We start from the raw sequence: 72,089 nt of genomic DNA on the forward strand, positions 1-72,089 counted from the left end.
AGTAAAGGACTGCAAATACAGTTTATTGTAAAACAGCACGAAGCCTGTTTTTGATAGAATTTCACCTGGATTGTTAATTGGAAAACAACTATAATGATGATGGACCGGAAAACGTGGTAAGCCTTAAACACTTATTTTTGTACATAATTACACTACTGGATTCTGCAAGAGTGCCGGTGAGACCATTCCTTTTCTTCTTCCATGTGTAGATTTACTCCCTAAGGGTTTATTTTTATTATTTGACTGCTTTGATATCTGTTTTTCTGTGGACATTTAGCAGACATTACCTAGAATATTATTGCCTAAGCCTTACTGAGCATAATCAGTGTTGTTTCCTGACCTACACAGACTTTAGAAACAAATTTGTTATGTTCACTTTTTCATATATATATATATTATTCATATATATTTTATATATACATATACATTTAAATATCTTTACTGATATGTATGTTTGGAGATAATTTTCATGGTCGACCCTCTTGGATTGTTAATATGGTCACATTTTTAATATTACAATGCAATAGTGGAAGCAAACCGTGTCTCCTTCTTTTTACACATTAAAGAGTCCAACTCCACCAGTATGCCGCCATTCAGGTCCTGTTTATGTTATGTTTCTGTTATGTCCAATGGCACAAGATTTCTTTCTTGCTCCAGCATGACACTGATTGCAACTCTACACCATGCCGAGGCAACCCCCGGGACTAAAACTCCCAGACCTCTCTAAAAGTTTTCATTCCCCACTTGGTTCTAATTTCTTAGTTTCTAAGGTTTGATGCACGCCGGTGAGAACTTTGGGCAGCAGGGAAAGGCACAAACATCCTTCAACTGCAGCCCTTACTAGGTTTTTTTTTATATTTAACTCTGCTGTCCTTTAAAAGTTCCTGGGTTGTCAATCTGCCATGACATAAGAGCGTTTGAAGCTAATTATGCATAACCTTCCTTGGATTCACCCTTCTAGACCATAGAAGACCTATTTCCAATAGTATTGGTCTTCAGCAAACTCACTTGTTATGTTCCACACCTTGATACCTGGAAACTAGCATATGCACATGCATCATGGCACTAGCATCATGTACTTGTACATAACATTCTGTATGCTCATATATTATTTTTGTCTTACATAGAAAATATATTACATCTGTGTACATTTTTTGTATTTTATTTAATTTACATGTAAATTACAATCTGTTATTGGAAAAGACAGGAATACCTCTAAAAACTCGAGCTTGTGGGTATTAGTTAAATACTAGCTGTCATTAATGTGATGTTATAATGTGGTGCGTAAATGTCATTCTCCTCTGAATACAAAATCCCAATCAGCTCACAATATAACATATTTCACAGCTATGAAAAAATGCGCTATTTGTTGAGTCTGATTAAGAAACTCAGCTTGAAAATGGAACTGAAGATGAAAAAGACGCATTTTGTAGAGCTGTGAGTTAACATATGCTAACTCATTGCACATCGTAATTAATTAATTTCTAACTTTTCCCCAGTACAAAGAATATTTGTAGCACTTCATGGAATAAACCACATTTGAAGGATTGTCCTTCATTCGCCATTGAAATGCCTTGAAATACATTTAAATGTATCAAATATAATGTAAATCTTTTTCCAGAAGTCTTATTACTTTTATAAATCCTGCATAATTGAATTATATTTTTTCAGTATCACATATTAATCACATGTACCTAAATAACTAAGCCGTGGCCACTATGACGTGTGACCCATTGTGAAGCTGCCGAAATGATTAGTGACCTTGAAATGAAAGCTAATTTGGTATTTCTCCCCTGGCATGTTCTTTACGCTTCTATTATTTTAGGATAATTACTGAGGATTGAAGCTACACCATGTAAACGAGGTCATAAATTAATGATAAAATACAAATACCATGTCTGTTTTATTTTGGTAATCCCAGTAGCTCCTAGGCTTGAATGATACTACATCAGCATTAATAGTATGCATTTTGTAGATCAGTGGACCACAAGTGGTCCCATATAATGTTTTAGGTGATCGGAACATAGCATAACAGAGAATACCATTTTTATTATACTTCATTTTTGTGGCATTCTCTTGTCTTTTTTCAGCCCATAATTAATATTCCATATAAAGGATGAATTTAGGACTCTGAAGGAGCACTTGAAGAGATTATCTGATGATCGATTAAACGCAATCATCACATTCTTTTCAAAGATTTTCTTAAAAATCATTTTGATTGAGGTTCTCCTGATGCACTCAACATGTCATGGCTGCCACTTTATCTCCAGCACCTGGTACAAACCGTGACAATACAGAAACAAAGTGTTCCATTTACATTAGTCGAGTGGCTGTATTTTGTACGTAATTAAGAAAATACCCCAACTATATTCACTTATATATTCACTTTTCTCAACATCCCTCATGAAGTTTCTGTACAAAGAAGCGTTACTCTATATTGTTGTATCCAAACCTCGTTTTATAATTGCCACATGGGTAACTTGCCTTAGGATCTCAATTTATTGCTACACGGGAAACACAAATCATAACCTGCATTACATTGTGTACCTTGGTCTGGACAATTCCCAAATGAGCACTGACTCAAATGATTTGATATTAATTTGTAACAGAATTTCATCCTTCTGGCTAACCAAAGCGTGTCAGCAAATACACAGTTACTTTCTTTTTTTCAAGGGGATTGCACATTTCTATTTGAACGGGGATTCTTCAGATTCTAGAGCCATCATATGCACTTTGATGCCTAAGACAGTTGCTTTAAATTATAATTTTCTCCTCTTTAAAAAAGCAGTTTTCTTTAGAATTACCCCACCCATGCACTTGCCTCTTCTGTCCCCACTTAGCTCCTAGGCTTGCATGCGATTTGTTCAGAGTCATGTAGCCAAATGCAATCGAAGGCTCAGCTAAGTTATTTTTTTTAAAGTTATTTCTCCCAAACAGTTAAATAATGCATATTAAATGACTTACAATGTATTTTAACACTAGAGTGTCTGTATAACCTATAACATATAATTGAGATGTTTCTATTTTGGTGTTAAAATGGAAAAAAAATCAAGGCTATGTGATGGGTAAATCAAACTGATGAACCATGTGTGATATATTCATCAATTTATTAAAATAACTATGATGCGTGAAACAAATTCAGACAGTTTCCTTTGCAGTATTCCACTGTTTTTTAGCGCTGATCTCTCAAGTATTACACCCTGTTTTCTTCCCTAATTTTTCCTCATCAATCCCTTTCCTCCAGTCATTTTCTTTACTCTTTCTAGTCTCTTATTTCCACAGCCCTTCCCCATCTTCTTCTCCTTTTGCATTAAAGAAAATACAGAGCGTGCGTGAGAGAGCATGAGAGAGACTAAGAACGAGTGAGAGAGATTGAGAGTGAAAAAAATTATGAAATACAAACAAGCTCCAAGTTGGCGCTCTCTGCTTAGTTTTCATTTGTTTCATTGGGGGGGCCTCCAAGTTTTCTGACATTTGTATGAATGAATGAAATTGGCAAATTTTGTTAAAATAAAAATGCGTTCCAATCTGAATGCACAAGTCTAGTGGCTACACGTAAGTTATTTAGTGCCTTAAAGTGCCAGGCCCTCACAGAGGGAATTTGCCTTTTGTTTTGCATGTAGACTGCTCTTTTGGGTGAGGCTACTGTGATATGCTGATGTATGTTTTATATACATTAAACATTGAGTAGAATGGGCTCCCCCATCTGTAATCAAATAAATGCCTAAGCACCCCAATCCTGAAGAAAACTTGAGAACAAAAATGAATCTAATTATGCAATGGAGACACCTGCAACAAGTCTTATTTAATGAGGTAGATTGTATAACCTCCACCTGCGATGTCTGACAGAGCAGTGAGAATCGAGCCAATTTAAACAGGGATTTAAAACACTTCAGCGTGGCCGGGCGGTAGATTGTGCCACTGCTAACTTTCTATCAGTGTTGCTGTTATTTTGATAATCATTTTGGATCTCACGCGCTCTTTGTGTAAAAATCAGAACTGATGTTGCCATGACAGCATGTTCAGAATGGATGGTAAAAAATCTATGCCACCTTCTGTGTGAATTTGCTTACGCTATAAATCCAACAGCTAAGCTATCTGTCCTTAGTGTGATGCTATTAACAGGAGTCTCTCGCTTCCTGATATTAATGTAAACAACACTGCCTTTTCCTGGCACTTTATTATAAAATCTATATATTAATGAATGCTCTTTACTACATCGTTATAACATGGTTTAGCATGCTTAATAAATTAATGTAATGAACTGGCATAGCTGCACCAAGAAGCAGCTGTCTGACCTAACTTTCAAAGGATGTGGGCAGGGGCATCCTTACTTTTGGCGCTGTGCCAGGCCTAACCCAGGGCAACACCACTTGTGGCCCCCTCTTCGCTGCTGTTCTTTCTAGTGGGCATCGTGATATGACATCATAACCTGGTGCTCAACTTTTAAAGGAAGCATGGCGCACCCCCCCGAGCCTATACCCATAGGCCTATGCCAGAGTATGCTACTGGATGTTGGTGAACATAACCAATTAAGATGCTCTCGCCCTCTGGTTTTAGCTGACTATTTCTGAAAGCAAATGAAGGACGAGTGAGAAAAACAATGAATTCAACACTACGTTATTATTCAGATTTTACCATGCAAGCCTCTGAACTTTCTTTCTGATGTAAAATAGTCTCTACTTTCTACGTCAAAAAAAACTAAATCTTTACACACTTTTGGAGCTTGCATTGTCCTAAGTTTGGTGCTTAGAATTTGTGAAATTATTGTAAATCAAGCAAGACAAAAAAGGAGACAAAAAAGTAGCCCAATAAAACATCTTATTGTGACAGAAGGAGAATCTGTACTTTTTTCATTAGACAAATTTCTGTCCAGTTCCCTTTTTTGATGGGGTTAGTCAATGATAGTAAAAGCTCAGATCGTTTGGCTGCCAATTCATCCTTCAAAGGAGGGCTGCTAGGACAATAGGTCATAAGTCTAAATTTAATGGAAACAGAACTTATCTTCGGAGACAGTATGGAAGATATATAATGTGTTCAAGAACATGTGTCCTATATTGATACAGTGAGAGGATGTAACATGTAGTGTATGCCAAGGAAAGCTACCTGCGTGCTTAGAGGTCTTCTGCATGTGAAACATGTGCAGACTGAAAAAGCTAAGGCTGTCTTATCTGATGTCAAATTCTGTTTCTTTTAATTTTCATGTCTGTAAAATTAGCTGCTACCTTGACAGATCAGCTATTAATAACAGTGACTTTCTGGGTATGTTAAAAGTAGGTCTCATAATCATGTGAAAGGTGACAGGTGGAATGAAGAGAAGTATCTTGTGGTGGCAGCTCCATGCGTAGACTACATTGCAACAAATGAAAACCATGTTGAACGTTCAACCAATGACGGAACCATTTCCACTTAGGCTGACTTCCTATTCTTTTGCCATTTGTGAGTTATTTGGCAAGCGAGAGCAGGTTCTTTGTCCAGACATTGGCCTCTTAACTCTGGCATCAGCCGATCACCATGGACGCACATCAAAATATTAAATTGTTTGATATTGATCTTGAAAGAAATCTTGTTAATAACCTTTTCTCGTTTAAAGCAGATTTATTTTGCCGTTCTTTTTTTGTTTTTCAAAATTGATAAACATATACATGTTTCACAGTTTCAATGATTATAGAGGGTGACAATTATACGCAGCAATTTATATAGATACTAGAATACACAATCACAGGCAGTGGAAGTTATTGGAAGTATGTTTTATGTATATATATATATATCTTTATACATACAAGTATATCCAGTTGTTTTACATGTTTCCTTCTATATAAATGAAAATACTAAATACATGTTTCTTGGGATCTTCTTAACTGCCTTTCTAGGGTTGCACTTTGAGTTTCAATGTAGGAGTTTGAGGTGTTCAACGATTCTGTAATCTAAAAGAAAGCATGAGGTCTTAGCACAGAATGATTCAAATTGCCATGGAAACAGTGTACTATATTATTATTTTTATAGAACATTTTCAGCAAACAAAAATAGCTTGACAAATCAAATACTTGTTCCTTTTTTCTACACTTGTACTTAGGAGAATATTACAATTAATTTCAAAATGCTTGCATTTTAAATAAATTAATATTTTAACATTTTATTAAGAAATCTTGGACAGTTTTCCATAATGAAAAATTGATTGTTAAATTGAGTCATGCAAGGGTCTGTATTGAAAATGTCATAAGGTAGAACACATGAATTGTACAGAGGGATTTTAATATGTTCTGCTGTCTCTCAAGAACTCTTATTTGGATAATTATGCTTAATTTTTTTCACCAATGGATAATGGGAAATTTCTCCTAATTATGTGACACAAACATGTTCAAGTATAGACAGAAGCAACATTATCCATTTAAAACAACAAATGGTAAAACGGTAATCCGTATTAGAAGAACCTTAGGGACGGCCTAGAAATTGTGATTATTTTGACTCCACATTTGGGCTGATATTCTGTAACTTCTTTACGTTCTCAGTTATATCTCACCATTAAAAGAATCTCTTGTTCAATCCCATAAAAGACATTTACGTCAAGGTCTCTTTATTGTATGTGAGGTGTTCACACAAAAAGGTCGACAATGCAAGGAAGCAATTCTTTCAGGAGGTACAAAATAAAAATGACAGAATTGTTACTTGTTCTTTGTATACTTTGGATCCCACATGCCTTACGACTCAATCTTTAGAATAAAGATGTGCTTTGTCTGTACTCTTTAGACAATTCCAGTGAAGGCCAGTATATTTATCTGTATTTTTCTTTCATTTTGTTCCTGTCCTTGAGTCATTCTGGAGTCTTGCACGTTAAAATAAACCATGTTCCTTTGCAAGGGATGTGTTCTGAATATTTTTCCTCTATGCTTCACTCGCATATAGTAGTTGTGGCAAATTAGTCACTAACATTTATTTAAATGTGATATTATGCAACTTTAATGAGTTAATCAATTCAAGGAAGTTTAGTTTATATAAAGCTATTATAAGCAATAAATAAAAATAGATGATTCAAAAAAGAATGACTAAATGGACCAATTGATTATCTCCTGCTCTCACTGGTTATGTTAATTTTGGGAGTTCTATTTAATTGTTGTTCAGAAACAGGAACCCCAGAAGAAGCTGCTCTTGGAGATCATTTTTGGATTCCAGCCATTTCATTGTAATCCCCATGTGATAAAGAATGTTTTTAAACGTGATATATTTAGTTAGAGTCTCATTTTCTTAAATATGTTATGCCAAGCTGCTCTCTGAATGTGCATGACTGTAGCAGCCTCGACTCCCGGGCTAGGCCCTGCTGGAACACACAACCCCCCAACAACAACCATAGATTTTTGGGTGTAAAAGGCCACAGCCGATTTTATTTAAATGCAGTACATTGCCACGCAGACCTAAAACCAAAAATAGGTGCGTTAACAGGACAATGACCAACACACAGAGAAACAATAAATAACATAAATTAACATAATTAAACATTAACCATTTAATGTTAACCATCCCAAGCTTACCAGGTTATCCAGGAACCACACAGGGAAGGACATAACGAGATGCCCAAACCCAGACCTGAGGATCCCAACTCCACCTACCAGGAAACCTCCCAACACCAATGCTCTCCCATCAGCATTAACCCCCTAGATACCTGGTAAGCTTACGCACGACCGTGACAACAAACACACATCCACAAAACACAACACACAAAGGAAAAGGGAGGGAGGGTGGGTCAAACAGTGAGTGGTAGGCGGCACAAAATGGAGACTGCTCCAATGGCGCCAAACACCTAAATAGCCCACCATTAACCCCCCCCAATTCAAAAAATGCCGCCAAGGCCTATCCCTGCTCGGCACACAGTCAACGGCCCACTAAGGCCCATTCTGAGCCCCGTGGGCTTCAAGACTGCTAAAACCATAGACCAAGTTATACGCACAAAGTTGTGACACTAAGTCCGTTTCCTGGAGGCACTTATCACTAGTGCTGTTTTTTCCCCAATAATATAATAACAGAAATAATAATAATTTATATAGACATACATGTATTACTTTCTTCTATTATTCTAATACCTAAGTAACCCACCTAAGTAAAATAACATATAAGTAATTCACTAACTTGAATATCTTGAACCGAAACATTAGATTTTTTTTTTTTTTTAGAGAACTTTAAATATTTTTCTCAAAGTTTTATTTTTTCCCAGCAGCCAATTACGGTGCTCTTTCTTGCATTAGTTATTGTTATTAAAAATAATGACATGGGGTGACACTTTTTCTGTTAACATAACAATAAACTCTTTTTTGCTAATAATTTTCAGAAATGCCTCACATGCTCCCACATACAGTACTGTGCAAAACTTTTAGGCAGGTGTGATAAAATGCTCTAAGGTAAGAATGCTTTCAAAAAGAAATATGTTAAAAGTTTATTTTTATAATTTAACAAAACAGTTAAGTGAGTGAACAGACGTTCTAAATCAAATCAAAATTTGGTACGACGACCCTTTGTTTTCACAACAGGAGCAATTCTTCTAGGTACATTTGCACAAAGTCTGGGATTTTGTAGGCATATAGTTATGCATATGATTAAACAATTATACCAAACAGATCCTAATGATCATCAATTTAATGTGTAGGCGGAGACACAATCATTAACTGAAACGGCTGTGTAGGAGGAATAAAACTGGGAGAGGATCAGCCAAACTCACTAACAAGATTCGGTTGCTGAAGACAGTTTAATGTCAAAAGTTATACGCCACGGCAAGACTGAGCACAGCAACAAGACACAAGGTAGAATACTGCATCAGCAAGGTCTCTCCTAGACAGAATTCTCAAGGTAAACAAGGGTTTCCATTTTAGTGCCTTTGAAAGGAAACTGCCAGTGGGGAATACATTTGATTACAATTCAAAAATAAACCCGATCCTTTCACATGTTGTGTGAGGAAGTAAAGGGTTACGCATGCTAACCCTATTAGATGTGAGACCCCATTCACAGGGTGTTAGAATGATAAACAGTTTAACAAGATGAAGCATACCGTATATCATGGATTCTCATTTCAATTTCATTCTGACACAAAATGAATTATGTACCTTGGGCAGTTATCCATAAATAATTGGAACAGACGCCATGATAAAGAACACAACACTGATTATATTAAAAAATGCTGCCTTTGGCATTTTAGAATAAAAGCTACTAGGACATGACACAGCTACAGTTAGCTGAAAAAAAAGCATTTCTCCACGGATGACATATATGAAAATCAAAACTTGAAGACAAGATACCTATGTACAACATAACATGTACATCATCTTTGGGGCTGAAATCTCTCTGCCATCTTCTTGCTTATCCGCCCTTTCTTGGGAGGGTCAAGATCTCTGAAATCATAGATTTAAGCTCTTTCAGGGGTAAGAGAGAGATGGCAATGGGGCCAATCATAACAGACACAACACAATGATGTACAGGAGGAGGCCCATGGAGGTGACACCATGGGCTACCAAACTAGGTGACACCAACCCAGTTTTCAGTAAATTACACTTTCTTGAGGATGACAAAGAATTTATGATGACAAAGTAGAATATACGTACCAGGGAATTTTCCCAGTTTGACCCAGAAGCTTTGGGTGAAGCTCTGCATCCCTCGGGCTCCACGTTAGTACTGTCAGCAGCAAGAATGGTGTTTGGTCAACCCTAATCCCCACCCAGGTTCCATCCAATCCAATCTGCTATCTGCTCACTCCCTGTCCACTCTTCTCTGCCTGTGGCTAGCCCCACCCCTACATATTGCTAGTCCCACCCACTAATCTAGGCCACATCCAGAGGAAGTGTTGCAGACAGCCAATGCGGGGAAGCTCCCAGCTATGAGTGCCAGTAGTGCGGAAATTTGCCTATTCTGCCCGGAGAATGGTGGTAAAACTAATATGGAATAAAGCCACCATAGGTATACCTACAGTAGGTCTGATTTAACATGAGTAGTCAAACATATCTAAAGAAGTGATTACTAAAATCATATGTTTAGGGATGATTGTCTATTTATCGGAGTGGCTACACATATATATCTCTGTAATGAAGATTTGAAATCACATACCACACTTTCTTGCTTTCCTACTTTCTTGCTTTTTGACAACAAACAAAAAAATGTCAAGAACCCACCTGAGCTAACTAAAACGAATCTTTGGGTTTGGTTTGGGAGAATTAAGCTTAAAAATTGTGTCTGAGTTATGGAAAGCCTTTTATTATAGAAAATTATATCTCTTACTTGCTAACATTACACCGAAGGCCCTAAAGAAGCAGTTAAGTCATTTGGGACCTATCACTGATTACTGTTAGTGTTTCTGAACATAAAGAACCTGAAGCAGATTCAAGATGGTTGGCCCCAGTAGGGCTGTGATACTCCCTGAAGCAGAGAACGTGTATGAAAAGTGTGACTGTGTCTCAGGGAGCATTCTTAATACATAAATTATTTTGGAAATCTGAGTACAGATCTTTATTAACAGCTAGATGTGCTCGCCAATGTGTATGACCTGTTAAATCTAGTTGTTTTGTATTATTGATTACAAGATACTTTTTGAGTTCTACAAAAGTTTATCGTACAATCATAGCTGGGAACTTCACAAGGCAGGCTACCCAGAGACGTATCTCTTCTGGGGGAATGGCTTGTTATGTTCGACAGGATGGTCACTGATATAAATAATACATTATAATAAAAGCTAGCACTGTTTCTGTCACCTTTTCATGTTACAATTGGTGGGGAAAAAAGCCAGTTCTGGCATTTACAATGCTGTCATATAATATCAATAAAACAAGATGAAAAATATATTAGTACAAATTGAAAAGGTTTTTGTTGGCAGCTGTCTAGCTCTTGTGGCTGAGCCTCTCCGATATTTTAAATGGGTAATCTGAGGCTTTGGGCAGAGAAACAAATTGTCTGTTTCAGACCTCATGAATGCTAATGAGACATTTGGTTATAAAGCTAATAATCAATCGGCTTGAAATGATCGGGTGCTGGACGGAATAGGTTATCGAAAGGTCAGAGCTATTCTGTATTCAAAGTTTCAAGCTTACTAGAGTTTTGTGCATTCTGAGAAGCACGTTGCTGCCATTTGATTAATTTGATCATTTTTTTCTTCTGCATCCAACATCATTTTGGTTAGTTAAATGCATGCATGCTTGCTCTAACCAACGTAAAAAAGTTGGTTAGAGCAGAGAATGATTATATCTACAGAATTAATTACCTAATTTACACTGAAAATTAGCAGCTCAGAATCATGACCATTGTGACGGGGTTTTAATTGTTATACTTGCTCGCTATAGTGTAGCATTGATTTTCATAGAGTAAAATATAGGGTGTCATCCCTTCTCACTTCTATTAATTCACTAAAAGTTACTTAGTCTTGTCTCCTGGGTGACATTTAACTTAAGACAGTTCTTTTATTCAGATTTTTTCATGTCCATCTACATGTGGAAAGAAAATGTTCAAACAAGCTTACAATCAAAGTAAACCTGCCCCAGAAGAGGAAGAACTCCCAGTAGTCTGTCCAAGGAAGCACCCATGGATGGAGAACCATTGCCATAAAGAAATATAACCCCCAATGCTTCATTAGTCAATCACATATCCATAGCCAAGGGTGTAATAGCGAATGTCTGTACTAGGAAAGAGTAACATTAATTATTTTACTATATATATATATATATATTGATTTATTAGCATGCAAGGTGTACATTCTATCCGAATAAGTGACCCTAGCCTGAACCAAATTACAGAAAAAAACAAGTGCGGCAAATGAATTCATGGTTCATAGATATTATGGTTTTAATATCAGAATAACAGCAACCCATCGATCATAAAATAAGCATGAAAACAGTAACCTTTACTCACCCGTGTCAGGCGCATCATTAGCGGCGTAAAGAAAGCCTTTGCATTATCTAAATTTAACTTGACACAGAACCCTGAGTGAAACATGCTGTGGCATTTATCAGGCCGGCTGATGTTTACTGGAGGTTGGGGACTCATAATTATATCTGTCGTTATGCTTTATACAGGATCTGCAGTGAGATGACAGTAATAAAAAGCATTTTCATGATAATGAAGGGATTGGGAGAAAAAGTTCTGTAATAATTCTTGTAGGGTGTAACAAAGAGAAAGTTTACTTTAACACAAAGCACAAAACATAAAAATCACTCTGTTTATGAACTTGTTTACCTTATTTCACCGGTTCCGCTACTGATTTTCATATTGGAGAAAATATAATTCCCTTTGATCCATGTAAAGTGATGCAAATGAAATAGATCAAGACAGTATGATCTTAACTAGAGCCAGCAATGCATCCTGGGACAACTGGGCGGCGACAGTCCTGGTGCTCCATGGGCCAGTTTTAAGGAAGATCTCCCCAACTGGCCTATTTGGGCTATGAAGGGTGTGCCATCTCAACAGCCTCGATAGACTGAATTAAAAGACGATGCGTGCCTTGAAGTCATGGAGCGCCAGGATATGACATCATATTCCGACACACTGTGTCATAAAGGTGCTGCGTTAATCGCAAAATGGGGGTTATCGGGGAGCTACCCTGGGTTAGGCCTAGGGCAACGTCAAAGGTAAATACACCACTATTACTATACTATACTATAGGTATGTTACTTTCCACCCCAGGAAAACAGTAATGTTCAATGGTTTCTGCTGTCACAAGCTTTGTGTGAATATGCTTGTGTTGTGAAAATGGGACATCAGTGGCTTCAGGGGGAGTTATCACGAAAGAAAGCCATTAAAAGTAAGGCTTCCACCGCAACTTCAATAGAGACATTTTTTTCCCCAAAACTTTCCCTTGCTCTAAAAAGGGTTGACTGCTAAATTATAGATACTGTATATAATCTAAAATATAACACATTATTGTATGAATTAGTATTTTCATTTAACATGAAAGTTCTATCTTTCTTATTCTTTCCTGGCAAAATATATTAACGCAAGTCTTATTTCTTTTTTTTGCCTTGCATCCTCTGCTTTGGTTGAACAAAATGTCATTTAGCAAGGACAATTACTAGGACTGTACATGGCTACATCACGGTAGAACTAATTTGTACAAAAATCAGTAGGAAAATGTCAAGAATAAAAACTGCCACTGCTTGGAGAAAAGTGATTTGTCAGAAGGTGGCTTCATTTGCAACTACACAAAATAAGTGTTTATCCTGATGGGAAGAACGGGTAACTTTTCATATTGTTGTAGTGAAAATGACCAATAGACTAGAGTATAAGAAAATTAAAAAAAATGCACAAGAGCACCTAAGGGTTCAATACATGTGATACATTAGTCTACTGTTTCATACATGCAAATAATGTTCTAGCTGTATATTATCATCATAATTACTAAGAGCTATCAAATTCTATATGATCTTCTATGTCAATTCTTTAACCTATAGAAGTAAATGGATATGGGCATATTTGCCGAAAAAGTTTATTTATTAAGACAACATACAAAAAGATGTAGAGTCCCATCTCGGAGATCTCCTGTCTATCTACGATCTATGATACGTTGCCATCTGTCAGGCAGATGTTTCTATAAGTAGGTGAACAGGTGAGATGCTTTGCCAGCTCTTCTTGTTCCATGTAATGGAGCTAAAAAAGGGGGAGGGGCGGATTTGTGAGTGTATGGACAAAAACCGAATAGTGAGAAGAAAGGAGGATATACCATATATATATATATCTACTGATCAGTAATTTTCTGTTGCAAATACATCTGAATAATCCCGTAGCTATAGTTCAAAAGTATGTAAGTAATGTGCAAAACTGAGCGACTTTTTAGAACATTCTGAAAGGGTAATGTGAACAGATTTAAGAATATTTTTTTAAATCTCTTCAATATGGAACAACGAAGAGACGTTTGCTATAATACAGCAGATTCTTAATGCTTGAAGATCATCTTTAGTCCTCAGACAGGTGCCAAAGCACAGCTTGAACAGTAAAACTGCTTTGTATCGATTGAAGCATCTTTTGCACTAGCTCCGGTGCTTTTTGCGATCATGAAATTTATTTCATAGCCATCCAGTCAATATAATTTAATAATTATAAATCTTTATGATATATTTTTGGTATTTTTTTTCCCCATGTCTTTTTCTTTTTAATATTAAGAATGTTGCATCCTTAGACTTTATTTTCTTATTTCATTGAAATATATATATATATATATATATATATATATATATATACAGATACACAGTTTACTGTATGTATATATGTTTATATCTATATATGTGTATAGGCATGGGTGTACAGAAGATGACGTTATTTGTCTTGTTTGTTCTATTACATTATTACATTCATTTTTTTTATCTTTTGGCTCTTTCTCAACATTTTTTGTTAATTCTATTTGGTATTTGGATACATTATTTTTAGATTTAGTTTTCAGATCAACGACGTTGTGAGACTTCAAAATATGTGATGTGCTTCCTTTACAAATTGCTTGCATTTAAATCACTTTCCCTATTTCTTCAGGGTTTTATCCTCTAAGAATTTCATGTTTGGGGATTAGTGGAGAAATCATAGACAACTAGCTGTAAATCAGCTCGGGGTGATTCTGCGACTGGCTACTAGGGGCCAAACTCAAACTATAACTGCCAATGCGCTGCATCCTAAACAAAGTTTGGAGGTATATTTCTACTCGCATTACTGACCAAAGCGGCATGTTCGAAGACTATCACTGTGTTTCCAGGAAAAGTCTTACCTTATGATGCTGAGGCCATCAGTGACATCATATTGTTGCTGAAATTTGTTTCTATATCGTCTGCACCATGCGCACCCTTACAACGACTATCTCCTTTACAGCTCTGTTCAGTTATTGCATTTGTAGTACTGGACCTATTTCTTTCTTTCTTTTTTTTTCTTTCAAGGTGCTGAAGTATTACCGTATGTTATCTAACAGTGTAAAACAATAAGCGTAAGAAATTTCTGTTACAGTCTGTTACAGAATACCCAGTTTGTCTTATCTCCAAACTAGCAATCAGCAAGTCACTTCTGCACTGGGAAGTGGTTCATGATTCACTCTCATCTAACAACAGATTTGATGAAGAACCAAAGGGATAACTGCCTCTTCTTGACACTAAAAATATGCTTTCTTATTACCATGTGGAAGTTGAAATATCTTCTTGAGGTTCTAATGTAATGATCGACAGGAATAGTATCCATCAGGGGGATAGAAGGCAGATTGAAATGTGACAGCTGTAATACATCCCCTTTCTTCAAATCTCATAACATAGAAAATCCATATTTTAAGTGAGCATAAACTGTGCCACGTCTTGTAGCAACATTTGATCTGTAAGGAAAGGGAACTATGAGTTCACCTTTAACCCCTTTCTAGTTTTTCTGGCTTCATGCTTCAATCTGCCATTATCATTATAAACAAAACATTAATGCTTTGGCAGGTCCATAGACTTTTTTTTCAAGTAGTATGAGCTCCAGGACTGTCATTCAATGGATGTTCTTCCAACTCTGGATGAAATTTTCAATGAGCATTACCAAATTCTATATCAACCTGTCACAAATGTTCCCAGCATTCATTCAATGATGGATGGTGTTTTAACCCTTTGCAACTATGACCCCCCACAATACCTGATTATCATAATGCAGACAATTTGAATTTATCAGCTCCGCACTGAATTTTACAACACTCTTCAAAACACACAAAACCTATCCATGATCACAAGAACTCTTATGTAGACCTATTTTTTTCTACTTTGACACAATAGACCGAGAAACATGCCATCATTCACTGTTTTCTGAAATATTAAGAACATATAAATTAAAATTAATATCCATTATGCATCTTTAGTAGACCCGATATGCCAGTTCAGTGTTTTATCTTATTGCAGAAACCATTGATATGCCATTACATTCATTAATGAAAAATAACAGATGCTTTATAGCTTCCAATCAGGGTTGGACTAAATTGATTTTTCATGGTGTTGCTCAGTCACAGAGATACTTTCCAGTAGATTAGTACCTGGCATATTCAATTATTCTGAAAAACAAAAGCAGGTTTCAGTACCCACGATACAGTTTATCTGCATCATTATATTTTTTTGTGGATCTGCAAGTAGCTGCCTTTCTCCTTTCCCAGAACTGATTGCTATTCGTTTACTGTAGGATTTACATAGAAGCAGTGGCGGGACTAGTGAGCGAAGGGCCCCGGTGTAAGATAGCTTGTAGCCTACCCAAAAACATCTTTACGGTCATAAACATTGTAGAGTTTATTCACTAATCAATGAATTGGTGAGAATTTTCAGGGACGTGGAAGAGAACTGCTAAATAGAGGTCAAAATAGCAGAGTTGGAATAACAGCTGAATTGGTGATTTTTCCAACTCAACTATTTTGGCCCTTGTTTTGAAATTCTTATACAATTCTCCTGAACTTCACTCCCAGTTCACTACTCCTTTCCCCAAATGTATTTATTAACTCACTCCTTGATGTATCCCCATATCTTTTTTTAATTTATCCTGTGTTAAGTAGCTGGAAGGTAGTTGGACCCCCAAACAGGCGCTTAGCCCAGCTGGGGATGTAGAAGCCAAATCCAAATCATAATGCAGAGGGGAAAGTCGAGAGGCTAGCCAGGTCAAAACCAAATCCCAAAAATCGCCCTGCCAAACCAGAGAAGCAGGAGCCAAAGTCAAAAGCAAGTTGGGTGAGGAATTCAATATGAAATAACCAGTGGAAGAACGCAGGTATGTTACACAGACAAAGGGCAAAGTCCTGGTATTAATATAGGCCATAGGCGTGATCACTCATTGCTTGTGGAGGAGTGCGTGGGACCTGGAAGTACCAGATGTGTTAATCTTATTGGGAAATTGCATATTATTGTTATTGTTCATTTTAAGTCGCCTCTGATTGTAGTAGTGCTACAGGATATACAGGTTTTGGTGCTGTGCTAGGCCTGATCGAGGGCAGCTTCCTTAGGTGCTCTTCTGTGGCCCCTATCCTCATCAGGGGCACCAAGCTATTATGTCATATCCCGAATAAAGCTACACAGTCCTGAGCCACCTGTGGAGATCAGAAATCTCCCTTGTAAAGGGCCAATCAAGCAGAAGCACAGCAGGCGGCCTGAGCACGATTTCCTCCTAGTTCTGCGGCATGGAGACCGCCTTCCCCTAGTCCGCCAAGGCCAGGGTATGTTGCTGGTAATATAGTACAGAAAACCTATTTTGTTTTAGTGATTGCTGAAATAAAGGCCATGAATGTAAACACATTCTATTTGAAAATCTCTGCAATATGTGTAAGGAGTCATCTTTCTTAAAGGATGAAGGAAAATGAATGCAACTGTTTAGAAGGTAAGTTTCTTATGATAAAATCATAGGCAATTATATGTGGCAATTTGTCTTTCCCAGTAAAAGAGTTTATATGAATCAACGCTTGAATGTTGGGTGCAAATGTTTCATTCCTGAATACTAACAAGCTAAAATTGCAGCATTTTGTTCTGTACTAAAATTTAACTGAAATGAAACAAAATTGAATTGCAGAAGAAGAAAAATACACTTTAAAATGTAAAGTATTTGAGTATTGTAGATGAATAAAAATGTTTATTGAAACATAGTTTAATTTTCATTGCAAAAAATCAGATCTATCTTTTTTAATGCAATGCACCTGCTGTATGTTATCGCAAATGAAATCTGTATAAATCTAAGGGGCCAACCTTAGTCCTTTGGAATCCAAACAAAATACACAGAACCCCATCATGCCGACACTCACAACATACATAATAACACATATGTTTGATACGAAAGGGGGTAGATAAATTCCCTGGAACTCTTTCGTTGAATACATACATTGGCTCATCCACATTCCTCCTTCATACATCCCTAACCTCATGGTCAACTGTGGGAACAGGGTTTGCCACCACTGGGTTATGAGAGTTAAAGCACTGTGAGCTAGAGGGTGCATTCAAAAGAGACGAAGTAACAAAAATATATTAATTTCATGTTACAAAGCGGGCTGCTTAATTCAACCAATGGGGCCCCAAGATCCTGTGTAAACAGGAAAATAGGAAGGTGGTTGTTGATGTCCCTCCATAAATCAAATGCTGAAGATGATACATAAAACCATAACCACTTACGCACATTACCGGTATTAATGTGATGATAATTAGGTCTGCCATTATTGTGGGTTAAATGACACTTCCACTAGGTGCCAGGTATTGTATTCTCTGCTCTTCGATTAATTGCCCTATATGTCCTTTGGAATATATGTAATAGGCTAAGAGGGGCAGTTTAATGTTTAACAAGAATGCAGAACGCATATAAAGGTACTCTGTGTCTGACCCCTGCATAAATATCCAACTATATTCCAGAAAGAAGTAATACCCTTACCAGTCTGTTTTTTAGGACATACACCAGATTAAAATTAATGTATTTCTATAGTTGTTTTGCCCATTCCTTGACCCAATGCCATAAAATAATCTGACTTGCGGATACAAACATTACTTTTCTAATCATCATATTTAAAAACTTTCAATTTCTTTTTCACAACCAGTCTATGCATATTAGTGGTAGCTTTGGCGGAATGTAGTTACCTGCATTTTGTTTTGTTAACTAAGGGGAAAAAAACATTAACAACCTCCATTTTTAGTTGACTGAATGTAAATCTTTAATGTGGCATTAAACATGTACGGAGCCTTACGTACTGTATATTAAAAATTAAGATTTGCGGAAAGATTTCCTTAAGCGCTTAGAAGAAACAAAGTTGATGGTAACTTTCACCAGGCATCCTGTTCATGGTCCTCACTACAGAAACCAGTCTCCTTGTGAGAAGCTCAGAAAGTTTTGGGGGCTCTCTGAAAGAGAGACAGCTGTCTAGTATGGTTAAAGTGATATATAAAAGATTAAAAGTGGCATAATTACTTGTTTTTTATTGCTTGGATCAGAAAATATATCTTACTGTATAAATGTGAGAGTCTATGAATAAAAACGTAAATCCAGAATACTTACATTTCAAGGTGGAGCAATACCTTCGGGGGGGGGGTCATTTAACTTTGTGTTGAGCGACCCCACAGTAGTGGTGCGGAAGCTCACATTGTTCAGCCTGTATTGAAGAGAGACTGAGACTTCACACAGGGTGAGTTGCACGAGGGTGTGTATGTGTGCGTGTGTTAGTGTGAGTGTGTTTTGATTGTGTTTGTGTTAGTGTTTAGGTGTGTGTGTGTAAGTGTCTGTGGGTATTGTGTTAGTGTCTGTGTGTCTGAGTGTGTTAGTGTTAGTGTCTGGGTGTGTCTGAGGCTGTGGAAATGCCAATGTGCCTTACTGCATAGTTTTTTTTTAATAAAACAGGCACTAAAAGTAATAAAGGGTCTTAAAATTATAATTATCCCGCAATGAGATGGGGTTGTCACGGCTTAAAAATACCAGCTTATTCTAAGACGATACTTAGCTCTTCTGGTAAAACTCTGAAAGCCAAAGTGGCAATATATTAAGAATATTAATAATTCATTTTGCTTGGTAAATGCATAAAACGTTTTAATATTCAGCTGTGTCATCTGAAATGTCAGTTTGTGTTTGCCAAATCTGGTGTAAATTTATTTGTTTTTTAAAAAAATTAAAACTTTCGTCTTTCGTTTTTGGAAGGACGTGCAGTACTTTATGTTTAAAAATCACTTTTCAGGGATCTTCAATAACATGGATCTGGTCCAGTTAATAGGCACGTGCTAAACACATCTAGAAAACCTTATTATTAGAACAACAACTTGATTCCAACTTGAGAAAAGGAAAATATCTGGCCTCAAAATGTTACAGCATCATAGAAAAAACCCCAAAGATCAGGTACTGGTCTTGTAACCTGCAATATAGAATTCTAAATGTATTATTTTTCAAACAAGTCAATAAATGACACCCTCACCCCCAAAATAATTTTGTGTAGGAAGCAAAGAGTTATCCTGCACCATGTTGCCTATGAAACATGTCCGGCTCTGTCTCTGATTTCCACTGCTTCATGCATTATACGCTGATGGAACAATGAAGCATAGTATTAACCCCTTAAGGACAATGGGTGTCCCTAAACCCTTTGAAAACCTGTACATGTATGGGCTGTGTCATTAAGGGGTTAAATATTAGTTATGTGACTGGAATCATCTCTGAGTGATTGCTGGAGAGCACCAAGACAGACCCAATACTTATATGTGGGAAGTTCCAAAGGCACACTACCCAGGGCTCTCCCTCTTCTGCAGGAGTGGCTTAACTACGGGTGTCATACTACACAAATGGTTGGTCAAACTGGTGAGTGGGCGTGACTAAATATATGGAGGCAGGCCTAGCCCCCAACCATGTTGAGTAGAAAGGAAAGTGGGTGGGGAATGGGCATGCAAAGCACCGCACCTCCTGCCAGGAAAGAAATGAAGAGGGACCCAGAGACTCCAGGTTAAACCCAGAGAGTTCCCCGGACATGTCTCGCTTCATCCTCCCCGTTTATGTAGAAAAGGCAGAGTTATGTTTTTAAAAATTTTTTGTTTTTACACAATTTAATTTATATAAACAATTTCTGCTTTACCTTTCTGTGTTATATAAACATTTTTGTAACTTGTAAGGCTGAACCAATGTGCAATCACTAAACATTCTGAGATCTTAGAATAGAAGACCATCATGGGAAGAGAGAGGGATTTGGGACCCAGTAGGGCAATTTTCCCCTAAGTAAGGGAAGCAACCACTTTGGACATGTTTCTCTAGGAAGAACACACCGCTAAAAAGGATTGCATGCCAGAGACACCGGGTGCTACGACTAACCCTGCATTATTCAATGAAAATGATTCAAACATTACCAAAAATATGCATTAAGGCTTTGAAAGCTTAATGTTGTATGACATAATGTTAGTTGGGTGTTAGTTTGGAATGCACAAACTATTTAATTTATTTCCACACAACACCTATACTTCTGCCAATCAGAGAATCACCCCAAATAACGCTTATGGATTATACGTGCATATAACTGTGGGCTTATTTTTTTTTATTACATTCTATTACTTTAGACACTTTTGCCATATTCTCAATTGAAAGAAAATGCTCTTGTGCATTTGACATGAGATAGAGTTGTTCTACATTTGGGGTCTTTGACATGGAACATTTTCCAATCTCTTTTCAAACCTTTCCGTTTTCCTTGACCTGAGAAACACAAAAGATAAAAGAACTCAAATGAGCTCCTTCAGAACAAGTGATCCTCACAGGAGTAGGTGCTCTTGACAGCAGATGTCTTTGCTGTTTTTAGGTCACTGAGATCCAAAAAACAAATCTATATAAGTGTTAATAGTTCTTTGTTTCTACTCTATCAACACGTCATCTGACGTTCAAATTCTGTGGCCCATTGAGAACCCATCCCTTGGCTTCCCAGCTGCGTATTCAGTCCTGATTTCCTCTCATTAATCCTGCACTGTTCTTCTGCAATTAAACCCATTTGATTGAGAATGAAGTATCCACACTGCTTCGATCCTCTAGAACGGTTGTGGAAAGCTTTGTACTTTTTTATATCTGATTAAGTTATAAACCATTTTAAGTTGGACTTTTGTGGGATCTCTGAATATGTATTAATGCTATAACCATGAGTGGGATTATAAATATCCACCGTGTCCTGACCTGACTAAATGGGCAGACTTCAATTAACTTGCTAGATCAAACTCAATAGAAACAAGTTCTTCCCAACTTGAAAGTATGCTACACCACAGCCCTATCCGGGATGTCAATTTATAAGGTTTCTAAGACAAATAGCGACTTTGTATCCTTACCTCACCTCTATTGTTAATGCACTGCAGTTCCTCCTATCTCCTGCTGCATCAGTTCTCCGTGTTCTTCTCTCGCTATCATTAGCCTTAATATCTGTAATACATTTTTATCATTCACAAACCAATAATCTCTACTGCAGACTGTATACCGGTATTAATTTCACATATGTACCATAAGTAAATATATTTTAATTTGATTGTTGCATTAACCCATTCTGTTATAGGTCAAAGTGATCTGATAGACAGGAAGTGCCTACAAGGTACCTTTCTATTGTAACGGTAGACATATGATGTCACACATGATTATAGGTCACCGATGTTACCGTAGGGGAAAACTCACAATAATGATTTTAGCTGTGTGTCATTTGGATTATTGTGGGTTTCTGAGTAGTAGCCGAACAAAGTTAAGAGAAGTTAGAACGTAGATTAAAATACATGATTACAATATTTGAATTGCAAGAAGATAGGAGATTTAATATATAAATAATTATAATTCATTTTACAAAAACTTACCACATACAACCATGCGCAGGACATCTCTCCAATGCTGCCACTAGGCAGTCAACCTCCCCCTCCAACAGATGACCGCATAGTGTGCCCAGTGCCTGGTCTGGACTCTTCGGTATATAATGAATAATCTTTCCTGGTGCAAAATACATTTGCACCCACATAAAATCTAGCAATATATCAATTGTATTTATTTTGCATTTGTTTTTTATTGAGGGAGACTGAACACATACATCAGAGCTGGACATAAATTACAAATTATTCTCAATCCCACAGCTATGATTTAAAACCAATATCACAACATTCTCTAACTCATTCATAATGTTACAGTATGGGAAATGTGTCTCCCGTTAGGCAAACTGAAAACAGAAAATCAGGACAGGGCTTTTGTTTTAAGTAATTGGAATCCCGGGGTAAAATCAGTGACTGCTGAGAGAGTTGATGCAATCCGATAGCCTATGAATGCAAGCGATACAAAATATCACTGATGAAATCTTCAACCGCAGTAACACAAAGTGTTCTATAGGGGAGGCCTGGCACCTTGTTGCTGGTGAGGTAGGTAAAGCCAAGTGGCCCCATTGGTCCCCTGCAAGCTAAAAAACACATACATGCACTCATTATCAGGAACCATGGAACTCAAACTTGAACTAAAGCTTTGTTTCAGGTTTCTGACACCTGTTGGATCTCTGCGCAGCCACTCGAGTTCCTTCACACCACACTCACATCAAACCATGTCTTTATGGACCTTGCTTTGTGCGTTGGGGCATAGTCATGCTGGAACAGGAAAGGGAAATAGCACTGTCTAAAATGTATTGTATGGTGCAACATTAACTGGAACTAAGGTGCCAAACCCTGAAGAATATCCCCAGACCATTATCCCTCCTCTTCCAAACTTTACGGTAGGCATTCCGGTGGGTAGCATTGTTCTGGCATCAATCAAACCCAGATTCATCCATCAGACCTCCTATGACAGCACCACATTTTGTGTGGTGTGTGTGCAGATTCCTCATTCTGGTGACTGGCACCACATTTAAAGTCATTGAGCTCATCAGCATGAACCATTCTGCTGCCAATGTTCTATGAAGATGATTCCCTGTGTGGTTGATTTATTCCACCTATTATCAATGAGTGTGGCTGAAAAACTCAATAATTAGGAGGGGTGTTCACATACTTTTGGCCGTATATTGTAGAGCAGTATAACTATGCATGCCAAGACGCCTTAAAATACTTAGCAGTATTAGGCTATACACAGATTGAAATTCTTTAAATAATTGGCCTAATCTTAAAAATGTTTAAAAATGTTTAGAAATGTTTGAATGCCACAAATGAAACCTTAAGTAAAGGTTCCCCTATTTGTAATTCACATTTTAATGACATCCTCTTCATAAGAATAGAAGGTTTCATTTGAGGTTTCCAGGCCAAGTTCACACACGGGGATTGATTTATGATAGTAGGGAAGGTTCGCACCCTGCGCACCGGTCATTGAAATCCAACCCACTCCAAACATATGTTGTAGGATAAAAATATGCTGGTGATATATGGCTCTGTGAACATAGATGAAGTACCTCGGACTTTAATTAGCCTGGGGACAAAATTTCAGAACACGATGGCAAGGACAGCATTAAAATTTCAATAGCAAAGACTGAAAAGAGCCACTTTGCCTTCTGATAGACAGAACTTTAGTTAAAGGTATTTTGTTATTATAAAAAATTTAGAATTTTATCACAGATATTTGTGGCAAAATTGGTCCTTAAAAAAAAGCTGATCTGCCTAATCTACTGAATGTAACCCTTCGGTAACTAAATGAAGCACATCATTCCTACTACTGTTAATTACCCAGATCCTTCCCAGAAAGAATTCTTTAATTCTATAATATTTTGTCTCATACATACTGTTTGCCTGGAACACTTAATTGAAGCAGGCGCTGAATCTGTTGTTTTTATACGATGAAAAAATAACAGATCTTATTTTATTTTCAGTGAAATGAATTCTTTGTCTTAGAGTTGTATGTTTTATCCCAATCTATAAGATGAACAAAGTATATGTATAATCACACTGCCTTGTGGAAAGCATCTGACCTCCCCAGCGTTTATAGAGCGCAAATAACACAATAACTGTCATTTCTAAAGTTACAGCAAGTACCATATGTGCAATGCCTAAAGTCACATTTGCGTAATAATGACACGTGTAAGCGTGATTACTAGCATTCATATGTATTCTGATGTAGATGTTGTATTGCAGCTTTGGATATGGCTGTTTTATCAGTTGTATTCACTTCTTTTTGGTGTTTTTGTCACATTGTGGAAATGGTTGACACAAATCCATTTAGAAATGGGTAAAATTACACATTTATAAATCACCGCCACTGAGTGCAAGAAGAGAGGCATGCCATAAAGCAATAAGCTCGGTGTGGTTTGTGTATTGGGGGGGGTCACCGAAACAATACTCGATTTGTAAACATAAGATTTTATTTTGGGGGGGGGGGGACTGTATGACTAAATCTAGCAATGTACATGCGTAGATTAAATCTGCAAGTTATTCGGTTTATTTTCTTTTTTTTTTCTTTCCCAAATAATGGTTTATTTGAAAAACTGTGAAATTATGGAAAATTTACCATTTGCAAAAATGTAAATTTTGTAAATAAAATATTATAAATTAAAAAAGGTTAAGGTTCCATTTAGTAATAAGGAATATCTATGTTTCTTCTTTTCTGTGCAGGGCTTTCACCCATTGATGATTTTCTCTTGATATTTCACTGGCCATCTTGTATTTTATTTAATTGTTCTAAACTTTTCAAAACATTAGTTATGATCTCGAGCATATTAAGTAGATACACCAGAACAGATCCATCATCTTCTTCTTCCCACTAAAGACTTAACTACATAAAAACAACACAAACACTTTTAAGGAGGTTTTTTTTTTCGGTTTCCATGGCAGCAGCCTATCAGTGTCTGCATTTGTTTCTCATGACAATTAAGTGTTCCCTGCAAAAAATGACAAATGACACAGAACTGTAACTGATGAAATAATTATTTCTGGGAATCGTTTGAGAATTCAGTAGTATTACAAATGTTTCTAATCTTGCGTCCAGTTACAAAATTATTAAAATTGTCAGAGAAGCTGAAATAAACACCTTCGATAAAATAGTTTTTTTTTATTTTATTTTTTTCCGAAATTAGGCTTGAGAGAACTTCGAATAAGGAAAATCAGATCTCTGGTAGATAACTTGTGACTGATTGCTGTAGAGGATGTAATAGACATGAAGTCTGACAGCTATTATTTAAGCATATCTGACAGTAATACTGGTATAACCGAGATGGTACTGTGAATAAATAATTCACTGTTTATATAAACTACGGAATAAGTGAATAATAAGAAAAGCAAAAACCTAACAAAAAAAACCCCACATTCACTGCGGCAGGATTCTCACACATACAGAATAAAATAATCGTTAAGGGTGAATTTAAATGTCTTGGGCTGGATGAGTCTACTGGCAAAGCATCCGACTGCCACCATTTTCTGGAAAAGGGGTTTAAATGATCGTCGCGAATAACAGCAGAATGATAAATGTGATGAAAGTGGACTGTTGGTGGTGGCGTTCACCCCTTCGTGCTTTTCGGCACTGCCACCAGCTGGGTTCACCGCAGGTAATACAATGCTGGGAAAAGTCAGGGGCCTTTGGAGATCAGGAACCATTATAATATATTTGGAGTTGGGGAGAGAGAGAAGCAGGGCGTGAATTAGAACTAAGAACACGGCTGCCATCGAATGAAAAGAACAACATGATGGGGAGGAATAATTATGCACATAATGACAACACGGCTACTACTTTGTTATATACATATGTTTTGCTTATTTTATAGCAAATTATTATTATTTATTGATTTATATAGTTCCATTATATCTTGCAGTGTCATACAATGGGTCATTTTAATTTGGAATTTTTTACATCATCCGTTATGTGATATATGGTTCTCCATCTTCATAAAACATTTTAATATTTTCGCATGGAAATTATATGTTTTTTCTATAATAAAAAGAGAAAAAACAACTTATAAAGCGCTAAATCAACACAATCTGGTATGATTATATGGAAATTATATATTTTGGGGAACTAATTAAATAAAACCACACTTTTGTGCGCATAGCATTAAAAAGAGCACTGGGCATTTCTATATAAACAACAGATAAAAGATACTTTATAGCACCTCGCAAAATACAATTAGTTGAAGTTCTGCATCATTTCAGAAAACAGTGGTTACAAAAAGGGTAAATTAGAGAGAAATGAGAAACTGTGCAGCTCTAAATGCTATAGCGGTTTTCTGCTGATTAATGACCCAAATGGAATAATTGCTAATGGCGGCATCAGATTTTGACAGAATTATTTAAATGGCAAAGATGTGATAAAAAAAAAAAAAAAAAAAAGCAGTCGTACCATACCCATAAAGCTGCCTGTACATATTAATTGGGCAATATTACTGCATTTTAAATTCATTAAAATGATTTGCCCACAGATATAACATATAATTTTCAAGATCCAATACGGAACAGAATTGCGCAACTGTCTAAAGCTCTAAAGAACCGATAATTAATGGGATGGTTACACTCCTAAATCCTAAATAAAGTTTTTATTAAAAATGTCATATTTTTAGTAAGTTTGGTAAAGTTCCAAATATACACGGTACATTAGCATTTTATAAGAAAAAATAAATAGAAAATTGGCTTCTATGCACATCAATAAGAAATAAGGAAAAGCGGATCCTAGGATTAATAAATGAGGAGAATGGATGGACGTCATAAGAGCTCCAAACCTTTTGCCTTGTAATGTACATTCCATCCGCCATTTTTTATTTGGCATAAGTTCGCAATGACTAATGCTTGACGAAGACCATTCAAGGTCAAAAACTTTGCCTCCCTCGTGTAATTAATAAATAAGTTTTATCCTGTGATCTGTCCTAGATAAAATATTTTTCAAACGTTGAACATTTACTGCAGACTACAGATCATTCTCCCCAATCAAGAATACTATAAACACCCTTTGGGGACAAAGGATGTTCTTAGTGCGCTCTAATGATCTTTTTGCTTTGAATTTTCAAGCGTTTAATTTTTTTCGAGATGATAAATGGTTTTCCTTGACAAAGGGCATGTTATTGTTCAGAAACAACATACAGCTGGACCAAACACCCCACTGAGTGATAGTTGTATCGCATTTATTAACACTAATATAGATTAAAAGGTGAGTACAGGAAGAAAATAAAAGAAATCCTTGACTTATCTAGGATGAACAATCAATATTGTGGAAATGTGCTTATTACTTCAGTTCTAGGTAGCAGTTGTGGCAATTAATCTGATATGTTGATGGAGATGGTAATGCCACAAGTGATCTAAAATATGAGACTATCCTTAGCAGGGATAAGACTCATTGTACGGTAAACTAAGGGCTCATTCTTGTTATCTATGGGTTTAACGAGACAGCATGAAGTCAGAGGAGTAACTATAATACTCACTTTGTTGTGTTGTAAGAGCAAATCTCATACGTTGATCTCATTGATCTGTCGCAAACATTACCGTCTCCCTTCTTCTCAGCCCACACTTTCAAAGTCTGTGGCTATCAAAGAGGAACCACAAATGAACAATAAAGGGAAGAAAAGTTTCATGAGAAGGAATAATCAGGATGGTAAGATAGCTGCTTGAATTGCACACACATAAGGTGGATTTAAACACATATATATGTTTATTTTTGTTTAGTGGTCAGGTGATCTGGTTTGCCATAAGCTCCATCGGCCATTTGTTGGGTAGGCCCCAAGCCTTTGCAGGAATGAGAGATTGTGGATTTCCTTTCAATTTCAGTGCCTCGGCGGAACAGGATAACGAAATCGCATCCAATGGAGACGATACGGTCCCACCATTTTCATCTAAAAATATATTGGCATGATATTACAGGGAGCAATAAACACTTATTGAATATGCATTAAATAAAATAGGCATTTAGAAGACAATTAAATGAATTCTCGATGATGATATAATAACACAATCACTTAGAACATACATTACATTTATTTGTATTGCTTCAACAGATTCCATAATGTTGCTACAATAGGAGACAGTGAATATACTTGATAAAGACAAGTAAAAATGACAACATTTACAGACATTAAAACATACTGGCGCAGAAGGAGAGCAGAGCCCGGCTTTTGCAATCTTACAGTCTATAGATTATAGCTGCAAACTAAAACATCAATATATCTGTTAATGAATGAATATTTCTAACCCTGGTCCCACATATAGTTCCCCTCCCAAAGGCAAAGAAATTAGAGGTGTGTTGGGGTAGTGCTACCCATTGTACAGCGCTACGGAATTTGATGGCGCTATATAAAACAATAAATAATAATAATTACTGTTGTGTAGAGGATTAATCCTCGCTCCAGCAGATTACTGTATTTCCGCCGCCGATTTTTTATTCTGATTGAGGGAAATTAGTTTAATAGTAGTCAAAGGTACTTAAAAACAGGACACCATGCTGTAAGTTTAAGAGTTGTTTTGTAATCAGGAACCTTTCTTCTTCTCAATTTATTTCTACAAACAAAAAAGTAGCTAAACGCGTAATCTGAAAACCACATTGTTAATCTGAAGAGGATGTGGGTTGATAATTTGGGCCATTAGAGTTTATATATCACAGGAAAACGTAATTTATTCTTCATGGTCAATTTGATGGGGGTTCTGTTTTGTTCTACACCAAGCGTTATGGACCCTGCGTAATATAAAATCCCCAGCCGAACTTTAGTCTAGCACCTCATAGAACTGTCGGAAAGATAGATATTAAAATATCTGTTAAATGGCAAAAATATCATTTAAGGCTTAAATAAACAAACACCTTTTTTTCACAGTTGTAATATTAGCGATAACAGCAGAAGATGTGGACATATTTGAAAGTGTGCCAAAGTGAAGGATAACCTTCTGCAACTCTGTAGCAAAAAAAAATATGGCCCTTTAAAAAAATAATAGTTTCTTAATATTTTGTGGGGGTTTTTTGTACTTTTTTCAGAAATTCCTAATAGAATGAGATGAGAACACTTAGTGGACATGCAACCAATGTAATAAAGCCTATTTTTCTTTCTGACTTTTTTGAAATTCATTGACTTCTTCCCTGGAGCTTCAGCTAAAGATAAATGACTATAGTAGTTTGGAAGCATAAGTCATGGGTTTAAAGATATCATTATTTTTCTTTGACAGAATAAGTCCGATGGGAGTCTGTTCTTTTCCAAAAGATATTTACAGGCTTTCAATAAGAAGCAACAAAAAAAGTTGTATTTCAATGTTATATTGTGTGAAAATCTGCATATATCAAAAATTAGTTTGTCTTGTCCTGACGTGGATCCATTCGGATTGTGGTAAAATGGTTTGGACATGTCCTTACATTTGGGAGTGTAGGACAATTAAACCTTAGATCTGCTCAATTTTGAGGAAACTGGTATATCAACTCACCCCCCTTCATGAGACGCCATTTTTATGACTAAATATAAATTCCTAGTGAAACACTTTTTAAATAACGCCAACAGGCCCACTGGAGATGGGTAACCCCACTAACTCTTACAGATTGGAAGAAAGCAGGGGAGGGGTGATTTTGGTGCCCTTAGACCAAGCCATATAGTGTGTGGCTATATGATAAGTTGGCTATGGTTTATGGCTGCCAATGAGTGTAAGTTACTTTCGTGTGCCTTCCCTGCCCATTTCCTTATTTTTTGCAGCATTACATGTCTTCTCATTACCCTTTTTGCATTCTTCTGCATGAACAAGATTTCTATATAAAAAGGTGGCCAGGAAGTACCTATTTCCTTTTTCTTTGATAACAGGTCTTTCTTTCCCCCGATCTTCCTCTTCTGGAACTGTCCCCCCCCCCAGGATATATGGCCCCTGGATCTGCTGGTCCCACTCAAAGAGGGAGATGGTGGTTGCCAAAAAAGAATTTTTCACTTTTTATGGAGATGAGTGAAGCTTTCTTTGTTTGCTTCGCTGTTATAAACATTATCTTTATTGTCCCCTATACATTTTTCCTGCATATACACATTATATATATATATATACACAAGAGATATCTATTTAAATTAATTTACAATTTTGGAAAACGTACCATAGTCATCACAAATACAGAATGTCCAAATAATTAAATGAGTCGTCTACCAAGTTCCTCCTTTAGATATCCATATGAGAGAAATGCAGCAAAGAGTGCAGCTAATTCCTTAGATTCAGCGCACGGCGCATGGCTATAAAACGAAAATTCTCCAGATATGGTGCCAATGTATAAAAATATATTTTTGAGCAGATTTCAGAGTAATGGGAAGAAATTACCATTGATGACATCCTAAATTATAGCTAACCATTAGCTGAACATTAGGCAGTGAAGTGAGATTAATAGAATAGCATGTGGTGGAAGAAAGAAGAATGTGGAATATTCAGATGCCCGAAATAACTTGTGATATATCTATATGGGCCATGTCTAATTCGAGAGACCCCATTACAGCAGCTGGAGATATATGGATGCTTCCGCATCACGGAGCTGTCAGTCTGTAATATAACTACATGGGGTGCAACTGCCCCGTAACCCTGTTTCTGAAGCATCCCAGAACTTGCCACGAATAATGCATTACATGTTAACCCCCTCCACTCCAGCAAAGAGAGTCATCGTTGCATTGCCTGTCTAAAAAAGTAATGTGTATTTTAAGCCCTCCTAGCCACCTAGGTTTGGGATGGGAGAAGTTGGAGGGCTCCATACCTCCTCGGAGTATCTTATTTGTCTTTTTATTTACACAGCATGGGATTGTGAATGAAGGGAATATGTAGGTTTTATGCACCCAAGGGTAAATTATTTATTAGCACCCTACACAATCATACACACAGGGTGGGGGAAGAAAGGGGTTACCATGGATAATAATAATAATAAATCCGATTTTTTTTCATAAATAGGCTTTTGTTGTGTGACCTTTGAGCCAACCTGAATGAACCGGACTGAACCTTTTTGATGGCTAGTTTAATATATGCGTAAATCCTCTCCTGCTGTGCATTTTGTTTTGTGAATGAAGTATGGCTGCATTTAGCAACTTAACATTCACGGAAAGTCAACTTTATGTGTTTAAAAGCTGAAATCATTTCTTAGTTGAAATCACTATTTTTAGTAAAAACTTGAGCGTCTTTGATTAGTTTCAAGGTTAATAGTTTTGTGATGGGCTGAAAGGCCATCCATAAACGTGTCTCTTAATAGAGAGAAAGAGATTGCTTCCTAGCCCAAAGCTAAACCACCTAATTTACTTTTTGGATTGGGCACGATAATCAAAGACTGTAAATAGAAAAACCATGCTCGATGATAACCAGGTTAAAACAGAGTTGCAGAGTTGTGTGCTTGGTGCGTGCTTGATGGTCAATTCAGGCTTCAACAGATGAATACCCTCACTAGCCTCCATGAGCATTACCAATAATAACGGGGCACTTGGGAGGTATGCATTATATACATGTCTATGTTACTCACCTGACTACAGTCGGTAATCTCATCTGTATGCACCAATAACTGAAGGGTCCATATTTAGTGTAGCTCTTTTTTCTATTCAGTGTTCATTCAAATGGACTAATTGCAGAAATCTGGACTTAATGTTCAGAGAGCAGTTCTAAAACCAATGGGGTTTTAATTTTACATGAATGCAATTTATTTCATGTATTTTTAGAACACATGTGCTTGGTACATAACTTAATGGTAGTTTGGGATTATGATCTTGAATCAGTGAGGCATATTTATTAAAATACCTCTTTGCCATTCGATTTGCTTACTTGTGCCTTCATAAAAATGCAGCTTTGTATAATGGCCTTTAAACATGATGTTGTGTTTGGCCTTTAAACACGACATGATGTTTGGCTTTATTCAATTAGTTTCTTTTTAAGGTTTTTTTCTAACCTTTATTTCTATATACCTCTAATGAATGGTTCTTTTTGTGTTTTTTTTAAGGTCAGTTCTATTTAAAAAGGTTATATTAAAGTTAATGTGTGTGTGGGGGAGGTCTGGATAGTGCCCAGTCCTACTGATCAACCTGTCTGCCAGATGTTTGGGACACCATGCCCTCACCCATACTAATCGTATACTAAAAAGTACTGGACTTTACTGAATAGCTTGGTGTCCCTCAAGAACACTCATAAACCCAGTCTCTGCTTTGAGTATAATTTGAGTATAATTGTGTGCTTTTAAACAGCAGATCTCTCAGTTTTTATATTCATTGTAATACTTCCTTGTACTTTAAAACAGACTCACAGACAAACACTCACTATAAAAAATGTAGAAATAAGAATAATATCATGAACAAAATCACACACAACATTTGACTTCCTTTGGTAGCGTATTATTTTAAAATAGCTGCTAGTTGAGGGGCTGGAGTATATCCCTGTGCATCAGCACCCCCAGTGTTTAGAGCAAGGTACTGCATCCTCTATTTGAGTCTATGGACCCCATGCATGTTTATGGGGCCAAATGAGGTTATTGTTAGGGCCACTCCTTTGGTTTATGTGGGTCATTTTTATTCATTTAAATGAAGGTTCAGGCGTGGGAATTAAATATTTTATTCAGTTCACTTGTATTTACATATACTTGCCTAAAGTTGCGGGCAACAGCATGCATTTTAGTGAATCTGCATGTGATCTCAGTCGAGTCTGGTTAGACGATGTAACTCCTAACCTGACTGACCACTCAGCTTCTTAGTACCTAACATACATTCTGATCAATGTAAGGTTTGGTTGTTTGTATGCTTCACAATAACAGGTCAATTTTAAGTATCTAAGATAAGTTGCCATCCATTTAACCTTTATTGAGTTGTAACCTGTATACATGAGATTTGACTTAATGACTCCAGTGACAGTGTATCTAATTCACACATACTTGCATGGGGATTTAACTGTACAGCACACGTACTGGGAGAAATACAAGTATTAATTCATTGTTTTATAACTCATCTCATTACCATACATAGCTTGCCCTGCCAGAACGAATCCAGCATTAATTCTGCTAACCAATTTCACAAAATGCCTTTTGTTGTACTGAAGATCTAACACTGCGCTATATTTTGCAGACAAATAAAAAAATCAGTTTTTACTACATAATTGAAGGCAATATAGTACCTGAAATATATCCCTCGTGAAAGTGATGAATTAAGGTATTAAAAGTTTGGATGGTTTGATTAGACAATGCATTCTAAAGCTGAAAATCGCTATTTGTAGCAATTACACAATTTGTAAATCATGTATTTTGCTATGAATTGTATTATGCATTATTATTCTTAATAATTAGCAGGCTAAAGAATCCTCAGCCTCTGCAGCCTGCCGGGACCATTGAACTATTTTTTTGACTTTGGACCTCCACTTTGTACCATGCTCCTGGTCTCCAGACCAACTACTGGGGTGAATAATCGCCATAGTAACTTTTGAGCACCGATGTACCATTGCTGTATGTTATTTCATTTGTTCCTTTTCACTTTATCGCTGTGGTCATCCTTGTGTTTCTTATTTGTGCCTTCATATACATACGTATTCCCATTCTAGTTCCTGTAGTCCTGTGCCTCTGTTCATATGTACCTTCCTATATGTGTCTTGGTGCCGAGATGCTTTTATATTATATATAGTTTTTATATGTATTTAAATCATATTGTTTAATAAAGATTTACTTTGTATATACCTTTTTTCCTTACGTGCTCTCCTTGCAATAGGTTTTGGTGTTTATATATGTACAGTGCACGTATTTCTACCATTATTGGTAGTTTGTTCGTTTTTGGTGATAACTACTGTATTCAATAAAGATCTTCCAAACAATGAAAAATATCTAAGCTGTACAGAGCTGAACCGAAAAGCACAATTCCCCAATGCTGCCATCTACTGGCTAGGCAGGCTACACATTAGATGCAGTACACGACCTCCTAATTTAATTTTGTGAGGTTGTGAGGTTAATTTTGCAAGTTATTCTGGAAGCAAAAGAGTTACACAAATAATGTTCATATCCACTTTTATGGAACTTGGTTTGGAATATGAAACACACATGCACCACAGCTCTACAATTAAGTATTCAATTACTTCAATTAAATACATCCATCAAGAAAGCAATGTAGAGTATGTCTTTTTAATAAAAGTTCCCATGGTGAGATAATAGTTTGTGCCAATAAGGTTTGCAATAAAACTGAATATCCCACTGTGTGATTTCTAATGGTATTTAATGAACATATTGGTAAGGAATGCTTTTATTGAGTACGGCTACAATAATGTACTTTGCAATGGCTTCCCTACCATCAATATCTTCATAATTTCGCACTCTCAGTGCCAATGAACTTTCATTTCACTTATGGTCTTTGTAGATCCTATACAGTGTATTGTTTACTAGTACAAATTGTTTACACTTGCGTATGTAGACCTGTATATTCTGGAAAGAACTATTGTTATTAATTTCAACGAGAGTACAAGATATTGTATACAGTACATGCAAATAAAGATTATTTTGCTATGGAAAATAAATCAGTATTTTTCCTTATACATTTTGGTGAAGCGCTTTGTCAAGCATGTCTACTCACTCAAGTATGAGTGATTGAGTTTGTAGTAACCAGAGCACCTTTCACAAAAAGTCACCTAACTTTTTTAAGAGACCCCTTTATTGATGTTCCACAATTCTCATCCCAAAGAAAGGGGCCATCCAAAAATAACTAAGGAAGAGTAATCCATCCTTGTCTGATGGAACTGGATTGAAAACTTGAAGGCTGGCTATGTGGGGGGGTGTTTATATAGTCTGGTGCAACATAGACTTAAAAGGGGCCCATTTATGCCAATGGTGGATGCCACACTGAGGGCAAAGGGGATGGTCACTTTCCTTGTGTTTTTGCCTCCCACAGGGCTTTTTTAGATTATTTATCACCATCTCCCACCGGGGGTATGGGAAAGGGGCAGTTATAAAGGGTAATATACCCCCAAGTTATTTATTTAATTACCTCCAACTCCATGCCACACAGGGAAGGGCAATCATTGCAACTTGATGGTTTATGGTTTATTTTAAATTGAGGGTGGTTTTTTTCACAGTTTCAGACAAGGGCATTTTCTGTAGTCTTTTGTTGTATGGAGTTCCCAACTCCTCTTCTGAGCATACAAAGTGTGCAACACTGTTACATTCACAGTGACATACAATATACAGATTACACATAAAACATAACCTCACTGCCGCTTAGTTATCCCTCCACTTAAGGGCAAAATAAAAGGCTTCCAAACTGCATAAATACAGACTTGTCACTGCCTCCATGAAATCCACAAATGAACCTCCTTGCCAAGTAAGGTGTGTTTCATTTAAGCCCCAGTAACTGCTACAGCAGAAGATACCAATCAACTAGATTGCAGTAGTGGGCTTAGACTAGTCTTCAGGGAAATGCCTGAGGGGAAAACTCACATCATTACAGTACAATACAAAACAAAGGTAAGATGCTCACCAAGAACAGACAGCAGTTTCATAGCCTGTCCTACGGTGTGTCCCTGCTAGGAAGCATCTCAGGTTTTAGCTGTCTTGTGCCATTACAGAGGAAACATCTCCATCATCATATCAGTCTGAGGGCAGTCCAGACCCAAAACATGAGGCGAATTTCCCCTGCACAAAAGATCCAACAACCCCAGACATGCGTTTTGGCCTTATCAGTGCGGACCAGTTGGTGTCCCTCAAGGCAAAAGAAAGCAAGGGGGTCCACGTCTGGACTCATTTTACACTTGGGGTGGGCCCTCCGAGAAAGCCCCAAAGGGTGAAATACCATAAAAAAAATCTTAGAGTCTCACTCAATGGCATATAAGTTCACATTGAAGTCATTTCTTTTTCAGTCAAGCTGAAATTGTCAGTCAGGTTAACCTTTAACTCTACTGACTACACAACATCTTAGTGAATTGGCCCAAAAAATAATTTCAAGAATTTTTTTTTTTTTTAATTATTTTATTGTGTTACTTATGTTGAGTGTGAAGATTTAATTATTAAATCTTACTATGTACACAGCAGAAGATACCGTATATAAGAATATGTACTGGATGATAATGTATGATCCATTATCATACCACTAGCCTGAAGTTGACCTGTTACTTGGACTACCTGTTACTACAACTCCACTATATCCATACAAATTGCATACAAATGATTGCGTACAAATCTTCTCATGTGAGAGCACCTGTAATGTTAGGATACTAATAAAGATACGCGATGAATACTATAACTGTAATATGCGTCATCAATCTCAGTTAAAAATGCTGGAAAAAAGCCTGCGTTGTTTTAAATGCTCTATAAACATTGGTCGTAATCCATACTGCAGTCAATGTTAATTATTCTAGCACTACTACCGATGGATGCATGAAATAATGATTATTTCCCTAGAGCAATTCCTTGGATAAAAAAACAATAAAGGGTAACGGAAAGGTGTAGGAAACAGGTTAGAAGGGATGTGATGGTCAATGGAATAAAGGAGAAATGGACTATTGGAAGAAGTCATGGAATGATAGAGCTGGATAATGAAGGGAATATGGAATAAAAGGGGGCAGGAAGATGGAGGGAGCATATAATGCAGATCCACTTCACCAACCAAAATTAAAATCATCCATCACACTTCCAAAGCTCTTCTTTGGGAATAGTTAAATAAATCAATTTATATAGAGAAATATTTCATACACTCACTTGATTACGTGGACTAAAATGAGCTCAGCAAAATTCATAGATTGATTATTTAAGACAAACCATTAAAATTACAATGCACATTAGGTAGGTAGATAGTGGATCACTTGGAAAAATGGTGGGCCAAATGGTCCTACATAACAGTTAACCCTCCCAAGAAGGAACACAGAGCCTTTTACTGCATACGTTGGTTTCTGTGTCCTCCATAATGTAAATTGACCTTGTAACTAACCCTCTGACCATATGTACAACAATCGTACCTATTGTACAGCACTGTGGACTATGATGATGCTATATAAATCAGTAAAAAATAGTAATGGTTTTGCTGTCATACCTAAATGGATGAAGAGTCTATATGTTCATAGGTTGTGAAAGTATATCATGAGTATAGACCTAGCTCCTCTCTCCCACACACCAACGGTCATCATATTCCACAATATTGTGTGGAAACCACAGGAGAAGCTGAACCCTTGCTAGTCTCTTTCTAAAAAAGAAACAAAGGGCTTGGTTAGATTTACAAACACATGAAAATCACATAGTAGTATATAATAATACTGTATATTATATGTATAGGACTTCTTTGGCACTAAGGTAGAGTAGCTAAAATCACAGAAAGTAGATGATGCGGATGGCTTCATAATGCATATTGACACCTGGAAGATGAAAATGTTCAACTAACTTGCAAACTCCCAAATTAGAGCTTGAGTGTACATTGCATATTATTACATTCATGCGTAAAACATCAGGATTTATCATAGCTCACATTTTCACGTAAACAGACCTATAAAAAACTCACATGAACTGTAGAAGCTGTGTATCACCATCTCTCCTATCTATCGCCATTTACTGTACTTTGCAAATGAAAAGCTTCAGTTCCATTTGTACAATTAAGATGTAAACTGTGACCTCCTCACTTTCTTTATTGGTTTTCATCCCAAAGCTTTCCTGGTAGCAAGGCGAACTCTGTCTAAGAGATTAGCTCTTTGTATGCATCTTATTCCTACAGTCCAGGAGCTTATCAGCTGCTTTGAAGTAGTGATTACCAGCAGAAAGGCTAATTAGCCTGCTGCTATCTCCAACAGAACGGAGATAAATCCAAGAAGCAATGTAATTTTACATGACACCGAGAGCTCAATGGTTAGCACCAACAATGTGAATAAAATCACATAATAAGCCGATCGCTACTACAGAATGATTAGTTATATTTCCCTTTGAGCAATACATAAAAACATATTCTTTTTATCAGTTCTTGGTTATTTTCAGTTGATAAACAAGGTGCTTTATTTCAATAACACAGAATTCTAATTTCTGGAATGTCGAATTTTAAAGTAAGGTTTTAGATTTCTGCATATTTATACCCGACGCCATTCATTTTCTTTCATTGTCAGCATTCTACATAAAAATATCAGACCACAGAGAGGTAGCAATATATTTAGAGAGAATAACAGGGCCATGAATGTGTTTTATGCTGTTTCAAGTTATCATTGCCCAATCGTTTCTTCTCTACAAAGGAATAAAAGTTGGAGCCGTTACAGGACAATTCCAGGGTGATTTTTATGTGTTAGAAATGTTAAACTGAAAGCACAATCTACATATAATATATCGTCTGAAACGACTTCAGGGGTCAGGTTATTCTCCACCAACATAACGAGCTCTACAAATGTTACTGGTAGCACCTAACATTTTGAATGTGGAATAAATACATTTTCCACGGATGGATGTCTTTTCTATCAAGAAGAATCGAAGTGGTAGAGAATGTTTCTATCTGGCTCAAACATTCTACATTTTTTTTTTAATCTTGGTCTTAAGTATGTATTTAAGCAGTGCATGTGGTATATTAAGATGAAAATTCAAAAATATTGCATTGTAAGAGACCCATATTTTGATGATGCATGACACTATATAATTTACAAAATTGTTATATAGTAGGGTAAATTGTTAGGAGACAGAAATTGGGGGTATCTGCTCCCGTTTCCAGAAATGTCACATCATGTCACATGAAATAAATGTCATACCACACATGCATTGGCCTCAGAAACACATTTGTTTCCACAGGGAGATTCACAGGGTAGATAATGCAAATTTTTGTCAATTAAATATGGGCCAAAGTTGGCACACATGCCAGCTGGGTAAGCATAAGAAAAAAAACTCCATCAATATCATTTTACGTTGGGTTATTCTCAATAGGGTGATCTAGGCCCCCTGGAACTGCCACCTGGCCCAAGTGTCTGTAGCCTTTATGCCATTGTTACCATATGTTTCTTCAATCATGATTCAGAGTTTTCAGGTTTAGCGTACCTATGTAAATTATTTATTGGTTTTTCAATGACAGGTAAAGCTTTTTATATACCCAACCTACATTTCTATCTACCTATTCACTTGTAGCGAACCCCAAGAGATTCACTGAACTAAGAATGGACAGCCACTTAACCTGCCCTACGATGAGCCCTGCTTGGGAGCTTCTCAACATTTCAGGAAATCTGTTGGCTGTAAAGGTGAGTCCAGATGTGGACCCCTTGCTCACTTAGGCAGGGAGATGCCAGCTGTACCCTACTGAAAAGGACCATAAAGGTCACAGAATATTTCTGGAATTATTGTTTCTCCTGTGCTGAGGAAATCATTTTGTTTGTTGATGTTGATGGAGATTCTTCTGTAATGGCACGTGTGAACTAGCACTTGACACGCTCATGAGCTGTAGGGCAGGCTATTAAGCGGCTGCTTGTTCTCAGTTGAGTTGTTCTCAAACACTTTTCTATCTAATTATAGTGGGAGAGGCATGAGATATTTAGGTGTTTTTTTCACCAGATGCTGGCACCACGTTTTGCACAAATATTTCATTAGATTTAATTAATCTGAAATAGTTTTATATTTTATTCCACGTAAACTATTTTGTTGCCAGGGGAGAGAGGTAGCATTCGATTTATGTCCTAAATTCATCTATCTTCACCACAGATTCGTTTTTATGCCAGTGTTTGAAATGTTGCTATTAATGAAGTCTAGTTAGCAATTATTCAGCTGCGCTTAAGCTCTGTATTTTACCGTTCATCTGCACTCCTACACAAAACGGATTCATCCTACTTTGTGAAGTCTCTGCAAAAGTCTTCTTTCACTAATACTTCATCGTCTTGTGTTTGAGAGATACGACAGCACATATGGGAACACTTAATATATCGGATCCACTTATCTGAACATCACATATAGGGGGGTAACAATTTGAAATTGAAGCTACTCTAGTGATATGGGAAATCCATATAAGTTTCACTGTGACATAAACACATAGTATATTAAGGAATTGTATTCTGTTAAATACAGGATAAGAAACCAGGCTTACAGCCGGAGAATTGTTTGCTTTTAAGATTCGTGTCTTTCATCTCGAAAGAGTGCCCGTGTCTAGATACAGACGAAGGACAATCTCTGCTTTCCAATAAAAGTTTAAGAGTGCACTCAGCTGGAAAAGTGACAGGTCTGTGAATGCCAAATTCGGAAAATGTTCAGCTCGGTGATGTGTTTATAATTAAATTTAGTTTCCCTCAATGCAGCTGAGGGTCTCTCTAAGTGATAGTGGATGGCAGATGCATAGAAGGGATTATACAAAGGATTGATGATGCTGTAGATGTTGATTTGTAAGACGTGACATATATAAAAATAATGTATACTCCACTTTTCTGTGATTTAAAGTAATGCATATCCACACCATTATTTCTGTAAGAGGTACAAATTGCTTTATGGCTGCTGTCACTGAAAGCATATCATTAACCTCAATAGTACAATATTGCAGCATGATAAATGGAATTATTGGTTGCACTTATGGATGTATTGTCCAAAAGTGTAATATCAATGAACACATGAAATATTACAATACGACTGGACTTAAGTCCCACAGAATCCTTTGATGGAAAAAAGTGGTTTTCACCAAGGTTAGACCTTCGCAAGTACAAGTTTGCTGGAAAGAATTAGAAAGGGACTAGAGCATAGTTTTAACAGTTTGGTGTTCTGAGCAAGGGTGCTTTGAGCTACACGGTGGTGTTATGGCAGCATTGTCAATTTCATTTTCTACTGAATATTTTCCCCTAACACAGAATCCAGTTTCAGACTTCTTACTGCGGCATAAACATTTTCACTCCTGCCAGCTGCAGTAAAAAACTCTGTTCCGTATCTATCTTACCCCAACTCATAATACATGCTGTCATTAGTCTGACGTGCTGCAATTTACAAAGTTTTGATTTCTCTATTCTATGCAGCGAAACATATTATTTACCCCTTTTTACTGACCAACAATATTATCCGGGATCCCCTAGAAGTGTAGTGTCTGAAGGTGAATAGACAGAGGTAATACATTTTACAAGTAGAACCACTTCATGGCAGAGAATATCATTCATCCATACCTTGGTATGGGGTTCTGGATCTATAGACTACAGTTCAAGTCTACTTGGGTCAAGTCAACTAAGTTGTGAAGTTGTAGAAACCACTAACATCAGGGTCTCTACCATACAAGATACAATAAGTACAAAGACACTTATAGTGGAGCTAACCGGAAGAGCACAGTTATGCCAATTAAATCAGCACAAGTATTTCATTGCAGAGAGGACTAAAGCTCAAATATATATATACTGCAGTATGAGTCTCGAAAAAAGATGATCACGAAAGGAAAGTATATGTATATACTGTATATGCACATACTTTCCACTACCTTGGGCTTGGCTATTAAACCTGGTAAGATCCATTAGGACATATAGTTGGTTCACAGGACAAGTTCTGTGGACAGTCTATGGAGATCTGATTGTCTCAGAACTTGTCTCACATGCACTGTTGCTGCTGCTGTGACTCAATCTTCTTTGTTACTATGAGAGATCACTTCTTTTATTTTTTATATTTTATATTGAGTCCTCTACCATGTAGCTAGATGTGTCTGTCTGTCTGTACCTGCCCTGTGTCTGTTGCTGCTGTGGCTCAATCTCCTTCCTTAACCTGACTGATTATTTTTTTACATATATTTCTAATTTGGGAGGAAATTCAGTTTTATTCTGTACAGTGGGGCTGGATGTGTCTACCTGACAGTGTCTACCCAGTGCCCTTCTAATATTCTTCTATATCACCTTTCTTACTCATTGCTGCTGTTTCTGGGGGTGGAGGTCCTGTAGTGCAAGATTGAGTCTGTGTCTCTTCTTGAAGCTTGAGATGGTGCTGCTTTAGCTGAAAGGTGGGTCTAGAAGGTGTCAGGGACTTCCCACTTTGGTAACCCCCACCCTGAATCTTGCTTCCAAATCAAAAAAGGCTGCCAAATTCCATCCAAATCGACAGAGGTTTGCTGCCCGACTAGAAATGTGGCAAAAACTAAAGGGAAGTTTTGTCTCAATTGATTTTGCTTGTCATGCACGTCTAATAGTTAATGGTTATGTATTCTGTTCTGTTATCCATCGCAGCAACATAAAGCACAGCTGGCCACGCATGGCAACCTTGCCTTGTTATAGTGTTCAGAGTAATAATAAGAGGCACTGTGTTTGCCAGTAATTACTTTCCTTGGTTCTGTAATAGAAAGCAAATTGTCAGTAGTTGCACTTTGCTAAATATTGAACTTACTTACAATATGTAGCTAAGATTCATATACAAATACCATAGAGTATAATGTAACCACATTTTACATTAGTTGTAGACTTCAGGGATCAAATATCCAGCCCTGGTGTAGGCTGGAGGAGTAGGATCCCAGTAATAGGTCCAAATTCAAGGAAGCGGGCGGTCTGTTAATACAGACCTCCATTTCCTGCTGCCTTGTCATGTGTGCCGGGTACTGTTGCTGAATACCGGGATATGATGCCATATCCCGGCGCTCAGCACTGAAGCCACACAAACTGCAGAAGGTCTTGTCAACATAGATGAAGACAGAAGGGGAAGAGGAAGAGGAACTGCAGGAAAAAAAAGTCAGGGACATGGGAAAGCTAGGGAGACATTGAGAGAGAGTATGAGAAAGTGTTAGTGTGTGAGAGAGTGTGATGGGAGTTATTCTGTATAACTGTCAATATATTGCTCTGTATCTAGTATTAGAAGACAAGGATACCAAAATCAGGGACTGGCTCAGTATAAAGTGGTGGGAGTTATGCTGTACCACCATCAATGTCTGGCTCTGTATCTAGTCAAGGTGTGCCAAAATCAGTGCCTGGCTCAGTATAAAGTGATAAGAGTTATGCTGTACCACCATCAGTGCCTGGCTCAGTATGAAGTGATGGGAGTGAGTTATGCTGTACCACTGTCAATGTCTGGCTCTATAGTGAACATGTATATAGCTTTGATGAGGTCATTGATCATGTTTCAGAAATGGAGGCTCCAAGGCAGAGGATGTAAATCCATTTACCTTTTCAGAATAGACTTTGGAACTGTGTTTTTTTTTTTGTTTGTTTTGTTATTATAGAAAGCAGTATTATCTGCTTATGTTATGTATTTAAACATGTAACTTACAAAATACATTTTTAATTTTGAAGTGTGGGCGGGGGGCGCCACATATGGAATCTGCCCAGGTGCCAAATACTCTAGGTATGTCCTCGGTTGACGATAAGAAGAGTGGAAATGCTGTCTCTGAGAAAACCAATATCCATTGTAGCTACAGCTGTCATATTGTTTACCGGGATAACTAACAAGATTTTACCAGTTAAATGGTAATTCTAATGTTTGTACAGTACCTGTTGATTGTAATCAGATACATCAAACCTATCAGAGTTCAAACACATTTATTTTTATAGTAGTGTGCGCATAAATTATCAGCCTGTTTTGAAGGAAACATTTAATTTCATGATATATATGATCTATTTCATTAATCTATCCATAGGCATATTACCCTCTGGAATTAGACCCTACAGTATAAGTAGAAATACTTTACCCATCTCGTGGCTTCTGGTGAACAATAAACTACACACATGACACTTTTATATATTTTTGTGTATAGTAATTTTAATGCTGATTATTATTTGGAGAGACTGCAAAAAATATTTATGTTTTTGAGGAAAACAAAATTGCATGAAACCATAAAAGTAAACATTTCTGTTTATTACATAAATGCTTATAAAAAAATGTTCTTTTTTATTTTTAGATCATTGAGTTTATTGTTTTAGCAAAAATCTTTAAACCACAGCCTAACAGATAATTTTCAGTAAAATTGAAAAAATAGTATGTGAATGTTTTCAAGAGGAAAATATATTTAAGTCCTGCAATGCATTAAATTTAATTGACCGCTAACAAGAAATAATATACATTACCATTCAAAAGTTATATATATATATATTGTATAGAATGTTATCTTAAATATCTCTAAAAATGTAATTTAACTGAAAAAAGAATTGATTTTAGAATTGAAGCATCTCTATTGTACTAAAATAAATTTGAACATAAAAGAATTAAACCAAAGAACCTGTCTTGTTAGGTATAGCCATTGAATGGCATATCATATAACATATTTGAGTCATATGGATAAGATATAACTTAGGAAACTATTGATTAGTGTTTGGTTTACCATATTTAATACATTAATTTCAATGGCCTTGCAATAAAAATGACATATCGATGTGGACATAAATATTGCTTAACATACTTAACTGGGAAAGTCTGTTGTTTCCCCCGCATCCGCCATATTTATGTGCGCCATTACTTATTCAATCTAATAAAATAACAGATGAATTGGATTGTAAGGCTTTATGTCCTCGGGGCCAAATCTTAAACTGTTCTTAATATAAAGCTGTCTCCACTCTGCCGATTGGAATATAATAATGTGCACAATTCAGAATGTCACTATTTATTGCATTTTTCTAAAATACTCTCTGTATTGTTTAGGACCTTATAGTTCTTAGACTATTCTTATTGATTTTCTCAACATATTCTATTTTATAACATGAGCCACTGTATTATAAAGCCCCTTCTTTTATAAAATGGATAACACAGATATCTCAAAATATAAAACGCAAGACTAGCACTCAAAGAATAAGGAAAGGGAATTAAATAAAGAGAGCAAATATCAGTTTACTGAAGATAAGTAGCCAAAGAAGAAATAGTAAGAGTACACGTTACATACCAAGAATAACAGATACATACTGGACAGGCTGATACCCCGTGAGATCCCCCAACGTTTCGGGAATATGCCTTTGCCAAGAACTGTATAATTTGTCCATTTAGCAAATGATTTAAAATAATTTAAGGTTTTGCTAAATGAACAAGTGATACAGTTATGGGTTTAGATTAATAAACTAACATTAGAGGGTCAGAGGTTTAGATGTAATAAGAGGAAGTTCACTTTGCACCCATAGGTTAATAATTTTAAAGCATAGCATCTCTCTGTCCCTGCTTCAGAACACCTGCTGGTGAGAGAGCATATTTACACATACATACATTATATATATATATATATCTATATACCGTATTTGCTCGATTATAAGACGAGGTTTTTTTCAGAGCAAATGCTCTGAAAAATACCCCTCGTCTTCTAATCGGGGTCGTCTTCTAATCAGACCTCAAATAGAGGTCTGATTAGGAGACTAAGATCCAGATCCCCCGCACTGCTGCAGGGGACCTGGATCCTCCTGTCTCACCCCCCCCCATCATACACACACTTACCGGTGCTTCCTTGCTTCCTACTGCGTTGCCGGGGCAGCGGGTTGACGTCTACGCGATCCGCGTAGACAACGTCCGCTGCAGCCGGAAGGAGGTGTGGCTAGCAGCGGGGGTTGTCTGCGTCCGTCGCATAGACCTTCCCCGACTGTCAGAGATTAGAGTTCCCCGCACCGGTGCCGCACCGGTGCGGGGAACTTTGATCTCTGACAGCCGGGGAAAGTATACGCGACGGACGCATACAAACCCCCGCTGCTAGCCACACCTCCTTCCGGCTGCAGCAGAAGGCGACGTCAACCCGCTGCCCCGGCTGGAAGCACCGGTAAGAGAGGGGGGAGAGCGGGGGAAGGGGGGTGAGAGAGGGGGGGAGAGAGAGAGAGAGAGAGAGAGAGAGAGAGTGAGTGTGTGTGTGTGTGTGTGTGTGTGTGTGTGTGTGTGTGTGTGTGTGTTAGTTAGTTAAATGGGGGTATAGGGTGTGTGTGTGTGTGTTAAATGGGGGCATAGGGCATTTCTGGAGTGGCGTTAAGGGGGGATTTAATAGCGCACTCTGCCTCCTGAAATGCCTTATACCTCCCTATATGCCACTCTGCCCCATAATATGCCTTTTAACCCCCTAAATGGCAGAGTGGCATATAGGGGTATAAGGCATTTCTGGAGGCAGAGTGCTCTATACAATGCCTTTTAACTCCCATAATGTCACTCTGCCTCCTGAAATGCCTTATACCTCCCTATATGCCACTCTGCCCCATAATATGCATTTTAACCCCCTAAATGGCAGAGTGGCATATAGGGGTATAAGGCATTTCTGGAGGCAGAGTGCTCTATACAATGCCTTTTAACTCCCATAATGTCACTCTGCCTCCTGAAATGCCTTATACCTCCCTATATGCCACTCTGCCCCATAATATGCATTTTAACCCCCTAAATGCCAGAATGGGATATAGGGGTATAAGGAATTTCTGGAGGCAGAGTGGCACATAGGGGGTCAAAAGGCATACCATGGGGCACAGTGGCATATAGAGGGTTAAAAGGCATATCATGGGCCACAGTGCCATATTGGAGTGGCAAGCCTGGGGGCAGATGTGCGTAACTGGGGGACAGGTTGGAAAACACAAGAAATAAAAACAAAAAAAATCTTTTTCTCAATCATAGCTTTTATTAAAAAAAATAGTTTACATGAATTAACATTTACTGGTAAAACTTTTTTCCTTTGGGGTCGTCTTATATTCAGGCTTTTTCTTTTTTTCCTAAGTTAATATTCAGATTTTGGGGGGTCGTCTTATAATCAGGGTCGTCTTATAATCGAGCAAATACGGTATATATATATATATATATATAGATATATATATATATATCCTACGGGTGTAAGGAAATTAGATCACTGATGAGTTTAACATTTCATAGTAAGAATATAACAGGTGCATTTAATTTCAGTTGGTTAGTTCTTTACAGGTCATCCGTCACAATGGCAACAGGTCTCCTAATAGCTAGTCCCTTGCCTTGAAATCTCTAGACTCAAAAAGACGGCAACTAGCAGATCCAAAACTCCAGCAACGATGACCCCGAAGGTGCTCAAACGGAAGTCAGACACCTTATCCGTTAGGCCACGTGGTCTTGACCGAAAACAAGAGTCTTATTCCGCACTTCGGAGAGAAGAAAACTTTAATGCAAACTTTAATTCTTTCTCCAACTATTATTGTCTGGTACCTTAGATCACTGAGCCGTCCTGACAAGCTACTGCGAGTGTGATGTACACTTAAAGGCAAACTTTCTTTCTCCAACTATTGCTACAAAGACTTTGGCTCAAAGAACAAAAAAAGGTCACTGTCAGAGGTGGGATCTGAACCCACGCCGCCACATGGAGACCAGAACACCCTCGCAGACAGAAGATAACATGCTTGAGTCTGGCGCCTTAGACCACTCAGCTATCCTGAGAAGATACCAACTTGTCTTCGCAATATGCCATATGTAACCCATATTGGCATACAAGGTACTTCTACGGAATGTGCATTGTTGCGGGATTTGATGAAATTGAAGTTGTCTGCAATTTACTCTTTCAAAAAACTTTAAGGCAAACTTTAATTCTTTCTCCCGCAAGAAAAAAAAAAAGAGTTTAACATTTCATAGTAAGAATATAACAGGTGCATTTAATTTCGGTTGGTTAGTTCTTTACAGGTCATCTGTCACAATGCAGGTGTACATGTTTCTACCAGGAAGAGGTTTTGTGTCACTCAAACATCTCATGGAAATTATGGTTTATAGCAATGCTAATGAGGTCCTGCTAATGCTAATGAAGTCCTTTTCCCCGTAGACTTTACCAAGTCAGAGGGCCGATCTGGTTGATCTTATTGGCATAGATCAGTATTGGATGTCATTCTAGGGGACCCAGATGACCCCTGAGCTGAAGAATGAAAGGAACCTTTTAGAATATATCATAGTTGCCAATGGACTGAGCAAAATGCACATATAATTTGGTAAATTCAATGAAAAAATATTCCTAAATCTGGGAAGGGTTAAAAAAGTTTTGCTGTCAATATATATTAGAGCGGCTTCAATGCAGAAAGATCCACAGAGACATTTTGTCTCTCACCTAATGTATGCATGATATATGAGTCATATGGGAAATTTATGACACTTGGGAATGGATGAGATCCGAAGCTGTAACATCAGCCCTCATCTTGCAAAAGTGCCACGTCAGTCGGATATTAGTCCCTGGTAGGTAAAATGATAGTGTTCAGATGTAACAGCGTTACTTTGAGAACAGGAATGATTAATACATTCTCCAGCAGGTGTTCTAGGAGTGATACTGGAAAGAGACTGTTATAAAGATGGAAATGCTTCTTTAATGTGCAAAAAGGATAAAGGAGTATAGTAAACAAGGACTGACTAAAACTTGGACACAAAACATACCAAATAATTTTATGATCAAATATCCCTTTTGTGAGACGAAAATGCTAAAGCATTGGAACTAAGGAGAAAAATGCCACACAAGTAGCATTAAGATATGTAAGAAGTAAATAGACAGCCACGTGCTGGCGCCCCTGAGTACAAGTGCAATAAGGAGACCTTCTAGTAAAAATGCAAAATGAAAAAAGAAGTGATGTATACTGGCCTAGGGCAGCAGATCCAGGGAGTGACACCCCCTGCTATAACACCAGGGAACAGATTGCCCTCTTGGGTGATCAGCATACCTGGGGAGTTTATGGCCTATGGACGGTCCTGATGATGTCACAGGCGGCCCTGCTGATGTTGTAGGACATGCTGTTGTTTAAGGGGGAAGAACACGAGTAAAACGCTGCTCCTGTGACCTGCTGTTTTCTAGTGGCGGCCCTGAGAAACGGCTCTTCTCCCGGAGTCTGTGGGCAAAACCTGAAGGGTCCCCCACTGTGTGCTGCTCCTCAATGGGCTGATCTCCCCACTCAGTCCATTTACTCTGTTACAGCACAGCCTCCATAGACTGCATTAAAATGTCTTGTGCCTTTTACATATGGTGTCATATAAGGGCGCCTTGAAGTAAACATGGCGACAGAGGATGGGGTGGTTGGTGTTACTGCCCTGGGTTAGGCATAGGGCAACACCAAAGGTAAATACACCACTGCAGGTGACACTGGAGCCCAGATTCAGCCCATAATTAAATAATGCTTTAGAGCAAAATAATAAAAAAGGACAAAAAGGAAAAATAAATTGCACAGAACTCTTTGAGCACATGTTTAAGCTCCAAAACCTTGGAAAACGTTGGTATTTTTAGAAAATGCACTTTATTTTTATATCCACAAGAACTAAAAAGTCAATACCATGTAGCTTAAGGCTATTACCTACTTCACCAGTATCACTCATACGGGGAAAGATAACATATCATTCAATCAAACAATCCATAGTTATTTTAGTGTAATATTAGAGGGGCTTTTAATGGTTTTCTTTCTCTTTTTAGCTAAACCTCCCTTCTAAATGAGATATAGTGATCAGTTCTGGTATTAAAAATATGCAGCTTTTCTATAAACTCATGTTGTAAAAAATCAGAAGACCTCATTTTAAAACCTTCAATCTCTTTGGAGCATTAGAAATTAAAGCGTGGCTCTCTCTAGCTCTGCCGTCATTAATGTAGAAAGTACTTTTTCTTTGCTGCAAAAATGCGGCATACCAATCAAAATTGGGTTTCAGCTCCAAATGATAATTACATGAGATTTAAAATACATTAATAAATATGTTCCATTTCCAAGTCGCAAAACTGTCCTTCATTTTCATAATCACTAGAAATATTATGCTGAGGAAATCCAGAGTGATGTTAATTCCTTTACTGCTATAAATGAAAGAAAAATGTATCTACAATGGCTTTAAAGTATATATACGGTATACTTGCAGCAAAAAAGAAACATTTAGTTTTGAGGAATTAAACAGATCATAGTGCATAGAAAAGTGTATTCTAAAATGGACTATGTAGACACCCAAAACTCTGCTAAATTGATGAAATGAATGTTCCCTTAGACATTCCTATATTCTGTATGCAATCCGGCTGATTTTCTCCAATTTGTGTTTCTCCATAATACCCGTTAACATTCCAAAAGGCCAAATAGAGTCACTTTTGTTTAAGAGAGTGGGTGGATGGCACAGGGTTGGTACCAAGCCTTTTTTGTGATTTTCTGATCCCTTTTAATCGAGCATCTTATTTACAACATACAAGGTATATAAATCCTTCCCCGTGAAATTCATCAGGCAGAACTCTGAAATCCAAATTTTGGACTTCACATTAAGCCATTAGAGGACAGTGTCTTTCTATATGCAATGATACCCATATTGTACGCCATATTGTTCTATCTATATGTCCTTAAAGAACAATAGCGAGCAAAATGAGGGCACTAAGGGTCTATTTCCAATTTAATAAACTAAAGTGTTATTTTCTGGGTTATTCCTATCATAGAGGTTAACCACAGAGGTTAAATAACTAACAAGGATACCAAGTGTATGAAGTGCAAACCATTAACCCCCAACGCTTTTTCCTATGACATCATGGCTTTGTCCTGTCCTTTAAGACCTGCGGTCAAGTGTGAATTCTATTATATTTAAGGATAGCTGAGTGAGGCAACATTAGTTTTCTACTCAAGCCTCTCTCTATTATTTTGGGCTGCTCCCACAGCTGAAGTGCAGGCTAATTGCAAAACTAGTAGCTTGAGGTCCACTGGATGGAAGTAAGGAAGTTTTACTTGATGCCAAGATGTTAAACTATACTGAGAGGGTGTTGGATGAGTGGAACAGCGTCCCAGCTGGTGCTAGATGCTAATACAGTGAGGGAATTTAAACATGTATAGAATAGGCATATGACTCCTTCATCTAAGACAAGACCAAGGACTGATTAATGCTTGAGCCTTTACAGCAGATAAAACAGGCAGACTAGATGGGCCCAAATTTTGTGTCCAAATAAAAAAAGGCCTCGAATTTCATCCAAGCCAAAAGGGTATGAAACAAAATTCATTGTCCAAAACCAAATGAGCCAAAAACAACATTATTTTAGGTCTTGTGCACAAATCTAGTGTACAGCATCAAGGATTAGTTTCAGAGGTGCTGCTTGTAGAATGCCCAATGAGACATTTGATTTAAAGTGGTTTTCAACTAGTTACTAAACTCCATTCCTCATTAACGTTCCTATCATTTGTATATCATCTCATTACTATAATGCAGTCAGAGTATAATCTGTGTATTAGCAAAATGCATTTTTTTATCTGATGGCACAAGTTCTCAGAAAATAATTAGTAAATAGTGAGTTTTTCCCTAGACAAATGAAAAAAAATATTTTCTGGCCATTTTTAGTGTAATTATGTGTATAACTGAAACATTGGTGTTCTTAAAGTGAAGCAATCACTTGCAATATTAGAGAGAAAAATAAACAAATTGCTTCGTGGTCTTTTGGCTTGGATCTGTGATGAAGGAACGTTAGCCCATAGCCTTTCTGCCCTATGTACACCACTGCTGTTGGGGTTTCAATGGTTACCTTTGGACTGGAGCAAGATTTGATCTTTTGGCTCCGGCTACTTGGAGCAACACATATACTTATGGCATTACTAGTAACTGTGCATTAGGACACTAGGGGGCTTGAACTGCCCCCTTGATCTACTTCCATTGGCCACAATACATCACTGATAATGGAGTTAAAGACATTACCCTCTATCAACTTGGGGGGGGGGTTGACACCTCTTCAGCTACCCTTACCTGGGGCGGTGGGGAAATAGATCATCACGTACTAGCAATAAACTTCTGGGTGGTTAGAAGCATGGACCAATGGGGACTGTGATACAACAGGAAGGAGCGGCCTTCTGTTGGCCCAGACTTCACACATTGGTATTGCTTGTGCTCCCCTGACGTGGCCCTGCACATAATACATGCCAAATCCTGCATCTTCTAGCATTATCCTCCCTTGAGTTAGTAGAAGTGCTCCTTGCTCTTCTTCTGTCAGGAAATAATTTTGCCAATTAAACTTTTACACAGTAAGTGATGTTGATTCTGATGACTTTTTATTTCATTGTTGGCACCTTTGTCTTCAGACAACAAATTTTTATATCACATCTTTCTGGATGAGACGCAGAGTTTTTTTGGTTTCAAAACGGAATTCGATGCAACTCACTCCTCTCAGAGAGGTCAATCAACATTGTGAGGGCCGTAGATCTGTAGGTTATTTAGATACTTATTTTGTGTATTCCATGATTAAAGAAAATCAGATTTTAGGGGCTACGTGGATTATTTTGCTTGCAATCAAGAGATGTATCGCTGCGAACAATAAGTACTTATTCATAAATATATTAGCAGTGTAGGGTTTTGGAACATTGTGTAAGTGTTTACAATTTTATACAGACTGGCACATTTACCGGGACAACAGATTAGGCCTTATGCTTTGTCGAGTTGTTGTTCTATGAAACTTTAACCGGAAAAAGGCTGGTGTCCTATAGGAGCTGTTAAAGTGTTATATTCCATTAATCGTATCCTGCCTTGTTTGTTTGCCAGATCTTTCTTTTAAATACATCAAACTTATTCTGCCATGCTGGGTAAGTTCATACTAAGCCTGGAAATGGCTGCCTTGGGTGTATTACTTCAGATGTAATTGGTAAAGACTTGTACTTAAAGCTGAATTAGGCAATTAAAAAGTGCAAGATACACATGGTAGGCAAACAAATGAACTTTAAGATAAAATATAGCATATTGCAGTCATGGGCGCAGATTATAAAAATGTATCATTATGCATACTGGAATTGATAACTTAGACTTGGCTGACACCAGGATATTAAATTACTAAAAAAGTGAAGTTTATAGGCAAGGGGAATTATGAAAACTAGAGGAACGCGGAATGAAATAGGAGATTACTAAATGACTGGAAAAGGACATGACAGGAAAAGGAAAACATATTCAGCAACTTAAGATACAGGGATAACATTGCAGTATTTAATTTTCTAAGTGAGTTTATTGCATGAATACGCATACTATACGTAGAGAATATTTAAAGCAATATTTTATTGAAAGATAAATGTAAATTGAACAATGGTTTTATATGAATTAAAAAAGCTGCCCGTCAATAAAAAAATATAAATATAAAAGAGTAAGTGAAAAATTACAACTTTTGGGTCTATTCTAATTCAAGAACTTTTGGGTCTATTCTAATTCAGGGGTCAGCTGAGTTTAAATTGCATGTCCTTGCAAGGTAAATTAAAATATACATGTCCCCACCTGTAACAGGCAACATTTTGTTAAAAATGTAACCTCCTGCAATATGATGATGATAAATTATAGGATAACCTGCAAGTACAAACAGGAGTTGGCTTTAGTGAATAAGGTACAAAAATCCTTTCATTGTAAGCAATTTTCTAATTTTGTTTAATCACATTCAAACTCCTTCATTTACTTGTCTAATGCTACTTGTGCATAATGGGTTAAAATAATTAACTTACTGCTTTTGTCTGTGCCTTTTGTAAGATTCTTAATTATCTCGGTGAATAATCTTTTTTTGTCCTGGGCTTGTCACATTAAATAAAGGATTGATTACATGTGATTTGTATGTTATTATATTTTCTGTTTGCGTTTCTATTCTTAGCTTTTTATTGCAAAAACTATTTTTTTTTAACTTCAAGAGAGGAAATTAATTCCATCCAATTTTCTTTTATACTGTACCATATGATGTCAGCATTGCCATTTGCTACACATTCAGTTGCTAAGCAACACAAGCAATTTATATCCTATGGAGTGGGATGGCAATTTCACTGCGTAATTTAACACAACTTCGTTTTTCTTGTACATATCTTCTGTGTCCCCCCTAAAGTTTAGCAACATGACATGAACATGAACTTCTCATATTGTACTCACTTTCTGAATCGGTCTCTTGCTGGTTTTATTCAATCATATCCTTGTGAGTATATGTAATAAAAGCATAAAACAGATATTGTTCATCAACTCGAGTCACCATTACCAACTGAGATTATCTGAGCTGGAGCCATGTCAGCTGGTATCTGGTAGAGCACAGACTATATGTTCGCATTGTTTCATTTTTACCATCTTCCCCCTAATGCAACACCCTGATCATAACAGTTATTTTAATCGGTCTAGTTCATACTTCCTGTATCTTTCCAGATGAAGTATAACTAATCAGGATTATTTTTGAACCCAAAGCATGGGGGAAAATCATGCCTTCTTGCTGACTGATTGTGTGCAATTGCGCTCACTGCAATCGCCGGTACACCATCAACCAAAGAATGCCCGATCACACGATCAGGCATTTCCTTTTCTGTAGATGCCACTGCTGAAACCCACCAGAAGTTAACTTGAGGACAGGAGAGCCTCAACATTGTCTTTCTGAATGCCAAGAGACATATAAGACTATGCATAAATTCAGTTATATCCAAATAAGGGGGACCATGGGTTAGGAAACATAATGGCCATTGGAAAGTTTGCATGTTTCAAGCATTAATAGCAATGTCTTTTTAACTGATAAAGACATCAGGAAACCAGTAATGTTGGAACAATTTACCCTTAAGATAAAACATCTAAAAATAAGCACTTAACACAAACATGCCTCATTAATTAATTAAATTAATACAATTATAATGTATGAGAACTGTAGTGAATGGTGGAACTTGGTTTAATGTCAATATTTAATGAAATGGGCTGTAATAGTTGATAATAATGAATATACATTAATGAAAAGTGGGAGCACAGGAATCTAATGTATAATACAAAAAAAGTCAATCTGCCGCTTTATTAAAGCCAATATCACATTATGAAAATGCATTACTGAGAAACAGCTGTTGTCGTTTCTAAGTATTCTGTATAGATGTATCGCTGTGGACAATAAGGTTAACCAAAACCTATAAATCTTAACTTTTTGATAGCATAGATGATACATACCCACATTACCTAAGTATTGTTCTCAAGAATTAGAGACATGCACCACTATACATGATGCTGTTCAACCAGGTTGACCACTCCATGGCTATAATAAGAATGTTTCTTATGTCCTTTGGGCTGTGATTTCCATATATTATATTAAATCTATTAGCACACATTTTTGTTAAACATCAAGGTGTGGCTTAACTTGTAAGCTAATTTCATTTTGGTTTTCAGATAGATGTGTATATTTAAAAAAAATGTAATGAATATATACTAAAAATTATATATAATAAATATACAATAAAAATACCAGGATTCTTACAGTTTGGGTAAACACTACATTATTAGTAGAACTAGCTTTAGGAAAATGTAAACTCCTGACCTCTAGTGGGTATCATCTGGTATTACAATTTAGTTGCAAACCAGACTCTCAGTCCTATTCAGACCTACTCAGTGCCAAGCGAAGAAGAATTGTAGTATTTTTGAATGTTATACAGTGGTTACATTAATCAATTAATTGACATGAATGGGCAATATCTTATTCCTATGATAGAGCAAGTGACTATGATCATAAACTAGAGTTAGAAGTTTAGATGAAATGTAAGGACATTTTACCTAACTGAGAGGGTGGTAGATAAATGGAAAAACCTCCCAACAGAAATTATAGTCTTTACAATTACAGGGAGTGAAAGGGTACCCAATCATCTTTTTAAACACAAACAGGCTGACAAAGGATCATGAGGTTTTTTTTTTGTTGTTTTTTTTTTGGAGCCCGAGGTGTGTGCTCCTGGGTGCTGCATCCGTGCTTGGAAGGCAGCGGAAGCCTGAAAACTATTCTGGGCTTCCCCGAAGGGAAAACCCAGAAAAAATCCTTCCCTCCCCCATGGGAGGGCCGGATCTTCAAGTCTCACCCCGAAGAGTAAGACTCCTTTGTACTTTGGGTCAATCCCCTAGAGGAAAGACCCCTTTTTGGATGGAGGGAAGGGCCATAAGGTTCCCTACACCTCCCCCAACTGAAGCAATGCTGACAGAGTGACCCAAATCCCTTTGACTAAACCATTCAATTTAAATGCATTAACTGGGTGGCTTGTGTTTTGGTCTACCTGGTTGCTAACAATAGCAACACTTACGGAATTAAGCAAAGAGAGAAGCATACAAAAGGGGAATGAAACAGGGAGGCAAAGAAGCAGTTGTATCACGGAAACAAGAGGAAGAGGAGGGACTATGAGCAGCAGAACTGTTTGATGAGAGGAAGGGACAGAAGGGTGACATGGAGCGAGTGCTGCGCAGACGGTGTTGGTACTTAATAAAAATAAACCTACATGTTCATACTCGCGCGTTGAAAGGATCACTCAAAGGCTGGTTCCACACACTGCGGCCACACAATGGTGGTTTTGCAAATGCTTGCACAACTACGGACCATCTTGCCTCTGATCGCACGTTCATGTGAGTCTTACCAGCTGCAAGGGCTCACGGCCTGTCCTAGAGTCCACCACTGTCGCTTGTAAAGCAGAAAAAGAAAACAAGTTAATGAGCCACCTTAAAAGGCTGTTCTATTGAGGCAAGCAATTTGCCTTACCACCTAGCCCTCTTTTACCCAATAGTGCACTGGCCCAGACAATAGCCCGATGCAAAGATGACCATGCAGCATTCAGGAGCATCACAGACCTTAATGGCACTCGCTCTTGCTTTTTTACCTGGTAAACACAAAAGCAATAGAAGAATGATTTTCACAAATTATTTTGTATCTAACATTTCACACCCGAGTTATTGGTACCCATCGACAAAAAAAAGGGAGAGGATGACAACTTAAAAAAGGGAGACAGAAACAGGTGGTACAAAAAGACAGGGGAATTGTGCTAAGGAGGACGAAAAACTAAAAACACCCAAAAAACACGTGTAAGGTGATGGTAAAAGAATAGGAACCAAAAAATACTTCTCTAATGTATCACTGCCGCAGCCCAACCAAAACGCTCCTCTCGGCGTTCAAACACGTAACCAGCAAAATTCGGGGCGCATGTGTACATAGAAAAAAGAAATAATCTGATAGTGTAATATTGTCAAAAACAATAAGATATGTAGAAGGTGTAAAATGCACTCACAAACAGTGCCAGCACAACAGGCTCGTCTGAGGTATGAAGACTGAAAGGCGTCTGGCTGTACGCGTCAACAGTACCCAAATTTTATATTTTCATGTAATTATTGCATTTGTTCAAAAACTGAAAGTATGGAAGCATTTTGGGGATAACTTTGGAAAGAAGATACACTAAAGGAGAAGCTTTAATATTTTGGTCTTTTCCTGTTCCAATGAAACTGTAGTCTTAACATAATGCAGGGTGTTTGACAGTTTGACATATTAGCCAAACATATCTCTCTTGTCTATGAGATCTCGACCAAATCTTGTCCTAGACAATGACACTAAATGCTTATCTTACAACCTTGTGATAAGCAGGTCCTCAACACCAACAGGCACCTGGGGACTAAGAGTATATCTAAGGGAAAGGATTTTATTTCAATTGCCACCAAAAACAATCACGCTCAGGGTGGTGTCCGTGGGGAGAGCCATTAGAATACAACGGTAACCTACATGGCAACACATATTGTAACACAACACCCACTGCTCTTTACACACAGAGGGGAAGATGATTTTTGTTAAGCAGAAAGGTCTTACCTTTAATGAAGGGCTTAAGTCTTCTCTTTAGCCAGTGTCCATGGATGGGCTGCAATCATTTCTTGCTCTATTTCAGGAAAGTATGACAGTGTTAAAGACTTTACTGTAATTAAGGTGCCACTATTTTTAAGAGATATTGTGGTGCCACACTCCCTTGGCTATTGTAAGGTACCCTGTGGGACCACATTGGCCGTATTTTCTTCCAAAACGAACAGACATAAAGAGATTGAATTACAATATGAACCATTGGGCCCATCTAGCCTGTGTGTTTCTTAACGCTGAAGTCCTTGTCTTTGTTTCAGGGCAGCTATACGATTTCCCGGCAAATGTTTATCTTCCATTACCCTACTAAACTCTACCACTTCTGGTTGAGAGGCTGTACAACTGATCTACAACCCCCTCCAACAAAATAATTACATTTTCAGAAAGAAAAATCATATACAGGATCAATGTGACTGACCAGAACAGACACGGAGAGACTGAGGATGGACACAGACAGAAGGGAAAAAGGCATTGTGGAAATCTCCAAAGGAAATCCCCTGGTAAAGGCATGTGAGATGAAGACGGTGCACTCACAGCCAGAAATGATCATGGCATGGCAGAAAATGGCACAGCTCCATGGATTCTGCTGGAGCTATATAAATAAATGTACTGACAAAGGGGAAAGCAAAAAGATTAGGAGAAAGAACATTTGGCCAGGGAACTAAAAGCAGAGTGGAAACAAACTGTTGAGGGAGACTTCAATTTAATAGAAGCAAGCAGGGGAGAGCAGAATGGGACATACAGTACTGAGAGAGGGGAAGTTAATAATAATAAAACATTAAAATGCTAAATGAGGCATAGACAGACTGGTAGATCTGTTCCATATAGGAATCTTTGCCTAAAGAAAAGTCGGTTAAAATGATATAAAGGTGTTAGTCGCAATTGCAATATTGTTAATTATTATATGTATCTCCTGGGTCAACACAAGCTCCATATTCACATGGTTTCATTTGTGTTTTGTTTTTTTATTTGTGTGTGTGTGTGTTTTAAAGATTTCTTGTCCCTCATTTTTTTTTAGGTTTATCAGGAAGTGGGGTGTCAGAGGTTAACATGCAATATTCTCCAGAAATTTGGGGTAGAGTTTTATTCATTTAGCAAAAGTCTTTAGATGTGTCAATTACCGTATTGGCTCGAATATAGGCCGCACTTTTTTCCCCCCACTTTAAGTCTTTAAAGTGGGGGTGCGGCCTATATTCGGGGTCTAGCATGTCCCGGGCGTCGGGCAGGCAGCGGGGTTAGGATACAGATCCCCCGCAGCGGTGCAGGGGACCTGCATCCTACTCCCCGTTACGCTCAGACAGCCTCCCCTGCCAGCACTTCCCACGGGGGGGGGGGGGAGCCGGCATGGGAGGTTGTCTAAGCACATCGTGCCGGCACCGGAAGTTGTATATGCGTATTGCGTAGATGTCCCCCGCCGGCCCCGCTAGACACCCGGGAGTCTGCTCCGGTAAGTCGGGGGGGGGCAGAGGAGGACAGTGGCAGCATATCTCGGGGGGGGGAGGAGGACAGTGGCAGCATATCTCGGGGGGGGGGAGGACAGTGGCAGCATTTCTCAGAGGGGGGGTTGGACAGTGGTAGCATATCTCTGGGAGGGAGGACAGTGGTAGCATATCTCGGGGGGGAGGACAGTGGTAGCATATCTCAGTGGGGGGGAGGACAGTGGCAGCATATCTCGGGGGGGGCAGAGTGGCAGCATGTTTTTTTTTGGTGCTTTTTTAAAGAAAAAAACTTTTTCTTTAAAAAAGCCCCAAACTTTTAGGGTGCGGCCTATATACGGGGTGCGGCCTATATACGGGGGGCGGCCTATATACGGGGGGCGGCCTATATCCGAGCCAATACGGTATTCAGAGGTTACCAAGAAGGTTCTTCACCACAATTGCACATTTTGGTGGCCATCCCTCAGCATATAAAAATTAAATATCACAGGTTACTGGGGTTCCTACTTTTATCTGTTAAAGTAATCATTGCAAGAAACTGAATCAGACTGATGCACCTACTATTGGGGAGGTGTTGGTGACACTCACATATTTATCAGATGGAGAGGATGACCAAGTGTATAAACCATACAACGGTTCACATTTGATCTAACATGGCACTTACGGGCATTTTGGATTTTCTTATTTTTCAAATCTGTACTTTGATTACATTGCCTATGCTATACTGAACAAAACATTGTATAATTTATGTGACATGTTTCATTATCTGGAATATGTACTATGAATATTAACTCATGCTGCTCCAACAAGATTCTAACAACAAAAAAACCTTAAAAAAAAAGTTATAAGTGAATTGCAAACCAGAGAATATGGGTAATAGGAGGAAAACAATGAGAGAGGATAGGCAAGAAGAGTAAGAGATACTGGCCTTGGGAAAAGATATGAAGACAATGGCGAAAAGAAAAGAAGAAAAAAACAAACCAAAAAAAAAACAAAACGCTGAAACGGCAATTCAAAACCAATCAACTATATGTATCTCTACATATAAAGAAGCAACACAATTCTCTGAGGAAACTGAGTACTAGATGAGTTACAGTGAAAGGAAATGTCCAACTTACCATTGTAGATAAGAATAATGCAGGCTCAGGAAAGACTAGGGAATCTCGATATGTATAAGCTTGGAGAAAATACTTGAAATCCTTAAAGGCATTTAACAAATCACAGGAAGGATGTTTGTTTCAAAAGAGGAGAAATGGTTAAACAAGGTCATAATCTGAAAATAGTGAGTTAGAGGCTTAGATGTAATGTAAAGAAGTTTTGGTAAAAGAGTGGTAGAGAAATGGAGCAGCCTTCCAGCAGAAGCGGTAGAGACTAAGTGACTAAGAGACTAAGTGAGGGAACATTAGCTTCAAAAACACAACACAACAGAACACGTTAAAGCTATGGAAAGAAGAGGAACTACTGATAAGTGAAGGAAAAGACATTAGTATTATTGGAGACGATAGGGTCTGAGACACCTTGTGCCTTCGGTAACAGCAAAGGTGGAGGCAGGAAAAAAAACTAAAACACAAAAGAATAGGGCCAATGGCAATACAAAAACAGAGACGGGGAAAATACCGTAAGATAAGCCCTGGCCTGGCCTGGCCTGGCCTGGCCTGGCCTGATCCCACTGCAACCACAGCACCTGGATTTCTCAAAAAAAATGAACACCAAAAGAACCAAGGGCTGCAAGTGAAGCTTAAATTCCCCCCCGGGTCTCAATCCCAATGCCTGGTTGGCTGGTGGAGTCACTTGACCAGGTTCAGCCAATCAGACACATCCCACTGCAACCACAGCACCTGGATTTCTCAAAGAAATTGGATGAGGACAATACACAAGGGTGTGGGGGCAATGGGGCATTCATTTACATGGAGGGCTGGCTGAGGGTCATCACATAAATCAATACACAATGTGGGGATGTATGGTGGGATAAATATACAATGCAGGGATACTTTTTAAGTTGATGATTTTGTATGGCCTGTGAATGATGATATAAATATCCAAATATGGGGAAAATGGCTAATGCTGACAGAGTGACCCAGATCCCTTTGACTAAATCATTCCATTTAAATGCATGAACTGGGTGGTTTGTGTTTTGGTCTACCTGGTTGCTAATAATAGCTTTTTTCTCCCTCACCAAACAACAACAACAAGACCACAATATAGAAGGGAGCTGAGACAAAGTTCAAGAGGGAGCACAAGGGAATTGAACTCAGGACTTTAAGGATTCTAGCTAAGCTCTTAAACCATTACTCTATATAGCCATTTGGGATTGATGCCTAACCTGTCTCCCACACAAACACAATTAATAACTGAAAGAAGGGTAGCATGTACACTGCAGACACTAGCAAACCTGTCCCCTGCAAACAATCCATTGTTTTTTTTACCTCATTGCAATCTTGTAGCTTGCCTTCCTCCCAAACAAACACACCAAATAAATCAATTGGAGTGAATTAAACACAGAACCTCAAAAACTAAATCCAACATCTCAACCATTGCACCACAGAGAACAGGTATAAGGCCCTACAGAAGCAATCCATACAGTCCTTTAGCTAGCCTGACTCCCAAACAAATGCACTAAATAAACTAAAGAAGGGTGGCTTGTAAGGGCAAAGACAAGATGGCTTATGTTTTGGTCTATGTGCTTACTTAAAAACAAAGCAGACACAGTTGAAGGCTAGGAGAATTGAACTCAGGACCTCAAGCCACCCAGTCCAACACCTTAGCCATTAAGTTACAGAGACAGGACTTGATGGCTCAGAAAAATAATCCTTTAGTTTTTCCTCCCAATACAGCCCTTTAGCTGGCCTGATTTCCAAACAAACAAGGGGCAGAGACAACATGGCTTAAATTTTGGTCTACGTGGTGATCCACGTAAAAAATAAGCCTTAGGGAATCACCTAAACCTAAACCAATACGCTACAGAGAGAGACGCACACCACTATCTCTGACTTGGAATTGCGGTTAAGGTGTTGGACTTTCACCCCGTTGCTCGTAAGTTCAAATCCGGCTAGTAATTTTGGGTGTAAACTCTCCATGGCAAAAGTGGTGGTAATTGTTAACCATGTCGCAATTACCTTGGTGCCCATACGATTCAAGTGGCAAAAATAAAAATGTCATTATCAATGATTGCTTTAACAATTTAATAATTAATAAATAATAATGAAGTACTATATGATACCTCATTCTGTGACATACCGCACTAATCAGGGCCAGCCCCTGATTGGCTGAGCCTTGTCAGCTGACTCCAGCAACCAGCAGCCGCCGGCCCAGGTTCCCCTCTCTCTGATTGGTCAGCCCTGGTCAGGTGACACCACCCACCAATCAGAAGGCTAGGGCTGAGGGGCAGCCTCTGATTGGCTGAGCCTAGTCAGATGACTCCAGCAACCAATCAGCAGCCGGCCCAGGTTCCCCTCTCTCTGATTGGTCAGCCCTGGTCAGGTGACACCACCCACCAATCAGGAGTTTAGGGCTGAGGGCAGCCCCTGATTGGCTGAGCCTAGTCAGATAACTCCAGCAACCAATCAGCAGCCAGCCCAGGTTCCCCTCTCTCTAATTGGTCAGCCCTGGTCAGGTGACACCACCTACCAATCAGAAGGCTAGGGCTGAGGGGCAGCCCCTGATTGGCTGAGCCTAGTCAGATGACTCCAGCAACCATTCAGCAGCCGGCCCAGGTTCCCCTCTCTCTGATTGGTCAGCCCTGGTCAGTCTAGGCTTCAACTGTGTCTGCCTTGTTTTTTAAGTAAGCACATAGGCCAAAACATAAGCCATTTTGTCTTTGCCCTTACAAGCCACCCTTCTTTAGTTTATTTAGTGCATTTGTTTGGGAGTCAGGCTAGCTAAAGGGCTGTAAAAACTAAAGGATTGTTTCTGCAGGGCCTTATACCTATTCTCTGTGGTGCAATGGTTGAGATGTTGGATTTAGTTTTTGAGGTTCTGGGTTTAATTCACTCCAATTGATTTATTTGGTGTGTTTGGGAGGAAGGCACGCTACAAGATTGCAATGAGGTCAAAAACCAATGACAATATGACAATGTAGAGTAATGGTTAAGGAGCTGAACCCCAGTGCTTAAGGTCCTGGGTTCTATTCCCTTGTGCTCCATCTTGAAATTTCTCAGCTTTTTTCTACCTTGTGGTTTTTTTTGTTTGGTGAGGGAGAAAAAAAGCTATTGTTAGCAACCAGGTAGACCAAAACACAAGCCACCCAGTTCATGCATTTAAATTGAATGATTTACTCAAAGAGATTTGGGTCACTCTGTCAGCATTAGCCATTTTCCCCACATTTGGATATTTATATCATCATTCACAGGCCATACAAAATCAACAACTTACAACTTACCCCTGCATTGTATATTTATCCCACCATACATCCCCACATTGTGTATTGATTTATGTAAATGAATGCCCCATTGCCCCCCACACCCTTGTGTATTGTCCTCATCCATTTTCTTTGAGAAATCCAGGTGCTGTGGTTGCAGTGGGATGTGTCTGATTGGCTGAACCTGGTCAAGTGACTCCACCAGATAACCAGGCATTGGGATTGAGACCCAAGGGGGGGGGATTGGTCGCTAGAGTCAGCTGACTAGGCGCAGCCAATCAGGGGCTGCCCCTCAGCCCTAGCCTCCTGATTGGTTGGTGGTGTCACCTGACCAGGGCTGGCCAATCAGAGCGAGGGAGACCTGGGCCGGCTGCTGATTGGTCGCTGGAGTCAGCTGACTTGGCTCAGCCAATCAGGGGCTGCTCCTCAGCCCTAGCCTCCTGATTTTTGCTAGGTATCATATTGTATGGCACTTTATTATTATTATTTATGAATTATTATTAATTATGAAATTGTTAAAGGAATCATTAATAATTTGATATTTTTTTTGCCGTTTGAATTTACGGCACCACTTTTGCCGTGGAGAGGTTACGCCCAACATTATTTGTGCGGGAACGAGCTGGCAGTAGCTGGAATCGAACTCATGAACAACGGGGCGGAAGTCCAACACCTTAACCACAACTCCAAGTGAGAGATACTGAGGTGCGACTTTCTCTGTAGTGTATTGGTTTAGGTGTTAGCGTGATATTAGTTTAGCTTTAGGTGATTCCCTGAGGCTTTTTTTTATGTGGATCACCACGTAGACCAAAATTTAAGCCATATTGTCTCTGCCCCTACAAGCCATCATTCTTTAGTTTATTTAGTGTGTTTGTTTGGAAGTCAGGCCAGCTGGAGGACTGTATTGTATAAAGGATTGTTTTTCAGGAGGTTGCCGTCCAGTCTCTGTGGCCTAATGGCTAAGGTGTGGGGCTTGATACCTTGACGTCATGAGTTCAATTCCCCTAGGCTTCAACTTTGTCTGCTTTGTTTTTTAAGTAAGCACATAGGCCAAAACATAAGCCATTTTGTCTTTGCCCTTACAAGCCACCCTTCTTTAGTTTATTTAGTGCATTTGTTTGGGAGTCAGGCTAGCTAAAGGGCTGTAAAAACTAAAGGATTGTTTCTGCAGGGCCTTATACCTGTTCTCTGTGGTGCAATGGATGAGATGTTGGATTTAGTTTTTGAGGTTCTGGGTTTAATTCACTCCAATTGATTTATTTGGTGTGTTTGGGAGGAAGGCACGCTACAAGATTGCAATGAGGTCAAAAACCAATGGATTTTTTGCAGGGGACAGGTTTGCTAGTGTCTGTAATGTACATGCTACCCGTCTTTTGTTTATTAATTGTGTTTGTGTGGGAGACAAGCTAGGTGCCACTCCCATATGACAATGTAGAGTAATGGTTAAGGAGCTGAACCCCAGTGCTTAAGGTCCTGGGTTCTATTCCCTTGTGCTCCATCTTGAAATTTCTCAGCTTTTTTCTACCTTGTGGTTTTTTTTGTTTGGTGAGGGAGAAAAAAAGCTATTGTTAGCAACCAGGTAGACCAAAACACAAGCCACCCAGTTCATGCATTTAAATTGAATGATTTACTCAAAGAGATTTGGGTCACTCTGTCAGCATTAGCCATTTTCCCCACATTTGGATATTTATATCATCATTCACAGGCCATACAAAATCAACAACTTACAAATTACCCCTGCATTGTATATTTATCCCACCATACATCCCCACATTGTGTATTGATTTATGTGATGACCCTCAGCCAGCCCTACATGTAAATGAATGCCCCATTGCCCCCCACACCCTTGTGTATTGTCCTCATCCATTTTCTTTGAGAAATCCAGGTGCTGTGGTTGCAGTGGGATGTGTCTGATTGGCTGAACCTGGTCAAGTGACTCCACCAGATAACCAGGCATTGGAATTGAGACCCAAGGGGGGGGGATTGGTCGCTAGAGTCAGCTGACTAGGCGCAACCAATCAGGGGCTGCCCCTCAGCCCTAGCCTCCTGATTGGTGGGTGGTGTCACCTGACCAGGGCTGACCAATCAGAGCGAGGGAAACCTGGGCCGGCTGCTGATTGGTCGCTGGAGTCAGCTGACTTGGCTCAGCCAATCAGGGGCTGCCCCTCAGCCCTAGCCTCCTGATTGGTTGGTGGTGTCACCTGACCAGGGCTGACCAATCAGAGCGAGGGAAACCTGGGCCGGCTGCTGATTGGTCGCTGGAGTCAGCTGACTTGGCTCAGCCAATCAGGGGCTGCCCCTCAGCCCTAGCCTCCTGATTGGTTGGTGGTGTCACCTGACCAGGGCTGACCAATCAGAGCGAGGGAAACCTGGGCCGGCTGCTGATTGGTCGCTGGAGTCAGCTGACTTGGCTCAGCCAATCAGGGGCTGCCCCTCAGCCCTAGCCTCCTGATTGGTTGGTGGTGTCACCTGACCAGGGCTTGCCAATCAGAGCGAGGGAAACCTGGGCCGGCTGCTGATTGGTCGCTGGAGTCAGCTGACTTGGCTCAGCCAATCAGGGGCTGCCCCTCAGCCCTAGCCTCCTGATTGGTGGGTGGTGTCACCTGACCAGGGCTGACCAATCAGAGCGAGGGAAACCTGGGCCGGCTGCTGATTGGTCGCTGGAGTCAGCTGACTTGGCGCAGCCAATCAGGGGCTGCCCCTCAGCCCTAGCCTCCTGATTGGTGGGTGGTGTCACCTGACCAGGGCTGACCAATCAGAGCGAGGGAAACCTGGGCCGGCTGCTGATTGGTCGCTGGAGTCAGCTGACTTGGCTCAGCCAATCAGGGGCTAGCCAAGGCCCTAGCCTCCTGATTTTTGCTAGGTATCATATTGTATGGCACTTTATTATTATTATTTATGAATTATTATTAATTATGAAATTGTTAAAGGAATCATTAATAATTTGATATTTTTTTTGCCGTTTGAATTTACGGCACCACTTTTGCCGTGGAGAGGTTACGCCCAACATTATTTGTGCGGGAACGAGCTGGCAGTAGCTGGAATCGAACTCAAGAGCAACGGGGCGGAAGTCCAACACCTTAACCACAACTCCAAGTGAGAGATACTGAGGTGCCCCTTTCTCTGTAGTGTATTGGTTTAGGTGTTAGCGTGATATTAGTTTAGCTTTAGGTGATTCCCTGAGGCTTTTTTTTATGTGGATCACCACGTAGACCAAAATTTAAGCCATATTGTCTCTGCCCCTACAAGCCATCATTCTTTAGTTTATTTAGTGTGTTTGTTTGGAAGTCAGGCCAGCTGGAGGACTGTATTGTATAAAGGATTGTTTTTCAGGAGGTTGCCATCCAGTCTCTGTGGCCTAATGGCTAAGGTGTGGGGCTTGATATCTTGACGTCATGAGTTCAATTCCCCTAGGCTTCAACTGTGTCTGCTTTGTTTTTTAAGTAAGCACATAGGCCAAAACATAAGCCATTTTGTCTTTGCCCTTACAAGCCACCCTTCTTTAGTTTATTTAGTGCATTTGTTTGGGAGTCAGGCTAGCTAAAGGGCTGTAAAAACTAAAGGATTGTTTCTGCAGGGCCTTATACCTGTTCTCTGTGGTGCAATGGATGAGATGTTGGATTTAGTTTTTGAGGTTCTGGGTTTAATTCACTCCAATTGATTTATTTGGTGTGTTTGGGAGGAAGGCACGCTACAAGATTGCAATGAGGTCAAAAACCAATGGATTTTTTGCAGGGGACAGGTTTGCTAGTGTCTGTAATGTACATGCTACCCGTCTTTTGTTTATTAATTGTGTTTGTGTGGGAGACAAGCTAGGTGCCACTCCCATATGACAATGTAGAGTAATGGTTAAGGAGCTGAACCCCAGTGCTTAAGGTCCTGGGTTCTATTCCCTTGTGCTCCATCTTGAAATTTCTCAGCTTTTTTCTACCTTGTGTTTTTTTTTGTTTGGTGAGGGAGAAAAAAAGCTATTGTTAGCAACCAGGTAGACCAAAACACAAGCCACCCAGTTCATGCATTTAAATTGAATGATTTACTCAAAGAGATTTGGGTCACTCTGTCAGCATTAGCCATTTTCCCCACATTTGGATATTTATATCATCATTCACAGGCCATACAAAATCAACAACTTACAAATTACCCCTGCATTGTATATTTATCCCACCATACATCCCCACATTGTGTATTGATTTATGTGATGACCCTCAGCCAGCCCTACATGTAAATGAATGCCCCATTGCCCCCCACACCCTTGTGTATTGTCCTCATCCATTTTCTTTGAGAAATCCAGGTGCTGTGGTTGCAGTGGGATGTGTCTGATTGGCTGAACCTGGTCAAGTGACTCCACCAGATAACCAGGCATTGGAATTGAGACCCAAGGGGGGGGGGGATTGGTCGCTAGAGTCAGCTGACTAGGCGCAGCCAATCAGGGGCTGCCCCTCAGCCCTAGCCTCCTGATTGGTGGGTGGTGTCACCTGACCAGGGCTGACCAATCAGAGCGAGGGAAACCTGGGCCGGCTGCTGATTGGTCGCTGGAGTCAGCTGACTTGGCGCAGCCAATCAGGGGCTGCCCCTCAGCCCTAGCCTCCTGATTGGTTGGTGGTGTCACCTGACCAGGGCTGACCAATCAGAGCGAGGGAAACCTGGGCCGGCTGCTGATTGGTCGCTGGAGTCAGCTGACTTGGCTCAGCCAATCAGGGGCTGCCCCTCAGCCCTAGCCTCCTGATTGGTTGGTGGTGTCACCTGACCAGGGCTGACCAATCAGAGCGAGGGAAACCTGGGCCGGCTGCTGATTGGTCGCTGGAGTCAGCTGACTTGGCTCAGCCAATCAGGGGCTGCCCCTCAGCCCTAGCCTCCTGATTGGTTGGTGGTGTCACCTGACCAGGGCTGACCAATCAGAGCGAGGGAAACCTGGGCCGGCTGCTGATTGGTCGCTGGAGTCAGCTGACTTGGCTCAGCCAATCAGGGGCTGCCCCTCAGCCCTAGCCTCCTGATTGGTTGGTGGTGTCACCTGACCAGGGCTGGCCAATCAGAGCGAGGGAAACCTGGGCCGGCTGCTGATTGGTCGCTGGAGTCAGCTGACTTGGCTCAGCCAATCAGGGGCTGCCCCTCAGCCCTAGCCTCCTGATTGGTGGGTGGTGTCACCTGACCAGGGCTGACCAATCAGAGCGAGGGAAACCTGGGCCGGCTGCTGATTGGTCGCTGGAGTCAGCTGACTTGGCTCAGCCAATCAGGGGCTGCCCCTCAGCCCTAGCCTCCTGATTGGTTGGTGGTGTCACCTGACCAGGGCTGACCAATCAGAGCGAGGGAAACCTTTGCCGGCTGCTGATTGGTCGCTGGAGTCAGCTGACTTGGCTCAGCCAATCAGGGGCTGCCCCTCAGCCCTAGCCTCCTGATTGGTTGGTGGTGTCACCTGACCAGGGCTGACCAATCAGAGCGAGGGAAACCTGGGCCGGCTGCTGATTGGTCGCTGGAGTCAGCTGACTTGGCTCAGCCAATCAGGGGCTGCCCCTCAGCCCTAGCCTCCTGATTGGTTGGTGGTGTCACCTGACCAGGGCTGACCAATCAGAGCGAGGGAAACCTGGGCCGGCTGCTGATTGGTCGCTGGAGTCAGCTGACTTGGCTCAGCCAATCAGGGGCTGCCCCTCAGCCCTAGCCTCCTGATTGGTTGGTGGTGTCACCTGACCAGGGCTGGCCAATCAGAGCGAGGGAAACCTGGGCCGGCTGCTGATTGGTCGCTGGAGTCAGCTGACTTGGCTCAGCCAATCAGGGGCTGCCCCTCAGCCCTAGCCTCCTGATTGGTTGGTGGTGTCACCTGACCAGGGTTGGCCAATCAGAGCGAGGGAAACCTGGGCCGGCTGCTGATTGGTCGCTGGAGTCAGCTGACTTGGCTCAGCCAATCAGGGGCTGCCCCTCAGCCCTTGCCTCCTGATTGGTTGGTGGTGTCACCTGACCAGGGCTGGCCAATCAGAGCGAGGGAAACCTGGGCCGGCTGCTGATTGGTCGCTGGAGTCAGCTGACTTGGCTCAGCCAATCAGGGGCTGCCCCTCAGCCCTAGCCTCCTGATTGGTTGGTGGTGTCACCTGACCAGGGCTGGCCAATCAGAGCGAGGGAAACCTGGGCCGGCTGCTGATTGGTCGCTGGAGTCAGCTGACTTGGCTCAGCCAATCAGGGGCTGCCCCTCAGCCCTAGCCTCCTGATTTTTGCTAGGTATCATATTGTATGGCACTTTATTATTATTATTTATGAATTATTATTAATTATGAAATTGTTAAAGGAATCATTAATAATTTGATATTTTTTTTGCCGTTTGTACGGCACCACTTTTGCCGTGGAGAGGTTACGCCCAACATTATTTGTGCGGGAACGAGCTGGCAGTAGCTGGAATCGAACTCAAGAGCAACGGGGCGGAAGTCCAACACCTTAACCATAACTCCAAGTGAGAGATACTGAGATGCCTCTTTCTCTGTAGTGTATTGGTTTAGGTGTTAGCGTGATATTAGTTTAGCTTTAGGTGATTCCCTGAGGCTTTTTTTTATGTGGATCACCACGTAGACCAAAATTTAAGCCATATTGTCTCTGCCCCTACAAGCCATCATTCTTTAGTTTATTTAGTGTGTTTGTTTGGAAGTCAGGCCAGCTGGAGGACTGTATTGTATAAAGGATTGTTTTTCAGGAGGTTGCCTTTCAGTCTCTGTGGCCTAATGGCTAAGGTGTGGGGCTTGATACCTTGACGTCATGAGTTCAATTCCCCTAGGCTTCAACTGTGTCTGCTTTGTTTTTTAAGTAAGCACATAGGCCAAAACATAAGCCATTTTGTCTTTGCCCTTACAAGCCACCCTTCTTTAGTTTATTTAGTGCATTTGTTTGGGAGTCAGGCTAGCTAAAGGGCTGTAAAAACTAAAGGATTGTTTCTGCAGGGCCTTATACCTGTTCTCTGTGGTGCAATGGATGAGATGTTGGATTTAGTTTTTGAGGTTCTGGGTTTAATTCACTCCAATTGATTTATTTGGTGTGTTTGGGAGGAAGGCACGCTACAAGATTGCAATGAGGTCAAAAACCAATGGATTTTTTGCAGGGGACAGGTTTGCTAGTGTCTGTAATGTACATGCTACCCGTCTTTTGTTTATTAATTGTGTTTGTGTGGGAGACAAGCTAGGTGCCACTCCCATTTGACAATGTAGAGTAATGGTTAAGGAGCTGAACCCCAGTGCTTAAGGTCCTGGGTTCTATTCCCTTGTGCTCCATCTTGAAATTTCTCAGCTTTTTTCTACCTTGTGGTTTTTTTTGTTTGGTGAGGGAGAAAAAAAGCTATTGTTAGCAACCAGGTAGACCAAAACACAAGCCACCCAGTTCATGCATTTAAATTGAATGATTTACTCAAAGAGATTTGGGTCACTCTGTCAGCATTAGCCATTTTCCCCACATTTGGATATTTATATCATCATTCACAGGCCATACAAAATCAACAACTTACAACTTACCCCTGCATTGTATATTTATCCCACCATACATCCCCACATTGTGTATTGATTTATGTAAATGAATGCCCCATTGCCCCCCACACCCTTGTGTATTGTCCTCATCCATTTTCTTTGAGAAATCCAGGTGCTGTGGTTGCAGTGGGATGTGTCTGATTGGCTGAACCTGGTCAAGTGACTCCACCAGATAACCAGGCATTGGGATTGAGACCCAAGGGGGGGGGATTGGTCGCTAGAGTCAGCTGACTAGGCGCAGCCAATCAGGGGCTGCCCCTCAGCCCTAGCCTCCTGATTGGTTGGTGGTGTCACCTGACCAGGGCTGGCCAATCAGAGCGAGGGAGACCTGGGCCGGCTGCTGATTGGTCGCTGGAGTCAGCTGACTTGGCTCAGCCAATCAGGGGCTGCTCCTCAGCCCTAGCCTCCTGATTTTTGCTAGGTATCATATTGTATGGCACTTTATTATTATTATTTATGAATTATTATTAATTATGAAATTGTTAAAGGAATCATTAATAATTTGATATTTTTTTTGCCGTTTGAATTTACGGCACCACTTTTGCCGTGGAGAGGTTACGCCCAACATTATTTGTGCGGGAACGAGCTGGCAGTAGCTGGAATCGAACTCATGAACAACGGGGCGGAAGTCCAACACCTTAACCACAACTCCAAGTGAGAGATACTGAGGTGCGACTTTCTCTGTAGTGTATTGGTTTAGGTGTTAGCGTGATATTAGTTTAGCTTTAGGTGATTCCCTGAGGCTTTTTTTTATGTGGATCACCACGTAGACCAAAATTTAAGCCATATTGTCTCTGCCCCTACAAGCCATCATTCTTTAGTTTATTTAGTGTGTTTGTTTGGAAGTCAGGCCAGCTGGAGGACTGTATTGTATAAAGGATTGTTTTTCAGGAGGTTGCCATCCAGTCTCTGTGGCCTAATGGCTAAGGTGTGGGGCTTGATACCTTGACGTCATGAGTTCAATTCCCCTAGGCTTCAACTTTGTCTGCTTTGTTTTTTAAGTAAGCACATAGGCCAAAACATAAGCCATTTTGTCTTTGCCCTTACAAGCCACCCTTCTTTAGTTTATTTAGTGCATTTGTTTGGGAGTCAGGCTAGCTAAAGGGCTGTAAAAACTAAAGGATTGTTTCTGCAGGGCCTTATACCTGTTCTCTGTGGTGCAATGGATGAGATGTTGGATTTAGTTTTTG

Source organism: Spea bombifrons, chromosome 8, assembly GCF_027358695.1.
Source record: "Spea bombifrons isolate aSpeBom1 chromosome 8, aSpeBom1.2.pri, whole genome shotgun sequence".
Classification (NCBI taxonomy): Eukaryota; Metazoa; Chordata; class Amphibia; order Anura; family Pelobatidae; genus Spea; species Spea bombifrons.